At 43.4% G+C, this 70,412-nt stretch overlaps 5 protein-coding genes and 1 pseudogene across 6 annotated transcripts; 1 reads left to right on the top strand and 5 right to left on the bottom strand.

The window, feature by feature from the left end:
• Positions 1-12,668: 12,668 nt before the first annotated feature.
• Positions 12,669-16,432, bottom strand: LOC133921674 (remorin-like). The gene is made up of 6 exons (XM_062366650.1): positions 16,325-16,432; positions 15,123-15,404; positions 14,095-14,151; positions 13,927-14,014; positions 13,422-13,503; positions 12,669-13,074 (listed from the first exon to the last, which is right to left on the bottom strand). Exons 2-6 carry the CDS (start codon positions 15,232-15,234, stop codon positions 12,874-12,876), a joined length of 540 nt encoding a protein of 179 aa, XP_062222634.1. The 5' UTR covers positions 15,235-15,404; positions 16,325-16,432; the 3' UTR covers positions 12,669-12,873.
• Positions 16,433-19,365: 2,933 nt separating this feature from the next.
• On the bottom strand, positions 19,366-22,136 carry LOC133921673 (probable ascorbate-specific transmembrane electron transporter 1). Its single transcript, XM_062366649.1, has 4 exons — positions 21,913-22,136; positions 20,686-20,734; positions 20,406-20,608; positions 19,366-19,868 (listed from the first exon to the last, which is right to left on the bottom strand). Exons 1-4 carry the CDS (start codon positions 22,054-22,056, stop codon positions 19,560-19,562), a joined length of 705 nt encoding a protein of 234 aa, XP_062222633.1. The 5' UTR covers positions 22,057-22,136; the 3' UTR covers positions 19,366-19,559.
• Positions 22,137-33,156: 11,020 nt separating this feature from the next.
• On the bottom strand, positions 33,157-42,225 carry LOC133921672 (protein SHORTAGE IN CHIASMATA 1 homolog). The gene is made up of 10 exons (XM_062366648.1): positions 41,814-42,225; positions 41,560-41,643; positions 41,386-41,460; positions 41,246-41,302; positions 41,069-41,161; positions 38,482-40,442; positions 37,273-37,480; positions 36,077-36,808; positions 34,331-35,911; positions 33,157-34,247 (listed from the first exon to the last, which is right to left on the bottom strand). The coding sequence occupies exons 1-10, from the start codon at positions 42,105-42,107 to the stop codon at positions 34,131-34,133; spliced, it is 5,202 nt and encodes a 1,733-aa protein (XP_062222632.1). The 5' UTR covers positions 42,108-42,225; the 3' UTR covers positions 33,157-34,130.
• A 1,124-nt stretch (positions 42,226-43,349) lies between these two features.
• LOC133921671 (uncharacterized) lies at positions 43,350-46,175 on the top strand (annotated as a pseudogene).
• A 568-nt stretch (positions 46,176-46,743) lies between these two features.
• On the bottom strand, positions 46,744-49,956 carry LOC133921670 (vesicle-associated protein 1-1-like). Of its 2 annotated transcripts, XM_062366645.1 has the most exons (8): positions 49,688-49,955; positions 49,317-49,387; positions 49,128-49,209; positions 48,916-49,031; positions 48,707-48,826; positions 48,457-48,498; positions 47,565-47,642; positions 46,744-47,140 (listed from the first exon to the last, which is right to left on the bottom strand). In XM_062366645.1, the coding sequence occupies exons 1-8, from the start codon at positions 49,743-49,745 to the stop codon at positions 47,033-47,035; spliced, it is 675 nt and encodes a 224-aa protein (XP_062222629.1). In that variant the 5' UTR covers positions 49,746-49,955; the 3' UTR covers positions 46,744-47,032. The 2 variants fall into 2 exon arrangements, with proteins under 2 accessions (XP_062222629.1, XP_062222630.1); XM_062366646.1 differs by lacking the exon at positions 47,565-47,642 and having other exon boundaries at positions 49,688-49,956.
• Positions 49,957-59,967: 10,011 nt separating this feature from the next.
• LOC133921669 (protein YABBY 4-like) lies at positions 59,968-63,118 on the bottom strand. The gene is made up of 7 exons (XM_062366644.1): positions 62,458-63,118; positions 62,132-62,305; positions 61,816-61,996; positions 61,122-61,170; positions 60,926-61,001; positions 60,556-60,627; positions 59,968-60,401 (listed from the first exon to the last, which is right to left on the bottom strand). The coding sequence occupies exons 1-7, from the start codon at positions 62,569-62,571 to the stop codon at positions 60,303-60,305; spliced, it is 765 nt and encodes a 254-aa protein (XP_062222628.1). The 5' UTR covers positions 62,572-63,118; the 3' UTR covers positions 59,968-60,302.
• Positions 63,119-70,412: the final 7,294 nt, after the last annotated feature.

Here is a 70,412-nt window from a genome sequence, read left to right as displayed (position 1 = left end):
GCGCGCAGCAGTCCCCGAGCGCACGGTTCCCCAAGGGCCAGTGCGAGAATGCTCGGGAGAGAGTGCTCGGGGCTGCGCGTGGCAGCCCCTGGGCTCTCGGTTCCTCGAAAGGTCTGTGCAAAAGTGCTCGGGAGAGAGTGCTCGGGGTTGCTCGTGGCAGCCTCCGAGCACTCGGTTCCCCGAAGGTTCGTGCGCGAGTGCTCGGGAGAGAGTCCTCGGGGAGGTAACCAGTGCCCCCGAGCACCCGGTGCCCCGAGGGCAAGGATAAGCATTCTCGGGAGAGAGTGCTCGGGGAGGTGAACAGTACCCCCGAGCGCTCGGTGCCCCAACGACCCAGAGAGGCCCCCGAGGGGCCCATTGATGAGGTGTCCGCCCGTCAGAGGTCCAAGGCCGCATTAAATGAGCGCGCGTGGCCTGACATCCCCAACTGCTCCCGCCGCAGTGTCAGTCCCTGCCATGCTTTGACAGAGAGGCGTGGGGCCATTAATTGCACGGGTCTCGTCCCGTATCATCCGGTGTGTCTCAGGATAACATCGCCAGGATCAAAGCGTTCCGTCCGCCACCCTGCTGTGGCAGAGAAACAAGACAGGGCGGGCACGCCGGGTTGCTCTGTGGCTGCCCGGTGGGCCCTCTCTACGGCGTCCATTGCCAGGGCGTTTATAGTGATAGGTGACCGGGCGTGCGCCGCGTTTTCCACCCCCCGGTCACTTCACCCAGAAGAAATGATGACGTCTTTCCCAGTCATGGCGTCTTGAAACTTGTGCCCCCTCCTTCCCGTTCGGGGCATGCCTCAGCCGGCGAGTGCATAAAAGAGTCGGCACACCCAAGAAGGAAAGGGGGCCCCCGGGTCAACGGAGAAGAAACCGTAAGCATCGAACACAGAAGCACCAAGAGCCGGATCATAGTCCCAGCCCAAGAACAAGGAGCCTCAAGCTCTTAGTTAGACACAATATTCTTGTAACCCGCTACATCCCTGAGGGATCTCCCTCAGGACAGTTATTGTATCCATACAGGAGTAGGGTATTACGCCTCCGTGCGGCCCGAACCTGTCTGAACTCCAGTGCATTTACTTCCCTTTGCACTAGGTCGATCATCCCCCACCACCGGCCGTTGCATTTACTTCCACTTCCATTTATTTCTCCGACGAACTTATTCAGGATCATCCCCCGGCCGAATCTCTAAAAAGGGGTCTCTCGGGATCCCTGCGACAGGAGTTAATCCTCCGACAGTACCTCTGAGATAACCTGTATAAAGGTAGAAACTCGCCTTATCAAACACCATATCATTACGGCTCAATCATATGACCCAACAAAGAACGCTTACCCTAACCAATAGTATATACATAAGTTTACGGTTAAGCCCCATAAGCCAATTTCTAAACATATGAGAAAAACTTGAAGGATGATTAATACCACTAGAAACATGTATCACACGCCAAATAAATCTAGCAAAATGACAATCAAAGACTAAATTTTGCATTATTTCATCCATACTAAAAAAACAACATTTGGTACTACCCTTTCATTGTATTTTTGCTAGATTATCCTTAGTTAATGTTACTCCATTGTATAGAAACCATACGAAGATCTTAATTTTTAGCAGAATCTTAAGTTTTCATAAGTATTGATTAGTTGGGATGACCATACCATTACTCAAAGCTCTATACATTGAATGGACAGTAAAATTACTATGCTGATATAAAGATCATTGAAAGATATCTTGGCCAGCAGTCAATTGTACGGAAGCTAATCTTAGGACCAAGTCATTCCATACAACTAACTTATCACCAACTAAAGCTCTATGGAATGAAATGTGAAGAGGTACAGAACCTAAAACCTCACCAACAGTAGCATGCTTTCTATAAATGATATTATATAGGGATGGATATTGTAGAATCAACTTATTTTGTCCCAACCATTCCCAAAATCTGATTTGAGAACAATTATGCAATGTGAAAATGCCAAGTCTCAGAAATTCATGCTTAACCTTTATAAGGCCTGCATAAAACTGAGAGCCACCTGGTTTGTATTCCACTTATGCAATTATTTTGTTCCTCAAATATTTATTCGAAGCAGTTGTTGCCAAATACCATCCTCATTAATTAATCTATATAGTTACTTAAGTAAGCACTTATTCTGCAACTCTAAATTTAGAATACCCATACCACCCTGATCTTTAAGTGTGCATAGAATGCTCAACTTAGTAAGTCTATATTTTTTCTTATGTCCATCACTTTGCCAAAAAAATTGATAGTAATCCATTTTTTTAAGAATACCTTTGAACACTTTGAAAAAAGAGAGTATGAACATAGCTAAACTGCTAAGAACAGAATTAATAAGAATAAGTCTACACCAAAAGATAAAATTTTGCCCTTCCAACAACTTAGTTTCTTTTAAAACCTCTCTTCAATTGCATTCCAATCCTTATCTAATAACTTCTTGTGATGCATTAGAATACCTAAGTATCTAAAAGGATGATTACCCCTTCCACAACCCAAAATTTGTGAATATGAATCTACCGAATCTTTAGCTTTGCCATAACAAAACAATTCACTCTTATAAAAATTTATTTTTAGCCTAGATAGTTACTCAAATGCACATAACAAGAGCTTCATATTTTTGGCTTGTTCTAAATCATGATCCATAAAAAGAATTGTATCATCAGCATATTATAAGATTGACAAACCATCATCAACTAAATGAGGAACAACTCCTTTAAACTACTCATCATCTTTGGCTCATTGGATAAGGATGGCCAGCATGTCCACAATAATGTTAAAACAATATAGGGGACAGAGGGTCTCCTCTAAGACATTTCCTAATTTGAAAATAATGACCAATGAAATTATTTACTTTAATACCTACACTACCTCTTGATACTATCTGATTTATCCAAGCACACCACAATGGAGAAAAAACCTTTCATCCTTAGGGTCTGCTGTAAAAAGACCATTTCACTTTTTCATCTACCTTTTTCCTATACGTCTTATGGATCAATTCATGTAAAACAACAACCCCTCCATAATATAATTTGAACACATTTTGATCTACTACAAATATTCTATTAGTAAGAACGTAAGTGAAGATCTTAAAACTCACGTTTAACAAACAAATAGGCATATATTGTTGAAATTGAGTAGCATCGGGTTTTTTAGGCAATAAAGTAATGATACCAAAATTTAGACTATAAAGAGGCAACGTCTTATTATGGAAATCATTAAACAATCTCATTAGGTCCTTTTTAATGATTTTTCAGAAAGTTTGATAGAACTCAGCTGGAAAACCATTAGAGCCACATGACTTGTTTAATTCCATTTGGAAGATCACCTCTTTCACCTCCTTTTCTAAAAACATGCTGTTCACAACTCATTTTCCACATTGAAAACTTAAGGAATATCATCCCGATGAGATTCATCCACTGAAAATTGATTCTCCTCCTGTGGCCAGTGATATAACTTTTAAGGTTTCCATTACCTTCTATCACCCCCTCCTCTTGTTCCAATCTAAAAATGAGTGTCTTAAGATGTCTCCCATTAGCAACCAAATGAAAGAATTTAGTGTTATCATCATCCTGAAACAAATTAGTTGTTTTGGAACGTTGGACTCATTTAATCTCCTCTTCCCTTAGCAACTTAGTCGGTCTTTAATATGATTCCTTAATTCTAATTTATAAGGTTGTAAAGTATGGATCTCCGCTTTTTTTATATATCTAAGTCATCTAACAAAGATAACAATACTTTCTTCTCTTTCCTAAAAGCACCTAAATGATCTTTCGCCCAACCTCTCAGATATTGCCTAAGCCTCCTAATTTTAGCCTGCTATATTTCTAGAGGCGAATCTCCACTATTTTCTTTTGACCATACACTAGCCACCATGTGATGAAATCCCTCAATTGTAAGCCAACTTAATTCAAATCTGGATATATGTTGGTTTTTAATAGGAGAGCCCTTACCCGTACTAAGAAACAAAGATGTATGATTTGAAATATCTCTAGATAAAGCTTGCACTATAGACAAAGAAAAATTTTGTTCACACTCCGTACTAATTAAAATGTGATCGAGTTTTTCAATGGTTGAAATGACATTAGAATTTGCCCAAGTAATTGATGACATGTTAAATCTAACTCTCTCAAATTTAGACCATTAATAATAGCATTAAATAAGAAAGAGTATCGATTATCAAACTTGTCGTTATTTTTTTCTTTAAGACTCCTGATGATATTAAAAATCGTCCCTGACTGGAAGAGGTAGATGTTCCATGTTATGAGAATGCACCAATTCAGACAAAAAAAAGTGTCTTCGTATGCTGACTGCGCAACACCATAGACAGCAACCAAAACCCATCAAAAGCCATCATCTTTATTCCTTAGCGTAAACTTGATGTAAAAGTCCCCTTCTACCACGCTCCCTACATCATGTTAGTGGACGGGATAGACAAAATTAATTTTGATCCAGTGGCCTAAAAGTCGACCAAATCTTGTAATTTTTTCACTCGAGTGATATATAGATACGGGATTGCTAAAATTTGCACGAGTATTTTAGGGGCTACAAAACCTGAATTTTTCTTCCCCTATTTTATTCCCTGAGTGGAATGCGATTAGAGGAGAATAAACAAAATGTGGGGGTGAAGACCTCTAACAAATGAATTTTTGTTCACGTATACAGTTACAACCAAGTTATATTGGAGTTACAGTTAGTTTTCACTAGAGTTACAATCATCGTTTTGGTGTAATCTCCAAGTAGAGTTGGTGTAAATAAAATTTAGATGTTAGTCTTTAAGAACACCCGAATTTTTGTCCTCTACCAAGTGAGATCAAATCTCAGCCGCAGAAAAGCAAGATCTAATAGCTGAAAATTCGGTTGCTAGGAAGTCCTTATACACCCGGGTGACATATTTGTGGGTCTTGTAGCATTCTACCAATCTGATGAAATATTAAGCAATTTCCAAATTAAACTAATCCAGAAAAACATTAGATACGATATGAATATTTTTCTAGCAAGTTTGATCAAACAGATATTCCTACAAAGACTAGACAAGCTAGTATACTTAAATATCATAATATCTCTAAACAGACTGTGAATTATCATCAAAATATCCTCCACTAGTCTAGACGTGCTAGTTTTCAAGACAAAGTCAAAACAAAGCACGAATAGAAGGATTCCCAAGACATACGTGATGTTTGCAGGAAAGGTCGCAATGGTACTGTTGTTGACTTCAGCCATGACGTAGTTGTTCACTTGATGTAGAAGATGTAGACGTACACTGCGTGGTCGGTGTAGACGAAGTAGACGTACAAAGCCATGCGTGAACAAGCAGAGATGAACGTGAGCAGTCGCGCAAAGAAGCTCTCCCCAAAAATCTTATTCGCCTTCTCCCGGTGCAGTAACTCAAAGGCGGGGTTCCGGATGCCTGCTCTCCCTAACTCCGGTGCACGCCGAAGCAGGGATGGGGCAACGTGTGTAGCAGCAGCAAAACAGTGGGATGAGAGAGAGGATGGAGGCTATATTTCCACTGTGCACAACTCCTGTCTTTATATAGCCAGTGGGAGCTAATCTAACTCCTCGTAACAGAGATTCAAATGCATGTCATTTCTCCTTCAATTGCATGCAGAGGCAATTGCATGTCGTTTCTCCTTCAATTGCATGCAGAGGCAATTGCATGTTTTCTCCTTCAATTGCATGCAGAGGCAATTGCATGGCGTTTCTCCTTCAATTGCATGCAGAAGCAATTGCATGGCGTTGGAAACTCCCTCCAGCCAATTCATTTGCATGGCATTGGAAACTCCCTTCATTTGCAATTGCATATGCGTTGGGATTTTCCAGGGATTAATTGGCCTAGCCAATTAATTCTAACACAATCTGCCTCCATTGCTGTGTATATGTGTTTTGTAGTATTTGCTCGGATCTCAAATATAAGTCTATTTAGATTTGTCTTAAACTGTTTTTTTTATTATCAATAGTTAAAAACTCATATAGATCGATAACATAAGGTTGATGCTATTAGATTTATCATGAAAAATACATTCATATTATCTAACCCTCTATATTTGAAATTAACTATTTTTATAAATATTATTAATTAAAATATTATATTAGAAATCGTGTTGATATCCTAATAGATTTATTTTTAGGATCCGAGGAATAAGTAACTTTGTGGGAAGTAAAAACACAAGCTTGAGATTGGTCCAATCTAATATGCATGTGCCACTGGATGGTCGGCTGATGTAACCGCAAGAAAAAGGGTCGTCAACATATGATTCAGTTTTGTTGGGCACCCTTTCCTGTCACCACTGTTGCACCATACCTGCATGCTTTTCGGGAAATTTGATCATTGCATCGCCTCAGCTAGCGTGCAATGTTACGTTTCACCGGTATGCTGATACTACAGTATTGACGCGAATAGTGCCGGCTAGGTTCTGATGTCTAGACCAGTGTCTATACTCTCTACGCACGCAGCACAGGTCCAGTTGAAAACTTAATCCGAGGAAGTCGTGCATGCATGAAACGAGGAACTCAATTTTGTGAAACATATTCAGAACGGAATAGTACTTACCATGCCTGCATTTATACGAAACGTATCCAAATGGAGCATTCAGGTAAGTAATCCACCATTTGCTGCATCGAAACATATGTGGTGGGTGACGACGCGAGGTAACATTGGCTGTGCTGTTTACTGTCGTACTGGTCCAATGTAACATGCATGCATGTGTGCTGCTGGGGCTAGTGTAGGGGGCACCCAATGATCTAGGATCTGTGCAAGGTAAGGTCAAGGTCACTGAGCACGTACAAATAACAATGCCCTTGGTACTAGTAAATTGGTTTACTTCCTTTTTATGATTTTTTTTTGTTCTACTACCTATCGCCACATATACGTTCAGAGCAGCATGGAATGGCAAAAAAGGGTACATTTACCCTGAGAAACAAGCCATGTAACAATTCATATGCATGTGATTATGTGAATATATTGAGTGGCCACATATATTGACTGCACAATGATGAAATTACACGTACTGTACTTCACTGTGTTTTCTTTTCTCTGCATTGTGTTTTCCGTTCCTGTCTGTGTAGTAAAACCGTGTGGGCTCGGATTCGCAGGGGTCCCAGCGTGCAGTGGACGACCGTGTTTGACTTGTTTCTATTCACTAAATGAACCAGATAGCTGAGCGATTTATTGCCAAGTTCAGGCAAACGGCCAAAAGGGAGCAGTGAAAAGTTTCCCCAACATCTGCAGCTGCCCGTGGCTTCATGGCAGGAAAGAACAGAAAGATGCAGGCTCCCCAGCTCGCCACTGCGCCATTGCTAATGATTTCTTCTCGGAGATATTAAATGCCATGGCAGCTGATATCGTGGTCCTCTCTTGGTGTCATTGAGCTTTTACAAAGGATCGGCCTGGAGGAAAAATTTGCAAAAAAAACGTAGATTTATGTCTCGTCCTTATTTTTCTGCCGGTCTAGGACTATGACTTTATGGTCTTGACACTCTGTTTACCTATCTATATTCGTGTAAGTCCTTCATACTGTTGTGAGTTCCGTTAAATCTTTAATGGAAATAGGGTTTCCTTAAGTTCGAAAAAATCTAAACGTAATTTGCAAATAACCATTGTTTGATCGGTGGCGGCAACTCAACTGCTGATGTGCTCTTGCTGGAGGAGAGGAAAAGAGGATGGAGAGTGTATCATTTTTTATTCCCGGGAACTGGGTTTGGGTCAAGTCTTTAATTTTTTTTTTCCGGCTATTGTTGGAGATTGACTTGTAAAACGAGTTTCATTCGGTCAGTTAGGGATATACTTGTTGTATTCAAACTGTATAACTCTCTAGGGATATAATATATCTCTATTCCGAATCGATCTCAACCAGATGGAACTTGCCATGCAGGGAGTTGTTCCCTACCCATATAAACAGGTAGTCGCGGTCGCGGCCCTACAGGTGAACATGCTTCAATCTTTCATGGCATCAGGGCCTAGCTCCTCCGACTCATCTACATCGAGCAACTCATCCACGTCAAACTTCCGAACTATGTCATAGCTTGCTGCTCCGTCGATAGCAAGATCCATGACCGGCTCCTCCTTTGGTCTGCCGGTGGCGGAGAAGTTGACCAGAGACAACTCCAGATTGGTTGCCACCGCCAGGTTCGAAAATTAACACCATGTTCTGAGACAGGGGATTTTCGAGACCAATCCGGGCCGCTTTGGCTATATCAATGGACTTGATGACTCTTCAATACTCGAGATCTTCACTTCCCATATGCTACGGTCCAGAATATGGAAATACTTGATTCGCTCTCTTGTGGTCAGAATAGAGCAAAACACTAGTTGATCGAAGATTGGTAACAATTCCATCAAAGCGAGCAAACATGGCATTCAAAGACTCTCTGAGGCCTTGCATAAACATTTGATATTCTTTGTTATATGTGCTTTGGCGTCTGGTTTTAATCTGATTAGTGACTTTATGAAAGACACTCAAAGTAGTCCAAATCTCTCGGACAATACAAATGTGCTGAATCCTATCAAACTCATTCCGACTCAGGCTTGTGAACAAAATATTTCTAACCTTGTTGTTAGCCTCATACTGTTCGATTTGAATCTAAGTCATGCGAGCAGCAGGGATCTCGTAGTTGGAATCAACTACCTCCCAAATTGCACTTCCTTGGCTTAAGACATAAGCCTCCATATGCACATTCCAATACGAAAAATCACGGCTATCAAATAGCGAAATCTTCCCACTTCTCTCTATGTCGCCTATGGATCACAAAAATAGTTAAGGTCAACAAGTAATCAAACCGGCTTTGATACCAATTGTAGGAACGAGATTTGCGACTAGAGGGGGTGAATAGACGCCTCAACAATTTTTTTTGCGAAATCAATGGTCTTCTCCTATTTGGATCACCCAATGCACCTCAAAATTCAAGCAGAAGCAAAAATATAGTGAAGTTTTAACAAGAAAAAATCAAGGCAACACGACTCCACGTATGATATATGAACCATATGTTCTATTTAAGATCAATTCATGTATCTTAGCACTATAAAAATCACAACTTGCAAAGAAACAATAAAAGATTAACATCGAACAACAAAACTCTCTAAATTAATTATCTAGAGGCAAGGGAATTCAAGATCACATCATACAAGCGTGTGTATATGAATTTTATGCCTCTAGAAACAAGAAGAATGATCTCACAAAGTGCTGAAATTTTAGCCCAAAAACCAAAACGAAAATCAAAACCAGAAACTGAAAAACTTGCTAGGGAACCAATAGAGGAAAACTAGAAGGAGGAAAATTCAAGCATATACAAAAATATAAACTTCATTACTCAAATAATTCAACCTTATTTTATTCGAATTACAAAGATTTATCTCTCAAAACTCTCACCTATTATATAAGGTAAGCATTAATCTTTTCCTCCTCTAAAACTCTATCTCTAAGCTCTCAAATGGGTAGCACAAGGAGCTTAAGTGCCTGATGCAAACTGTCTCATAGCACTACCCTTTTATTTATAGGCCTAGAAAATTTAATCCCTAAGTTTCCTAACTTTTTTCCAAAATATCTCTATGTTGTAATACACTCCTACCTACAATTAAAGATATTTTGGTCAATTTTCTTCTCCATTAATCGGACGACCGCGGCGCCTTCATGACTTAACATCGCATAGACGCAAGCTTCGCAATGGTGCTACGTATTTCTCCAGTCCTCTCACGGTGTTGAGGCCAAACCGCAAAACCGCTTACACGCTTCTCAAAGCGTGACTCGCCGCCTTACTTACACCTTAAGAAAGCACTTCGATTTCGATGCGTGTACTTCGTCATGCGAACCTAACCGCCGGCAAGTCTCTCCCGCTCTCGATCCCTCGGACCGTAATATCACTTGCATCGGCATCCCCTTCACTTGACTTTGTCAACACACCGTCTCCATCCGCCTTTCATACTCTGCTTGACCTCTACGTGTTCAGCTAGAATCACTCTTAACTCCGCTTAGCCTCCTTGATCGTCCGACACCAAGCACTCCGCTTGACCCCGATCATCCCGTCGTCGACCGTTGTCGGTGACACAGGAACCGGGGGTCCCCGAGTCCCGAGGCCAGAACAGCAGAGTGCCACGTGGCGTCCTCCCGCGGGGGTTATCTCCCCGAGGTACGAGAAGACCAAGTCACAGGAGAGGGTGCTCGGGGCCATGAACAGTGGTCCCCGGGTACCCGAGTTCCCCGATGCCCCGAGAAAACTAAGTACAGGGAAAAGTGTGATCGAGGCTGCGAGCAGTAGTCTCCGAGCACTCAAGTCCCCCGACGACAAGAAGCTAAGTATCAGAAAGAGGGTGCTCGGGGCTGCGAATAGTGACCCCTAAGCACCCGAGTCCCCCGAGGACCCAAGGGAAGTCAGTTCCGAGAGAGAGTGCTCGGGGCCGCGAACAGTGGCCCCCAAGCACTCAGTTCCTTGAGGACCCGAATAGTCAGTTTCGGGAGAGAGTGCTCGGGGCCGTGAATAGTGGTCCCTGAGCATTCGGTTCCCCGAGGACCAAGAAAGGGCATATCCGGGAGAGAGTGCTCGGGGTGGCGAACAGTAGCCCCCGAGCACTCGGTTCCCGGAGGGCCTGAGAAGTCCTTCGCCGGTAGCCCCCGTAGAGGTCCAGCGGTGAGGTGTCAGCTGGTGAGAGGCTCAATGCTGCATTTAAGAGTGTGCGTGGCCTGTCACTTCCAACTGCTCCCCCCACGCTTGCTGTCAGTCCCTGCCACGGCCTGACAAGAAGGCGTGGGGACATTTAATGCATGGGTCCCATCGCGCGTCATTCGGCGCGCCTCGGAATAACGTTGCAGAGCTCGAGGCGCCCCGCCTGCCGCCCTGTTGTGTCAGACCTGCTTTGACCGGGCAGGCACGCCGGGCTGCTCGGAGGCTGCCTGGTGGGCTCTCCCCGCGACGCCCTCCCCGCGGTGCCCGTTGAAAAACGGCATGATGACGAATAAGACCGGACGGGGGCGCGTTTTTAACCCTCTCCGTCACCTCGCGCAGCAGCCCATGATGGTTGCTTTCTATTTATGGCGCCTTGGAACTCGCACCATCCTTTCTGGGCACGCCATCGCCCCGGCTGGTATTTAAGCTGGGCGGGCTCCCCGGAGAAAGATAGGAAAAACGAAGGTGAAGTTGTAGTGTACGAACTGAGTGAAGTACATACCAACGAAGGCTGAGCCGAGTTAAGATCAAGACAGAGACTAATTCGAGATCAGCCGAAGAACAAGAAGCATGTAGCTCTAGACTAAATAAATATTCTTATAACTCAGCAGAACCTCAGAGAGACATTCTCCGAGCATTTATAGTATACACACAGGAGTAGGGTGTTACGCTCAGTACGATCCGAACCTGTCTAAAAATCCCCTGAGCATTTACTACTTCCTGCATCCGATCGTTCCATTCCACCTGCATCTCATTTACTCCCATTTATTTCACCTACGAAGCGGATTCAGAATCATCCCCTCGGTTGAATCTCAAAGGGGGTCCATCCGGATCCCCGCTTGAGAAATTCACCCTCCGACAACTGCCAAGTTGCATCCATCACTTACATATTATAAGACAAGCAAACACATATCTCTAACTCTAATTCTAATTAGTTCATAATCAGTATACTCAAATAAAATCTCAAATCAATTTAAATCACATCAACGCTCATACAAAACCGAAAATCATCCAACTAAATAAATACCAATATCAATCACTTATCATAAATAAATAAAGACATATTTTATTCACGTTAGAAACTCAAGATGCGCATTCTAGCAAAATTTAAGACCCAAACTCTACATGAGGAGCTAGGCTCTCCAAAACCTTGACGAGTCTACCATGAATTTAGGCCTACCCTGGCTGAGCATCCTAGCACTAGCCTGTACCAACACGACTGCACGGGCTGGATTCAATAGAGCCTATAGGTTGGGTTCAATCCTATCAACTTCATCTAAAGTGGACGGATACAAGCTTGAGCCGACCTACCCGACTGAATATCGAAACAAAGCTCAGGCTTTGATTGGACCAGTGAGGCCAGCTACGAATTTTTTATTTTTTAAATCCGAAAATTACAAATGTATTTATCCGTTTTGAAATTTTGCAACTCTAGAAGTGGCCTGGCGAGCGAATCGATCTAGCGCGGACCGTCCTCGCTGCGACAACTACTCGCGATTACCTTTAAACACCCCCCCTCCCAAAAAAATTTTATAAGATCCGTCCGTGTAAGATCTCGATGAGATTTTCATCTGCACCGTACATGTGCGATCACACGATTCACGCACGTGTATACCTATAAATATAGGGACACATGTCACAACAGTCTTAAAAAAGGCCCGGCGTGCACCGTTGCCCGCGTTCGTTTACTGTCTGCCGAGCACCGACCCCGACTGTGCTCGTAAGTCGTGACTCCGCCAAACCACGGCCATCGCCCACCAGCCAAACACTCTATCTTCCTCGCTAAACCCCAAACCCTGCGCATCCCATCCATTGCCAAGGCCTAAGTTATTCGCTGCGGCATGCGGGACGGGAGGACCCAATGCGATGCATGCCCAGGTTCTGAACAAACACAAAGGGCAAAGGAGCAGCATCGCGATCGGCCATGAACTGGAGTGTAAGCCTTATTCTTAACAGCACCTGACTGTTCCTTCTGACACCAGTAAGAACAAAATACAGTACTACGTACCACCAAATTTCTGTCCCGGGCATAACATTTGTGCATGAACTGTAGACTTTACAAATAATAAGCATGACACAATTACATGAGCTGAATAAATAGCCACCATATACATTTTTTGGAGCAGATAGCAACATATACTTTCAGTGTACAAAGAAGCAAATAACTTAAACGTTTGGCAAAATCACTTCTCCAGAACATAAAGTGGATAAGTTCCTCATGCACCAAAGCACCCAAGAAATTTCTTGGGGGCTAGCCCGGTGGCACGGTACTTAGCTGCCAACTCCTCGGCCTTAAGAACTTCTTCGCCGCGCTGGGCCATAACCATCGCTCTGTTCTCTTCGGCTTCCTTATGGATTATCGCCTTCTTGTTTTCCATCGTCTCGGCATGTTTAGCCTTCTTCTTTTCTAGCTCTTCCTGATCATTAGCTCAAAGGGCTCAGATGCACTTTGTAGAAAAATATGCGATTTGTTCCATCAAATGAAACACAACTGGTGAATACCAAATATCTCCTGAAGACAAAATCAATTATTATATAGATCTTTGTTCAAATATTATGATCTGCCTATTACATTACTGCCAATAATTTTCTGCACTGCAACTATACATCAACACTAAAAAATAACCATCTGTTTAAATAAGCATTTTTCAAGACCTTACGGATAATATATGTGTGCATGGCATTCAAATATAGTACCGTACTGAACGAAATAGAATCATCCTTGAAAGCAAAATGTAACAAGAGAAATAAAACATGAACTTACTTCCTTCTTTTTCAGTTGAGCTTCTACGACTGCTTTCTTTGTGTTCTCCCATGAAAGAATAGCAGATAACTTCTTATAGGCCCTGTGACATAGACACAGTTATTCTAAGTTATTGTTTTGTGATTCATTTCCTCAAAAGATACACCGCTTTATAATTAAAAATCATGCAACTACAGTCTACAGTAAGGCATGGCTTGATTTAATATCATTTCCTTCATACATTTTGTGATCCTGCTTACTATATATTTCTTTCTCAGTATTGTTTGAATTAAGCATACCATACCCTTGAGGTCTCAAAGAGGGAGACTTTAGATGTCATCAATCAAAAGATTTATAATAGCATTTTCTTTTCAGGGGGAGACCAGTTATGTATTCAAATATTTGAAGAGGAATTTCGCTCAAAGAAATAGCTGAAGAATAAAACAAAGATGCCCATGATAACTTGTAATCTCACTAACGAATACAAAATGAACTAGCTATGAGCGAATAGAAATTGACAACATACTTGTTCTCTGCTTTCGCCTTCTCGTTCACTTCCCAGGCTTTGATCAAAGAGTTCCTCTTTTCAGTTTCCACCTTTGCGAGAGCAATGTCTAAAAGTCAGCTATTTTAGTTAGTCAATTTTCATGGTTGAACTCAACAGGAAGAAGAAGAATATTGATCAGTTAATTACCTCTGTCATTTGAGTTCCTTTGTATGTTCTTCTCAGCAGGAGGTTTATTAGCCACATCTGGGAAGAATAAAATGCATGGAAAATATTAAGAAATTAGAATAAATGACTTGACTGAACAATGCACTACGGTAACAGGCAGTAGCATGTTAGCATTCAAGAAATCATGTATATCTAAACTTCATGCACCTTTTCTGAGAGTGACAGACGAAATCATACATAGGTGAGAGACTGACATATTTAATAATCGCATTGGTTTCCTTCTATTTCACCTAGCTAGACTGTCAAATTCCAACTTCCAACTTGGCGCGAAGTAAGGCTCTCTGAAACAAAACTACTACCAACAAATCTTTGCCTGCACTTGATTTCCTCCAAAATTATCATAAAATACATAACTAGTAAACTTGTTAATTTGTCTTATAGAGTGCCTTGCAAGAGATGGGCTCAATATTTAGCTATTTTGAGGGTTGGAGTGCGATCGGATACTTAGAAGTTAGAAGTCGGGGAGGATGTGATTGTTCACCAGCAGGTATGCAACTTGCGGTGAAAATCAGTTTCTGTTCTGATACACACCCTGAAGCTATCTATTCTGGTCAGTTCCGTTATGCCGACATTTGGAGTAGCCGAGTAGGTAAGCGTGCTGCAGGGAAAAAAAATTGCACTGGACAAAAGGCCTTGTTGGAGGCGCAAACCTCAACATAAGAGTTTGAAGCGATTATGTAAGGGCAAAGTTTTTAAGGCCAATTTAAGGACTGTAATTTTTAGGCCCAAAATTAATTTCTTGACTAACGGAATTTCTTGTCTCAAAACTAAAAAGCAGAATTGATGTGTGTAACGAAACTGAATTTAACACGATTGCACAACAAGCTCGACAAAACTATCAGCGCTCTGAATTCCACAACGGAAAATTTCGTGTCATTTTTCGGACGAAACTGAAAATGGCATGTATTGCAACTAGCAAAAACCATACAGCTCTAGACAGGGTTGAACAAGAACTGCTAGCGAAGCACAAGTGAAGGACTAGTACTTACTCTCGACGACAAGGGCCTTGGAGTCACCGGCCTGTGGCTCGGGCACCCAAACGACGCCCTTCGCCGCAGCCGGCAACTCCACCTCCGCCTGCTTCGCCCCCTCCGCAGCCATCGCCCAGCTCGCACGTACACAGGCGAATCGGCGCGCGCTGCTGAATTTTCTGGAGTCGTTTTTGCCCACTGCTGCTGGGCGTGCACGTCGCCGCACGGTGGTGTCTGCTGACAATATATAGAGCGTCCGCGCCGGCCGGGTTTAGCTGGCGTCGAGCGAGAGATTCAGAGCTCGGGAAAAAAGTTTGCGAGCGGGAAGGCGAAAGTAAACAAAAGTTTGGTGTAATTCACTGGCAGATCCAGTATGATGGTGTGTATTCTCAGGAATACCTAATTCTTTTAGTAAAAAATCGAGTATACAGTAGGTATATTCATATGTATAGTTCTACTTGGATCATATCCTTCATTTCTTAAGTCCTTAGCGCAAATGCCCAATAACTCTACCTCCCTACTGCCCAGCAAACCAACTATTAGGTCAGCGGCCTAGTCCTCGTTCCTCCACCCGAGTCCAATTAGCCAATTCGGCACTCGTTGTCTCTGTCTGCCCGTCTTGTATTCCTCCACCTGAGTTCTCAATTTTATCCTAATGATTTCTCAAGATGAACATCTTCCTTATCAACTTCAATTCTTTATTATTGATATGCTTAGAGATAAAAGATTTAGAAAAGTGAAAAATCTTTCTGAACTTTACATTATACTAGTTGAAACAAGCAAGCATATCAAATATGATATTATATACAAGCTTCTCAAATTATTGCTAATATTTCCCGTAACAACTATGAGTATGGAGAGAGTATTTCCTCAATAAATTATATGAAAAATAAGTTACAAAATATGATAGGGGATCAATACTTAAATAACTACTTAGTTATATTTATTGAGCATGATTTTTTTTCAAATTAAGAATAGTGACATAATCAATCGGTACCAAGCTAGCAAGGAATACAAAGCTAAAGTTACATTGTAATTTTCTTTCAAAATTTTATAATTTCTCTTTATTACATAGAAGTATGAAATATCTTTAGTTTGAATAATTTGTACTTTTAATTTATATTACTGTGAATTTTTAATAATTTTGGATTGAACAATTTTTTGGCTTGAGAAGACCCAACTACCAATTCCTGGATCCGTTATTGGTGTAACCGTAGCACATCGGTACTACGCCCCACTGCCCAACGATCTGAACTGCTCGTTCCAAAGCAGACAGCTTTAAGGGCCTTCGCCGTTGCAGTGGAAACTGAGAAGTTCCCATCAGTATCAGCCGTGCTCGTGCAATGGTGCGCGTGCTCCCGTGCGACGACCGAACGCCCGGGGGGCGGGGCGCAGCGCAAAGGCACGCACCAAAGTCCGCACGGCTTGCGTTGAGATTAGTGTTACTGCAGCTAATAGGCCCCCGCTTGATTTCTATGCTGGATCCGCCAAGTAGTAGGATTAGAGATTCTGCCAACTTGAACGCACTCCAAATACGACTGATTTACACGGCTCTTACTGTCACCAACATATGGCTGTCTTCGATAGATCCGTTCCCGTGGATAGGAGTCGCCTCACGTTCCCAGCGTGAGCACCTCGTACTTTTCTGGTTGAAATACTGGTACAAGTATGTTGTAGCCTTGTAGGCAACGCTCGATTCGGTCACCATAAGATGGTACACAGTGTTCACAGCTTTTGTTTTCTGTTCCTTTTCATTCACGAGGTTGGTTAGCTTTATTTTGATGTTGGACGCATGGTCACATGAAAGTGACAAAGATCCTTACAGTTTTACATCGCTTCATTGCCAAACTGATATCAATACCCTCAAATTGCTCTACGTGGTTCTGTATAGTAGGGGGTGAGGAAAAAAGCATGTGCATGTGCAAGTGCAAATTTTGTATTCATATTACATCACTTCATGATCCAAAGAACCTGCTTATTGGGCTAATCCAAGCCCATAAGTAGGTCCTTGGGCCAATCCGAGCCCATAAGTAAGGTCCATAATCATCTAAAAATAGCAAGGTCCATGATAAGTTGTGTGTAGTCGCAGTAAGGTCAGACTTGAGGATGTTCAGAAAGTATTGTTGCTATGAGCTCGAATTTGTTCACGTGCGTGATCAGTAACCACGCTAATGTAGCACCGGCGGGTACTGTAGTGGAAGGTTAGAGATAAGATTTGTTGTTAGGAATTTAATTAAATTAGTTAGAAATAAAATCTATTAGTTAGTCTAAGAAATATAAGAAAAAAAAGGTCTAGGTAACCTTTACCTATCGACTGATATATACTTAAAACCTTAAACTACAAAACCAAATACTGTAAATTTTAAACTTCTAACCTGTTTTCTGAGACAGTTTTTGCCTCGCTATCATCCACACTGGCACTGATACTATTCACGGCGGCGCGACTAAACCCGGTGCACGTGGATTGCCACGCCGACTGCGGGCCATCGCCAAATTCATGCACACAGAAGCTCGAAGGATGGCCGGTGATGCTCACCACGGTCTAAGTTTGGGCGGAGGGGTTGTCCTGTTCATCTTCTTTCTCTAGCCAACCTCGGCCCCTCTGGTGTGCGCATGGTCCACAACGCCCAAGCTTCTGCTCGTAGGCTCGAATGCACTTGTGCACGAGATGAGCACCTCGACCCCTCCCCTTCTTTTCCTTCTTCCTGCCCGAGCTCGAATGCAGAACAACAGCCGTTGCTTCCTTCTTCTCTTCTCCATCTTCGGCAACCACTGCCGACGCTGCCACACTGCATCATTCACCAAACTAACCCTGGCATCGTGGTCCTCCCGTCACGGTGATTCCATTTTGGCCCATAACTGAACCCAGTTCGCATCGAGGCAGAAACACCTAATTTCGGCCGCCCACCACCGTCGAGCCCGATTCTCCTCGTCGGTGAGCTCCCGTCTAAACCCCCTTCTCCTCCGTCGTCCCTACCACTCTATCCAACTCCCTGAGACGCCAATTCGGCCTATGTCCCTCCCCTTCCTTCCCGCGTCATGTGCCCTGTTCCAGCCACCGTTGCTCACCGTCGGCGAATTGGCCTCGGCTGACCATTAGCATCCCGTTGTGTTGCCCCAAAGAAGCTTCGGCCTGAACCATTTGACCCCAATTGCTCTCTCCTGTCGGGGCCATGTCGCAGCCCAAAGTAACCACGCCGTCATCGTCGGCCTCCCTCGATCACCGACGAGTTCATTCGAGCTGCTCCGTAGCTTCCCCTTGTTCCCCTCCGTCTCCCAGTGGTCCTAGTTCGCTCAAAGTCACCGGGGAATAGCAGCCCCATTCCGAGTGTCACCGACCGTCGGATGGAGCTCTTCTTCAACCTCTAGCCCGACCGGCTCCGAGCCCCTTCATGGTTGTGTGCACCCGGTCCACCCGCCCTGGCCGTCGTGAACAATACCAGTGCCAGCCTCAGAAACCAAGTTAGAGGTTAAGTAAATGGTTTTACAAAATTTAAGGTAAAACATACCTGGTTTTACAGTTTATGATTTTAAGCATACACTGGTATATAGTTTAAGGAGTTATGTAGGCTTCTTTTCGAGATATAATTTGTTAGTTTAAATTATTAGAGTCAGCTTCTGTATAAAGGAGGACACAATATTTATTGTAATTAAGTAAAAGAGAATTAATCTAATCTCTCTTAATATTTTAAATCTCTTTAATCTATAGTCTAATTTCTCTCCTAATTACCGATACTATCCAACTATCCTCCGGCACGTGGCTACCCTAACAATTGTAAAGTAACAGTTTTAGCATCAGGTTTTTGGAATATATTGAAGTCCATATTGCTGTCTGGTACAGTTGCTTATAATTAAGAATCGACTAGGACGCTATCAAATTTCTCTAGACAGAAATGGACGTACCTTCATGGTGAATCCTCGTTTCCCCATCACATCACTATCTAGGGTCTTAAATAAGCGGTACATCACATACAGTCCCAATTGACAAATATGCTACCGTCCTATCTGATTGCAATTAGATAAAGCATAGTGGATAAAGCATACCTCCGCTATGCTTGTCCCATGGATTACAACAAACCATTAGCCAAATAATCGCAGCAAATATATGGTAATCGAGACAACAAGCAACTCGATATGATAACATCTCTCACTTTCTGTAAGGCAGTTTCAGTACCTGCTTCTGAACTACAATAAAAAATCAGTTCAGTTTGTAATGAAAACCAGCAAAACAATAGAAACAAAACATTTATAAAGTAGGATATTCGGTCTTGCATGGTAGCTTCATATATTGATATGTGAAGTATCACATAATGTATATACACACACAATGAAGATGCACTATCTTCTTATTGTGATGATTCCAGTATAATCTTTTCTTTGAAGGGAGCGGTACGAATATCTTATATCCCTATGGTAACAACAAATCCTGGCAATATGCTATACATTTCATATGTACTAGTTTTCTGGGATTGGAGCGTAACCCTGTGGTTCTTCCAGGCGAGCTGGAGCTACAGCAGCTACCACGACAGAAGCACCAAATAGCACGACTACCAATGCAGTGAAATTCACCAAAAATGCCTCTGCGCCATATTTGTCAAGGCCTGAGCTCTCGAGGAAAGTGAGCTTCTCCAGAAAGCCGAGTTGTGCAGTAGCCAGCGCTAAAATGTAGACGAAGATCCCAAACAATACGTGCCAAGGAAGAACGCCCTTCCTCACATTTGGTGCAGCACCAGGGAAGAAAAATGCAATGAATCCGAATATCCACTGTGATAGATAAGGCAAATGTAAGAACATACTCCAACGCTGATAAAACAATAAAATGTCTTTTCTGTATCATATATTCATGGGCAGACTTCAAAGTACAATGTAATTTCTCAGAGAATCAGTTCAGTACTTGCATTATGCCATCATTTAGCTCTGAAACGAATCCAGTTTTTCATGACGGTTGGTTGCTAACATTAAACTGTATACAAGGATCAAGTATGAAGCTTATAAATAGGTTTGTGACAACCACACAAGAATATTGATTCACTCAAAGATACATGAATGCCATGATACATCGTGATTAAAAAGTCACAAAATCTTCTGTATCAGTTCTATGGGAAGTAAATTGTGTCAAACATTTATTTTTTTAGAAAAAATATTTCAATTCGTAATAACTGCAGTACTCTATGAAGTACCAACTCAAAGTTATAAAAGGAAGTTCTTTTGAAAAAAATATCAATTCATGACAACTTCACTAGTCTATCAAATCATAGTAATAAAAGGAATCTAAGTTTGCAATCATATGTATGGTCTTACCTGGATACCATATAAACTAATTGTCCCGATCCCAAGCCAAGAGTGCAGACTGTACAGATTGGCAATTCCACTTTCATTGTGATTTTTGAAAGCACAGTATATTCCAAACGCACCAAGCACAAGCGCAATTGTGTGGAGAATCAGATGGATCAGCTTAGTTGTGTCATGGTTCAACGTAGGAAGCACTTTGTATATCATTATAGCTGCCAACATGATGAGATATTACAAAACTGGAAATTTTGATCATGTGCCAGAGAGCTGAAAACATTCTTGACATTACCTTCACTGCCGAGAATAATAAAACCGATGAGCATAAGAACAGGGTGAAGCTGCAATATCTCAACATCAGAAATATTCAAGATGTGACGGGTTTTGAAATGCTAATGTAACCAATTAATTATAGTGAACCAGTAAAGAGTACAGATCAAACAAATTATTAAGAAACTGTATATCTCATGGAGAGCCTTTGGAAGTCATATAACGGTTTAAGTGGAAAAAACAGAGAGGGTTTAAAATTTTAAAAGGGCCATGTGCGGCTACATATCCTATTTACTACCTTGATTCAAAAACTTAAGAGCCTACAAACTTTCAGCTAAACAAACACAGACCATGTCACACACTCACACTTAAGTTAGCCAATCTTCAGATGTGTTAGAGACTATCGCAAGGCGTGTATAGATCAACACTTAAACAGAGAGCCTGTTTTCAGATGCACATGCACACTTACAATACAAGTGCTTTTAACAGTGCTCCATTTCTTTTGATATATATTCAGCATCAAACCACCATTTCGGAGTCCTCTCTCCTTTCCCATCAGACGGCCAACAATGGTGTGCATTTGAGTGTTGACCAACAAAGGTGTAAGAGCATTCATCACTCAATCCCAAACCAAAACCAAATAGAGTAAACAATGCTAGTGCCTACTCGTAATCGTAACCAAGAACCCTCTTCTCACTATTGTAGCTCTTGTCGAGTTGTCACCCCTTCAGAACATTCTAACTTCCTAAGCAACTTCCATGGAAACTCTGATGCACAGCTCAAAGTCTGAAACAGCATGGGTCCTACTAAGTGCTTCATGGCCCTCATCCATCAAACAGAAATTAACGTTTGCGATGCTTTGGTCAAATAAGCATATGCTGATTAATCATGGCTCGAAATGATTATTGACCTAGGTATAACGCAAGGTCGCAAACACAGTCAGTCATAACTCTTAAGATGTCCTTCACACAAGTAACAGAGCCTTCATATGGCTTAACAGTTGTCCATCCGTTAATCTCAAACAAACCAAACCTGCCATATACACTCTATCATTTTCACCTTTCAATCTGCGGTCAAATTTCTGTACTTTCTTCTTCATGGAGCTACCTACCCCGACTCGACGCGACATCAAATTTTCTGTTTACATGACAAAGCAAAAATAAAAAACATCGCACCATCCAAATTGTCCGCGTCCAATCCAAGAGCTCGGGGAGAGAGCCCTAGAGAACAGGGAGCGAGTAGTACTCACGTTGAAGATGAGGTTCTTGTTGGTGGCCTCGAAGGCGAGCCCGCCGCGGAAGTGGATGCACCAGACCAGCACCATGGCCGCCGCCACCACGGCCAGCGCGTGAGCCACGTACGTGAACGACAGCGCCCGCACGCCCAGCCCCATCGCCTCCTACGGTCTTCTCGACCCCCTTTCCCTCTCTCTCTCTCTCTCCCCCGTGCGTGCGCTGCTGCTTCCGACGAAGACGGAATGAGTGGAGAGAATGCGGGAGCGTGGTGTCCCCGCACGGCCGCATTTATAATTGGATCCTATCCAATTAAATGGGATAGTATAAATAGATTGTTTTGTTAGGATTTTTTTAATTTGGTGTTTATTTTTTTATTCTGCTAAGGCTAGTTGTAAAATTTTAATTTTATTTTATAATTTTTAATATCGAAATTCGTAAATTTTAACTAAAATTTCGATCTTTTTATTCTTTATTTTATAAGCCTCACATGTTAATGAAAAAATATATAATTAGGCATCTCGCCCCTTCGAAATTCCTAAAATTTTAGTAATGTTTAGTAATGTGGTCACATCGTGATTAAAGTTACACTCCCAACAGAGTAAGCGAGGTATCACTCGTTGCATAAGTTACTTGTAAGATATAATGACGACGATAGAATGTAGCTTGTGGTCGTGTCGGATTAAGAAATACAACTAGGATTCCATCGTTTTGGAATATGAAATACAGTTACGACATGCTAAGTGGACCATAAAGAGTAAACGTGTCTGAATACGTAGGAGTACATCGTGAAGCGAATATGCATATGTAAGTTACATAAAATCTAAAATTCTACTGCTGCCTCCCTCGTTGCCGTCGCCCGTGCCCCCCCATCGTGGTCCCGATACCGCTGGTTAACCCTCACATGACCCCTGGAGTAGGTGGGGGGTCGAGTGGACCGACCTGTCTGGTAGGCCTAGCAGGGAGCACCGGTGTCGAGGTCTCGTCCTACATAGGCTGTGTCTGAAGGGGAGCACTAGGTATCTGGGATCGCTGGAGAACGTCATAGTCAGGTGTGCCCCCGAAGAAGTCATGGACGAGGTCATATGCGGCGTTCGGGCTAGCCTCATCCTCCTGACTAGGGTAGGAGGACTGTGAAGGCTCTCCTGGCGTCCATGTGTACTGGCTGGAGGGGTCTACGAACAAATAATTATGTTAGATACAAACAATGTGGTATTGGAAGTAGTAGTAAAAATTGTACAATTGTACCTGCGTGGTATGTCGGTGCAGCAGAAGAAGATCAGGTTGTCGTGCCGTAGTATGGCTCGAACGATACGGGTAGGGTCGAGCGTGGGGCCGCTGAAGACGAACCGGCCTCATCACTGAAGTAACATGTGCACAATATTACCTTAATTTGCTGAAAGTATTGAAAACTGGGATGAAGGGGGCGGCCAGTACCTGAGGGTGGACGCACAGGGCTCGGTCTACGAGGCTGTGTCGAGGCTTGTGTAGGTGCACCTAATGAAAGTTTAATAATCAATACAGTAGTAAGTAACGAATATTGTTGAATATAGTTCAAAATAAAAAATTCGTACCAATTTGCTCCGAGCCTGCATGACGTGGTAAAAGGGGTCGTGTGGGTGCGACACGGATGAATGGTGGTGCACATCTGACCGCCGAGACAACTTGGCGTGGACACCACTAGACCTGGGAGGCGCCCCTGCTACATCTGTGGTGGATCGGCAGGAGGTAAGCTTTAAGGCGTGCGCGGTCTTGTCGAAAACCCGCTTGATGAAGCTTACAACATCCGACGCACTGAGGTGCTGCCCTTGCCGGAGGCGGTCCATGACACCAACTGCATCCTTATGTACATCATAAATGATATCTGCCTGCGGATACGAACAGGAAAAAACAATTACAATATACGGTTTTGTTTGTTGAGTATGGACTACTGACTTCAAAGGAAAACTTACCGCTAATGCAGCGTCCTTGTCCCAATACACCGGGTATGCCTCCATTGTCGACATGATGTGGGGCTGGACACCCTCAAGGGTGTAGGTGACCCGTGTGCGTGTATGTGGAACGTACCACCGTAGGTACTCATTGAAGTTCCGCTCGTTGTGGGAACGGGCCTCCTCCACGACATCCTGTAGCGTTTAGGTCCATGCTTCCACGTAAGGGGCCAAGCGATCTGCCCAGAGGTTGCCAGCCGGCTGGCCTTTGCGTGTGTACTTGCAATTGAACCATGGTAAATGTACGTCACAGAAAAACGAAGGTTACGAAAACTTTAATTTTGCATATGTACCTGTGGACGTGCACGGGGATGGTACGAATGTGGACGAGAGGGAATGCCTGGTGACGGCCAAACTGCCGTATGACGCGGTGCAATGAGTATTCCTCGACGTAGATGTCGAAGACAAGCGGCGCCTTCGTGAGCCAGTAATCCTCATCGTGGGTACACAACGGTAACAAACGCAAACCTGTACGCCCTTGCACGGCCAAGATGTTGTAAGGCTCTCATACCATGTCGTCCGGACGTAGCTTGTTGAACTGGGTCCGAAAATGCTCGTAAGCGCTGCGAGGCTGCTCATGCGCCCAGTGTGGCTGCGTAACAAATATCGTTACAAATCATTAGAGGGAACAAGCGTGCGAACGAAAGTGTTAATATAAAATACGTACCCGACGACGGTACCACATCGAGGCCATAGTAGGCACGTCCTCGTCCGGCTCACCGTACCATTCCTCGGGGTACGGGGAGCGGTCCACCACCGACTTGCCTATGGCGAAACGCTCGTAGGACCACAACTGCAGAAGAAGTGGACACCCGGCAAAAGTGGCTAGTGGCTCTTTCTTCGTGCACGCGTTGCAGAGTGCCCGATACGTCGCAGCAAGGACAGCGGATGCCCAACTGAACTGCGGTACCTCCTCGCCATCAGCATCCACTATCAACCTGGCGTATGGCACAAGCGTCCTCGCAACCAGGTGGCCTTGACCGCTGGTGAACATAACCCACCCAAACAACCAAAGCAGAAAGGCCTCCAAATGCATGGAGACCGCGTATGCGTTGGCATGAGGGTGTATGTACGCCGGCTGCAAATATGACTGGTGTTAAAAACGATCATTACTACATACTAGAATAGTAAATGATAGGTTGTATTGTACCGAACCTGAAACTGTAGGATCCACTTCTTCGTTGGCCCTCGTGCATCAGACAAGAACTCAGGCACGTAGAGGGGTGCATCCGCCTTCCGCTCCACCGGGCCAAAGCGCTGATGCATGACGTTGATCCAGTCAGCATCCATATCGATGACCTCAACCACAGCTCCCGCGCAAGGTAGGCCTAAGAGGTAGGCTACGTCCTGTAAGATCGAGGTCATCTCGCCGCACGAGAGATGTAACGTATGTGTCTCTGGCCTCCATCGGTCGACCAGGGCTGCTATCAGTGACCGGTCAAAGTAGAAACGACGCGCCGCTGCCTCAGGGTTCTCCGTCGATCAGGCCTCAACCAACCGGCAAAACTGTAGGAGTCCCGCCGCTGCCAACCTAAAAGTATTGCAGTATATCAATAATATAGAATTACATCAGTGATATGGCAATTTCGTATGAAATTATCGAAGTACCTGTGCTTCCATCGCTCGTCTATCGTAAGCAGCTCTCCAGGGCCCCGTGATCGAAACACTCCTAGCTCCGTCTGGTGCTCGGCGGATAAGAAGCTGCGATGCTTCTTGTCCACTGCAGGGTCTAGAAGCTCAGGGGTCGCAGGGTCCACCATATCTGCATTTGAAAGACATGTACATTAATGCATTGTTAGATATAGACAATAACAATATACTTTGAATGTAAATTCACTATATCACTATATGCAACATTAACACATTGCGACAGTTACCTACAAATGAAGGTTCAAATGGTACAAATCGAGCACAACGCACCATAAAACTCACCTAGACAACAGGTGCATCACCAGGTGTATTTTTGGGACAATACTTGTACGTGTGACCTGTTTTATTGCACTGACTGCATCGCTTGACCCTAGGGCTAGCCTCAGATTCATCTATATCGTTGCGAATCCGACGAGTTTATCTTCGGCCAGGTGCATTCTTCATCTTTTCCAAATCAGGCACATATATTCTTACAGGCCCTGGATTACTTGTAAAAGTGTCAACAATGCCGTAACCATACAGTTCATAATTCTAGGTGTTCAGTATTTGATCTTTCATTTAATACTTTGAAACATATTGTGTGGAAAGCATATGATGCTCTGCACACGCATCTATGACGTGTGTACAAGGTTTGTGGAGTAATTTTGGCTTCTGGCAAACTACAGATACATGTCACACTCCTTAGCACACACTCTTGAACATGCCGCTCACGTCTTCCCCCCTCTGACCCTTATCCCGGCACAGGACACTGAACCTATGCTCCGCAGTCCCCTCTTGATTTGTGCGATGCATGTGGGCCTTCTTATTGGCCTTCTCCATGTACTCACATAGCATCTATCCATAAAAGCATACGATTGTCCTCAATTACATTCTTAGCAGCTGCATACCAATCAATAAAATACTTACAAGTCCCATGCAAAATGCCTTCTACAATTCCAACTAGTGGTAGGGACCTCATTCCTGGCATGATCCAGTTATAAACCTCTGCAAGATTTGTAGTCATTACTCCATACTTTGCACCACCACTGTCATACAACAAAGCCCATTTTTCATTTGGCTCATTACGTATCCACTGTGAGAAGCTCCTAATAGCTTAACCTGATCTCCTTACTCTCTGCGGAGTATCTGTTGGAAGAGGTCCGAGAGCTATCGGTTCATCACCGTTAGGTGCAGTCTCCGCTGTTTGTTTTAGAGTCAGTTCATCAAGTCAGGCCCATAGCGCATTGAACTTATGTTGCTGGTTTTGACTGCACAACTTTTTGAAAAGCTTCATTAACTATTTGTTTTTAAACTGTCTGTAGAAGTTTGCACCCGTATGGCGCATGCACCACCTGTTTTTAAGATTGGGCCACTGTGCTGCTACACCTCGTCGAACACTACCATGTTGTATATCCAGCAAAACCTGCAACAATCTTGCATGTCTATCATGAATGAGACACACATCATGTCGGTCAAGAACAATAGCATGTTTGACCCGCTCTAGGAACCAATACCAGTTGTCCCGTTCTCACTCTCCACGAAAGCAAACCCTAGTGGCAGGATTTGGTTGTTACCGTCGACCCCAATTGCAGATAATATCTGCTCTTTGTACTTCCCAGTCAGGAATGTTCCATCTAAGCATATGATGGGTCGACAATATCGAAATACTTTGATAGTTGCGGCGAATACAAAGAAAGCATGCTGCAACACTCTTTTTCCCGTTGTACTCCACATCAGTAGAGGGGTAATGCTTGATATCATAGTAGCTGCCTGGGTTCCTTCCACAAATTGTGGCTAATTGACGAGGTAGATTGTGATATACATCTTCATATGTTCCGAACCTCATATCAATAGCCTTTTGTTTCGCCATCCATTCATTCGCATAGTTTATTGTGTACTGGAACATTTGCTCAATAGCACGGATTATTGATTGTGGCTCATACCTTAGGTTGTCCACAATCTCCCCGTACATAACATTTGCAATGAAGGCAAATGACAAGTTTCGGTGGGCGAACTCTATTTCCTCAGAGTGGAGGACACTGCGGCACCACACACTTCTCATCGTACTCCCTTTTACTGGATTTAACAACCTTGAATTGCTTCCGAAGAGACAATGACCAAAATTTTACTGCATTAATAACTGTTTCCTTTGTAGGGTACATAGCACCCTGTGACACCTCGTTCTCATGGTACTGCCACGGTGTCTGGTCAGCCTCGCTAATCACCAGCTTCGAAAATTCATGATCCCTCCACTCTGCAGGAACTGGAGCATTACCCTCATCGTCAGATGAATCCTCATCGGCAAGGCCTTCCTCCAACTCTTCATCCTCCAACTCCATCTCTTCAATGATGCTAGGGATGTGCTCCCCTTCATCAGCTACACCCATCGGTTGCAGCTCTGGAATATCACCAACATCCTCTCTGGACCCGACATTAGCCTGCTCTGATTCATCTTCCACTGCCTCACTTGGTCATGCTACTGCTTCCGCAGAGTTCACCTCAGTTTGATCTTTAGGGTACGCCTCAGCTAATTAAACCAGCGGCAGGCCACGTTCACAATATATATCTATATACTGCCTTCAAGTTGATGTGGCTTCGATGGGAACAAGCTCACCAAAGTATCCATGACTAGCACGGCTGAGGACGGCTTTCAACTTCACCTCATGTTGCTGCGAATCCAGTTGGAAAAGCTGCATAAGCCATTTGCACACACCCATAATGGTCCTCTCATTAGCTTTAGTAAGACTCTTCATGACATGACGAAATCCAGACAGATCTACACCGTTAGGACCATACCTAATTTTACCATCACCATAATATGTTTGAAAAATTAATTTATCTGCCATCCCTAGAAACACCCGCAAACATAACCAATGTTAAGACCGACAAACTATATTTCTAATTATCGAATAAAATAATTTACCGACACTGATTCATACATAACAATAGGTTTTCAATAATAGTCCTAACCAAACTACCCTATAAATATCACTCTATACAATCTATATTTACTACCTATTGTACCGTGTGCAAATTAAACGCTACCATTTTCTAAATGCTACATCCTAGGTTCGCAAATTATCATATAGTGCTACCTCCTATGTCGCACATTACAACACTACAATTATTATTCAATAAAATCTACATTTCCAAACCTAATATAGTAAAAATAATATTCTATATTTCACTGCTATCATACAATTTTCTAAGTAAATTTGATAATTTTCTATTAAACATAGAATTTTCTAAACCCTAGATCATACATATCTAAAACATATGTCATATACTACTACTGCATTAATTAACAATAATAAAAAGAAAAAAGACTTACCCGAAAATAATCTTCAAATCCGTGGCTCAAATGCAGTAGGGATTCACCGGGCTCTCTTCCTCCCTTCTCCTCTCCTCTCTTCTCCTCCCTGTTCATAACTTTTTCTTTTTTCTGAATAAAATGGGATTTTGAGCTAATTTTAGTCCTTTTTATAGAAGAGGCTGGAGGAGGGTGAAGGCCGAGCGGCGCGGGCGGGAAGCCTCTTACTGCCCTCTGAGAGAGCGGTAAGGACCTCTACCCGCCCTCTCAGAGGGCTGCAACTCTCCAGGGAGCTGCATACGTCTAGTTTTGTAATTTTTGCTACGAAAAATCTATGTATTTAAATTTTTAATAAAACAGTATAAAAATAAAAAAATGAACTGATTCGTTCTGGACTGATCGGTAACCTTCTGGGCTGGCGGCCTCCGTATGTGTGGGGAGAAGGAAACGCGGGCCCGGCACGGGAAAGCGACGGCAAATCGCAATCGTGGAAAAACTGCCACCGATCAGGCGATGACTGGCAGGTTGTTGAAGCTCGTGAACAAACGTGCTGGAATGGAAGACCACGCGATACTGGCAGGTTGTTGAAACTGCGTGAAATTTGCTTGCGTCACAGTTACGTGTTCTTCTCCTTTGAATCGAGGGGCAATTCAGTGGGCCCCGTCACCATACCCTGTTCGAATGATCCACCCTCTACTGTTTGATGTTTTTAACTCGTTTGCAGTGCAAAAGCGGTATGTGAGTTGTGACGCAGACGCCTCCTGTTTTCATTCTACAGGAGACGGGATGGCAGCGGTAGTTCGGGATCTACTAGGAAGTATAATTACAGAAATCAGGCAAGGGCATTTGGTCTAGTGGTATGATTTTCGTTTTGGGTGTGAGAGGTTTCGTGTTGATTCTCGGATTGCATCTTTTATTAGGAGTATTTAGTTTTACACAGACTGCCTGGCACCACACGGTACAGGTCTGTTTAGGTATATCCTTCACAAGTGAGGCATACTCCATAGCTAAAATTTGCCTTAAAAAATTTTCTTTTGCTAAATTGATTGACATGCAATTAAATATCAATATGGATGTCAAAACATAACTCGTTCTCTACTAGTTTCACAAATAACTCGTTCTCTACTAGTTTCACAAAGAATCACAATTTAATTTGCTGCATTGCTGCTAAATTTTGGTTTCAGCGACACCATACGCACCAAAACTATCAAGTGCTGACCTACAGGGTACAGAGAAGAAGAGAGATACTAGAACGCCCTCTAGCTTCATTGATCCAATTTGCTAGCGTTGGCGCCAAGGGAACTGCTGCTCGGCTGGATAGTCTCCTACGGGTCGCTGGCTGCGCCACTGGTTTGCGAGTCGCTCGTCTCTCCCGCCGGGGCCATAGCTGGCAGTGCTGTGGCGCGGGCGGGCGTCCTTGGAAGTGGAACGTGCGGGGCGCCGGCTGGCGGTGCCGCGTCTCGGGCGGGGATTCTTGGAACAGGAGCGGAGCCGACGGGCGGTTCTCTAGCATGTCCGGCGGCGGGTCGCCTCTCGCCACTGGGTACTCCCATCACGTACCGGCTTCATCAATCACAAATCAACACCGAGTACGAGATACTAAATAGCAAATTCACACCGGATACACAGTAATTTAGGATACAAATTGGGGGAAAGGAAGCAAAGACTGGGAATAGCAATCTAGACTGGGTAGAATCAGGGGAGTGGGAACTATAGAATTGGATTTGAGGATGGGGTAGCAGTGGGGAAGAGGAGAGCCGACGCCGTAGCGTTCCTCATTCTGTTCTTCGATGCTTCCTTGGCTAGATGGTTGATTCCCTTTATGTGTTGCATCCTCCAGCAGCCTTTGGGGCCTAAGGTGCCAGCCCACTGCCTTGCCTTGCAGCCCCAGGAGTCCAAAGCCCGTGATATTCTTCCCTCCTCGAGATTCGACTTGTCCCCAAGCCGATGCAAATGCACTCATTCACTGAAGCTTCCACTGAGTTCTTGAACAACTTTTGAATTCTACACTGAATATGAATGAATCCCAGCACCTCTCACCTCTCTCACTAATTCACACTCAAACGCGATCACCACCATATGCAATTCCACCACCCTTCTGTTGCGCAATTCATCACGCCAGTTAGCCCATGGCTTCAACTCCACATGCACCACCTTTACCTTACTGCAGCTCAGTGACAACACAAGAAAGGAAGAACCATCCAATGACCGAGCTATAGCAAGAATAGAAGCAATGGCGTGCGTGCTGGTTTCACCTCCCTTTTGCTGAACACAGAAATGCCAGGAAACTGTGCCATGGGCAGCTTCAGCTTCAATGATTTTCCCATCCGAACACACCAATACTACTATCATCAAACCCAATGAGCTTCAGCTTCAATGATTTTCCCACCTTGAACTAAGAAATCACTCTGCACATCTCCATCATAATATTTGCAAGCCAACACATAGCCTCATTTGCTGTTAAGTGCATAAACACCCTTCTGTTTCAGGACCTCAGCGGCAATTGGCACTGTTGCATTAACAGAGTTGCCGAATATATGGATGAATGCCTCTGAGCTATTGTCCACGACAGCCTCAACAAGTGACTTGGCATCCAGGACGTCCTGATCAATAGCAAAGGAAATAGATGGAACTGCTGAGCCTTTCCCAACAACATGAACTTGATTAAGCATCTTCTGAACCAATGTTGTAGCCTCATCTTCACAGTAGGCTGCGTCGTAGTGTATGGAGAATGCCTCATTCAAGGTGACTGCCAACTCCTTCAGATGCATGCCAACAAGATCAACATCGTTAGAATCCAAGGCCTTGAGGATGTTCCTGACCTTGTTCTCATGCTCAGGGTCCACCATGACACAGTCTGATTCATTAGGAGAAATGGCAGCAGTAAGCTCTGTAATCATCTCTTCCTCATGCATGCCTTTAGCAATAACCCTCAACACTATCTTCTTAAGCTTGTTCATTGCTAAAAAATGCTTCAGCCTTGACCAAACAGCAGAACCAATAGGCTTATCAGGTGCCACAACATCACATATGAAGATTGGCATGGATGCAAGACCATTAGAAACTTCACAATCACCATTGATTTTCTCGGCTACCCCTTGTGAGATCATGTGAAGAAAAATTGGTTTGAATAATAAAATTGGCAGAGCAAAGTGATTTAGCATAATGATATTAGGATGTGCTATCAGAAGTTGGGTATGCTTATGTTAGCGTGATGGTTTTGTTTGGAGTTTGCGTGGTGTTGCGTGAACTGATCTTGAGTCAAGTCGAGAAGAACTTGTACTTGTACTCGTTTGATTTATGTGCAGGTGTTGCTCGAAAACGAACGTTGTTGATGACGGATCGACGAACGAAGTTCAGGAAGGAACTGAGGTTCGGTGACTAGGTTCAGGAGGAACTGAGGTCGTAGTGATCAAGGATGTCATACGGGACGTTCGGGCTAGAGAACAGTGTACGTGAAGACAATGTTGCATGTGTGCGACTAGGTGTGTTGCGGAGAAGAGCAGACGTACGCAAGGTCGTGGACAACCAGATTGTGTGTTCAAATGATAGTCATTCAAGTACATGGCAAGGTCAGACTATAGTCTGATTAGTCGAAGAGTCCAGTCCTATAAGGAATCAAGTGCTAGTCTGAGTTGGACTCGAGCACGAGTTGAATTCGGTTATAGGTGGACGGAAAAAGGGGGATATGAAATATCCATAGTCGATGCGTCGGATGGACGCCAAGTGATTGATAGTTTGATATGGTTTGTGTCCGGGTAGGATACGACCAGGTTGTTTCCAAATCAAGGATGATTTGGAGTGCTATATATTGAGAGGGTCTCGGTCAAGATATGTGCCAGAGCCAAGAACGAGATCAGATTTAGACTTTTGATCTAGGGAGTATATCTATCTAGGGTTTGAAATTTTGTGAACATCCTTATTGGATGCTTTGAAGAGGCATCTTGTAAACTCATCTATGCAATGGAAATCAAGTTTCATAAGTTATTGAGTTGCTGATTCGAGATTTTCTCTCTGTTCTATATTCTGCGTACTTGGTTTTAGTTTTCGATTGATTTTGTGTTTCTATCAATTTTTTCTTGGTTTAATCTATCCAAAAACTTACTAGAATATCTAGTTTTGATCTGAGAAAAATTCAAGTGGCTTTGATACCATCAACTATCACTTTCCCTGTTATCTTCGTATGCTAGGTACGAAATTGCCCTTCTTGTTCGTCCTCCGTCTCGCCTCACCTTCGTCTCCTCCAACCGCCACCGCCCCCAAAATCAGGCAGCCTAATGCCATCCAAGGTCGCCAGCCACCTTGCTGCTGCAATGGCCTTCGAGACTGTGACCCGTTCACCGAGATCGAGTATGTCTCCTATTGTCCTCCGCTTGCGTCCCTTTTCCTACACCGCACGTTCCCAGTTCCGCCCATGGCCTCCATCGTCTTCTGCTGCTTGTGCTGCTCCTAGGCTGATGAAAAACGGGTGCTTTTGGTCTAACGAATGCCATGTTCTAGAAGAGGAATCAATGCTAAAGAAGGAAAATTGATGCAATCGCTAAATGAGAAGGGGAAACCAGAATTGGAGTTGATTGATTGCAAGAGAGGGAAAATTGATGCAATCGCTAAATGAGAATGGGAATCGGGGAAACAGATGCAATCGAAATAGCTAATCTCCTCTAGACGTCGCTCTACCTTGTCTAGCTCTGCTTCCTCATCTGCGACAGTTTTTATTGCCCCTTTTTCTCCCGGCACTCATTTCTTCCTCTCCTCGTTGTCGCATGGGTCAGCTCATTGAAGATCGAGTCAGGTTGGGAGGGTATTAGGGGAAAAGAAGAATAAGGAACGGCACCGTGAAGGAGAAGCTGACATTTTGGTGGTATGGATGAAATAAATTTGAAAGGGTGGTGGTATGAATGGAAGGGGGAAATTTTTTATGGTATTATTGGGTACTACCCTTGGTTTAGTGGTATGAATAAAATTTCCTGATAAACGAAATAGCTAATGCAAAGCTCCAGAAATGGAAGATGCTAGTGGTAGATCAATTTCGAAGGTTGATACCCAGGATTGCTAAAAAAATATGTACAATGATGCAACAACATTCAATGATATCCAGGAGTGCTAAAAAATATGTACATTGTCAGGCAATAGAATGTCCAATGTATTCTATCTCCCACAAGGTTCATGGTGGTGTAAGTTCTGGTTAGAACATATTTGATGGATTATCTTTAGCAATTAAAATATTAAAACTTCATGTTATGGGTGCTTTTTCTCCCAAAAACAATATGCTCTTGATGCCTAGAGCTTTAGTGGACCTGATAATCTATGTACCTTCTTCGCGGTATCTTTTCCGGGAGCCACATCCAACACCAGGGCTGCTTTGGTGTCTCCAGACCAGCTTGCTTTGCTTTTCCTTCCCATAAGTTGCAAATGAAAGTTTCTGCAAAAAATTTATCCAGAGTAACTTGGTTGCATCTCAAACACTAGCATACAAAAGCATCAGCCTATGCAGTATGTATATACCTGTCTCGCTCTCTTGTCAACAGGAGTCCACGTTGGCTCGATGGACGGCACTATGCTCTTTTCATGATTTATACTTGGTTGTACCTTAAAATCCTTTCTTACCCTATGGCTCTGTGCTTTAGTCCCTTCTCTGCCTTTCCCATACTTGTGAGCCCCATTTGAAGGGCTCTGACCCCTCAAAGGAGTGTCTATATTTCTTTGATATCTTAAAGATTCAATAGGACCATACCTGTGAGCCCCATTTGAAGGGCTCTGGTTCCTCAAAGGAGTGTCTACATTTCTTTGATATCTGAAAGATTCGATAGGAGGAGCACTCAGAATTCTAGATGAGCCATCCCTCATTCTTGAATTTGACAATGTTGCTGAAGCATTGCATCTAGATCTCTCCCGGCATGCTCTGCTCTTTTCATTCATTTGTCTTAGATAATCAATTTCCCAGCCTGAGCCTTGTGACGTTCCGTGACAACCAAAATCCTGTTTCAGAAAAGCAAGTGAACTTGCTGGATTCTGCATTATTTGCTCTCTTGATTCATGATATCCGCCGCCCAGATCGTTTCTGCAAGACCTTGTGGCGAAATCCCCATGTATATGACCCTTCCATGTTTGATTTGCACCGCATGAAATATCCCAGTCACCAGGGTTGTTATTGATCTCCAATGCAGTTGGAAATATTGGATGACTGTAAGTTCTGCAGAGTGATGGTCTGCTTTTGGGAAAGGAGCTTTTGATTGGTTGTTCAGCTCCTAATTCAGATTGCCAAGAAAAATTGCATGTGTCCACCATACTACTAGTCCTTTCATTGCATGTTCTCAGATTTGGAGTCAGCCCATTGATGAAATCATCATCTATCATCTGATTCCCAGAGATTGCATTTATATCATGATTTCTTGGCTGATAAGAGACACCTTCACTCCCCATATTCAAACTTTGATTGACAATAAAGACTTCTGGGAGCTCGGGCATTGCATCCTCCATGTGTGAGAATTTCCTCAACTTAGGCGGTGAGAATACATTGTCACGTTCTACATAATCACACAACTGAATAAGAGGATTAGGGCAGACAGCATTAACTGCTACTGAAAAGTCTTGCATGGCACGCTTTTTCTTTTTCTTCGGGGACTGCAACAATGCACTACTGATATCTGAGTCTAAAGAAGAGCATTCAGTCATTACGGACCTTGATTCACCTAGCTCACCAAATTTGCACAAAGCACTGAAGAGAGAAATGCTCTGTGGAGGCAAAAGATACTTTTCAATAGCCTGAGTGCGTTGCTCATGTGACCAACTGAGGAAATCCACAATAGTGCTAGAAGAAAGTATCATGTGTGCAGACAGAGGATTAATTGAAGGGAATGCCATGAGAAAGGATTCAGCCAGGCTTTCTGATTCAGATATATCTGGAGAAGGAGCTTGATTAATCCTAGCTGCATTCCTGATACAATTGAGAATGATTTGATCTGTTGATTTGGGCATTTGTGAGAAGAATAGCTGCAAGTTCATGTCCAGACTAGCAGCTGAAGCATATAGAGAATAAGATGCCTCCATTACAGCAGAAAGGAAGTGGTTTTCTCCCTCAAAGACCTGCAAAAGTAGAATAGACAACAGTTCTGTTACAAAATATCCAAGATAACATAAACAAATAAGACAAACAAGTGTAACATATATGCATTCATAACCTATGAAAGGCATGGCATGGCAACTCTATTAGGGAAAATAAAGGACCTCAACAGGAGTGAAACCAATTACCATTATGCAGCCACTGAAAGGGAAGCTAAGTGACATCAGAATGTTGGTAGCAATATCCTCTATAAAATTTGTTATACCAGATGTTTCCTCTGATATTGTTAATTCACTGTACCCTAAGGTTCTGGTATCATACCATAGTAAACAAACTGCAGCGCTAAGTATTAGGTCCACAGGCAGATCAACATCTCGCTCTACAACCTGCATTCCTCCTTTCTCCAAACCTAGTATCTGCTGATAAGATGATCTTCGGGAGAATATCATATTCTTTCCATGATTTCTAGTATTTACAACAATCACTACCTCATCAGCAGACAATATTCCTGACTTGGTGCTGTCAATTTTCGCATTGAGGGGGAAGTCACTATCAGATTGGTTGTCTTGGGGGAATATCATAACATTGGCAGATACAGAAGAAGTAGAACTACTCTTCTCAACTGCAGGCACAAAGATTTGTGAATTGACTAAGGTTATTTGGTTCGAAGTATTGAGCTGTTCAGCTGCAGGCACAAAGTTATGTGAATCAACAATATTCTTTTCATCCAGATTTCCTTGATCGTGCAGTTGACCATCTACATGAATTTTTTTTGATGAATCAGCAGTGAGATGTTTGCTCAGCTTTTCCTCCAGATGTTGCAGTTGATTTGTTGCCGGTATAAAGTTTAATGAATCAACAATACGCATTTTGTTCATCTTCTCCTGCAAGTCTTTCTGAAGTGTATGCAAAACAGCATCCTGAAAAAGTGAAAATAATAAGCAGGAATGGTTAGGCTCTTCTGTGTTAACAGAAACATTTGCTGCCCTATTAGCCACTGGAGGCCTCCACAGTGTGGACCCTAAAAATGAGTTCCAAACAATTCAAAATGCAATGCATACCACTTACATCATCCAACATGTCAAATCCATGTTCATCAAAACTATGAATCATGGATAAAAAAAAATTAGTAAGGTGACCCACTGACCCTACAAAAATTAGTAGGCTGTATTTTACCTCCATCTCTGGTCTAGGAATTTATGGAACTTAAACTTCGTATGAAAATTGATAAGTTTTATCACCAAAAAAAAAACTTGAATGGGCAATAGAGATACTTAACCAACCACTAATAAACGCTTATACAGCAAACAGCTATAAGTTATGAACAACATGACCAAAATATTTATGAAGATTGAATAAGTGCAAAAAAGTGATTGATAATCACCAATGTGGATTTCAAATCCTGGTCTGTGTGGTTGTCCTCAAGAAGAGCGACTGGAAAGTCATCACCATCCACTTTGACATACAGGAAATGCAGTGGTGGCAAACCATCTAATTTGGGAGCCAGAGATAACAAGGTAGATGATTTATTTGGACATCCGTATTCCAGTATGATGTCAAACTCACTGAAAGGGAATGAAGCTGGAATGTTCCTGCAAGATGAAAACAAATTAATGATATAATATTTGACAACAGACACGCTAAAAACATAAAGCGCACAGGGAAAAAATGTTGTTCACAAAAAATGACAATGAGCTTTTACTCTTAAAGTTATGTTTTTTGTATTGTGTATACATGGGTGTATATGTGATCTCTAAGATGTTACACCATGCAATATCTGCATGTGCATCAAAATTTTCAAAGCCTCAAAGTGTTTTGTGATATCAGTTAATCATCAGTAAGAATAAAAAGGTCACAAGATGACCCAATGAGTTAGCAGGCAACTTACTCACATAAATATGCTTCTAGGTTAATCTGTCAAATAGTAAGTAACAAAAGAAGGCTGAGCATGAACAGTTGATGTAATTCATACACTTCTGCTCACCAAAATGAATTTCAAATTTGGCCTTGAGATTCACATACAGTTCAAAATGATGTGAAGTTCCGTAAACAAAAGATGTGAAGCATTCACCTAGTTTGAAATTAAAACCATAATGTTATAGTTTCTTGTGATATTGTGATTTAGTAGTCCCATAATAGACTAGCTTATTTTAACATCTCGAAAACAAACAAAAAACATGAGGACCTGGAGTAGGCAATAAAAACATGCTTACTGCGATATTGCAAAGAGAGCTGATTGCATCCTGCCAGAAAGTAGACATTATTGGACTAATCACTAGTACATATAACAATTGGTGAAATTATGTCACCAGTCATAACCATATCACTTGTGATCCTACCAACATTATGTCTTTGGGATCCTTCAATGGAAACATATATTTTTATACATCTTTTATTGTATATGAATAATGGCATACCATGCTTAAGGACACATCAATATGAAGTTCTCATGAAGATTAAGTGGCTAACCACAAGAACCAAAAAAATATGCTTCTAAAATTAATTTGATTTGTAGTAAGGAAACTGAACAGACAAGTAAATGGAGCAGATAATTGGCTTGAATGCAATCTAGTTTGAATTCCTGTGGACTTACTTGTTATCTAGCAGAATGCAATCTGATTTCCATAATTCTTCCAGAACCCAAGTTTTAGAGTTTCTCTTGCTCACAGGATCTGAATAAATTGCAGAAGGGTATTTTCCTAGCTCAACAAATGTTATCTTCATGGAAGTTAGCTTTTGACCCAATGGCAGCCAGAAAGCTCTATCAGCAACTATAAGGATCTTTTGGCCGATTTGGGCATTCGATCTCAGGATTGTCTCGATGTCAGACAATGACGGATGGGACTCAAACAGTTGCTTCTCAGCTTTCAACCGTGCGTCACCAATGCAACATTGAATATTTCTTAACCTCCCAGGAATATTTTCGAAGCTTCCAGTCAAATTGCCTATGTACAGATGGGCAGCATGCAGACCAAAGAAACATAGGTAATATGCAACCTGCTTCAATGCATACAGTACAATAAGCTCCATCTTATCTTCGTTTTTACAGTGATTAAGCAAGCCTTCTGAACCTTCTCCAGTTATCAGTTCAAGAAGTTTCTGTTTCGAAATGCTTAAATCTTGCCCATCTGAGAAAGAATGTCTGAAATATACGCTTTCTCGAAAAGCAGACGTATAGCTTAGATGGATGTCTTTGATAAGGCCTCGGATAAGATCTGAGAGGCCGACAGGATGAATTTCTATGAGTTTCTCAACTTTAGGTCTGGTTGAAAAAGGAACTGCTTGCTGTTTTGAAGAGGGGATGTCTAAAGTAGCAACATTCTTGTTAGTTTTTACTTTATTATTGCCGTTCCTAACATTCAAGTAGAAGTTTAGGTCATTCGACTGTGACACTGACTCAAACAAGGAAGATGCCTTCTCTGAACTCGGTTTCCCCCTGTGGCTATGACCTCTACTATCACTTTCCTGCCTGTGCTTCTGAGCTGCTTTCAAATTAGCTGGTGTATCATGAAATATAGGCACAGGAACATTAAGCTCATTCTGCTTGTCCTCATGTTGAAGCTTTGCACTTCTCTGAAAATCCTCCAGAAAATCAATGTCAAGCGCTGATATCTGCTGAGAACTAATTTGAAGCTCAGAACTTAAACTGCAAGGTTTAACCTCCTCAACCATGCTCGCATAAGTAGAGCAGATCTCCCGGTTGCATGGCCCTTCCGATATAAGATGCCAATCCAAATAAATTTCATCTGCTGCCGATAGAGGAAGTGGTTTCAGGGAGCATAGTACTTCTTCTATAGGGGGTAGCAAAGATCTCATTGCTTTATCATCAGTTAGAATAGGCGTAGGTAGTGATTTGAATGTATCATCAACTAAAGCCAACTCAGAGCTAACCACTGATTCATAGAAACGTCTTGCTGGATTAAAATCATCTTTGAATATTTCATCAGATGTATTCATCTCAGCTTTGTCTGACTGAACAAGCATCTTGAAGACATCATCAGAAGGATCATCAATGATCTCTACCTCCTCCAAAAGAATGGAGCAAGGCAAGCGTGAACAGGTCCCATCAGGCTTCAGAGGGTATAATGCTGACTTTTTCTCGACTAGAATATTATCATTGATCCTCACAAGATCCATTTCTGCTACAGCCTTCGCTGTTATTGGTTTATCTGCTCGATAGTCCACACGTGGGACATCCTCGCAAACAAAGGCCAACATGTCCATATCGCATGATTTCAAGAACTCAGTTGAGTCAAATGCTGGATGATGAACTTGTGCTCCATCATTTAAGTGTTCGATAATATTAAGAAAAATATTGGATATCGCTGCCTTAGTTGGACATTCATCAAGCTCCCAAGAATTCCTACTAACCTCCAGTTGAGGTATTATTATACCAGGATCTAATCCTGCAATTTCCAAGCAGTAGCCATCTCTTGCATAAGAACAGTCCTCATCATCGTCATGTTTTACAGGGATTTTTTCTACTTGATAAATTGACTCTGTAAGTTCAGCTGGATATGTTATTGTTGTCTCAGTGTCAATATCAATAAAATCCTGTGAGAAATTAAACAGAAGTTTAGAGTCTATGAGAACACTTTGCATAATAAAATGGTACGAGTGTGATGCTTTGAGTTAAAAAAATCAAAAGGGAGTCAAATCAACAAACGGGCATCATAATCAGCAGGTGTAAACATCTTCAACTGACTTGCATGTTTCCATTTGAAATTCTGATTTGATAGTTATAAGATATTGTTACATATACAGATTGGTGACGGGGAGGATGTACATTCTTTGCTTTTGAAACCACGGACATGAAAAGTAGGACTTAAGAGGCAACCCTGTTTACTTCTGAAGTCACGGACACGAGACTGAGGAGGAAACCTTACGTTATGTTATCATGCACGTATCATGAGTGATGTATTATGTGCACATTAATATTATAAGTGTGACAGTATAGAGTATAAAAATGGAAGTACCACAAGGTCCACAACCATAAAATTTGTTTGAAGACAGTATGTCTTAGTGATCCCAATTAACATGCAACATGCCAAGAGCTTGTGGATCTAAGCACAATATTTTCATCTATCTCTCAAAAGTCAAAACTAAACTGCAGCTCCAAACATAAATGTGGATTGCAGAGTAGTAAACTGCTAAAGGTAAGATGGGATGATGTAAAGTACCAGATGGATTTTCACATCTGGGACACCAAACGATAAGGTGACACCACCATCCGATTCTTCACCACCAAGTGATGCAATTTTGCTCTGCAAAACCTTTGGAACCACGAAACAACAGAGTATGAGCCAGAGTAGGAAACTACATAAAAGTATAGGCAATATCACTTAGATGCATCTTACCGGCAGGATATCGACCTCTATAACCTCAAACCTTAGCTCCTTCAACAGCTCCCATCGCTAACACCACATTATGCAGAAATCACACATAATTCTCCTACGAAACAATCACACAGCATAAAAAAAGCAGAAACTTCGATCACCTTCGTAATATCGGAGGCCTCCGAACCGGACCCCTCTTCCTTCTCACTTTTCTCGCAGCAGATCTCATTCAATCCCTTGAGTACACACACACACACACTCATGTTCAGAAATGCTGCACGAAAAAAAGTCAAGCCTAAAAGGTGCACGGAATCCAAACATGAAGCTTCACTTGCCTTAGGGATGTCGAGTGCAACATGCTCCGTCGAGCTAAAACCCTTGCCATTCCCGCCCCTGTCGTAGAGGTAATCATCCAGTCCCTGCGATAAACCCCCGAGTTGTTGCGACTCACAAATGCCACAAAATTCCGCACATAGAAGCACGGAATTGACCAAAGCTACACAAAGTGCCAGTTCACCACCAATCCGGGCTGCCGTCACTGAACCCACACGACTAGAGGACGATAACCCCGAAGGCGCGGCGGGCTCACCTCGTCGGCGGCGGGGATATGCGGCACAGGCAGGGGCCGCGGGATGATGGCAGCGAGGAACTCGGAGAGCGCGGTGGCGACGGGGAGCGAGTCGAGATCATCGCCGGCGACGCTCGCGGCGGGGAGGAAATCGGCGGGGAAGGGGAATGGGGCGGGGAGGTGGTGATCGGGAGGAAGGTTCGGGACGGGGAGGGAGGGGAAGGGCAAGGACGCTAGGGCTAGGGCCTGGTCGAAGGCGGCAGCAGCCGACGGCGACGGCGCGAAGTAGTCGGTGGCGAGGAAGCGGGCCCGCATGGTGAGGCGCCGGGGGAAGGAGGCGGCGGAGAACTGGCTGTTGATTTCGAAGATTCAAAATTCGAATACGTACCAGTTTGTAACGGGCCAAACTTCTAGAAGCCAGTATTAGGCTGAAATTCAGTTCACTTTCATGTCTGGCCCAAAGCCACCGGTCGATACTCCCTTCGTTTTTCAATATATTTGCATTTTAAAGTATTTTAATATGATATTAATTTTATAAAAATTGATAATATATTATAAAAAATAACAATTAAAATTTAATTTTGATGATTTTTTCAAAAAAATCTTACATTCTTAGACAGAGAAGTATTTACTATCATGGGAAACACTTAACAAAGAACACAAAATTCAAATGCTTCTGTCTGACCATGTCTTCTCCTAGGAGTTTGGCACATGCATGCATGCGATCTCCTACGCCACGTGGACGCACCCTCCTGAGCCAGCGGCATGAAAGCAGCGTTCTCTAGTGACTCCCGTGCTAGATGCCTATCGCGTAGCGCTCACCCCTGTTCTTCTCTTCCAGGAGGCAAATCCAACCAGCCAAAGACACCGACGCGTTGAGAGCCAGAGACGAGCAATAAGTTCTGCCTCTGATTACGTGGGCGCTGGACAGGCGCGCAACCACTAGGCAATGGCCATGGCGGCAGCCGCTGTGGTCCCGGGCGGCCGGCGTTGGAGCAAGGGCGCAGGGTCTGTGTCGCCGATGACCACGGTCATCTTCCTCTTTTTCTTCGGAGTGACTTCAAACGGATGTGAATCGTTGGATCTGAAATAAAATTAAAGATACTGTTTGTTCTCTTACGAAAGAAAGCTTCTACGTTAAGTTTATGAGACGGATGGTGATTTACTGTTTAGAGGATTTGGATCCCCATTTCATATAGTCCTAATAATAATTGGTATAGGAGCCGAATCATGTTTCTTTCTTCTCTGATTTTACTGAACTGATGATGCATGAGTAGCCATCCTTCCTCTGCATTATTTAACATGCGTGCATCTGTCAATCACCAATCTAGATCAGTGGTGCTCAAAGCCCGTAGGTAAGCTGAAAATTTCCCTAAAGTAACAGTTACATACTCTGTTCTTGTGTTCTTCTTTGCAACACAAACTTGTAGGAATAAAATGCGATGCGCCATTGATCAGTTCATGCTTTTTCTTAATAAAAATGCATTTTTTAATAATTCTAACAGAAATAAGGTAACTAAAATTTCAAAAGAAAGAAACCAACCCCGCAGGACACTCGGCTCGTCACAACCGTTGATCATCGTCTTGATCTCCCTGCGGGCAATCCTGACCGCAAAGCAGGGCACCGCCATCCCGGCGATCCCCGCCGACCCGCCACCGCCGCGGCCGACTTACTCCCTCTCCTGCTCGGGGCCGCCCCTCCCGCGCGACCCGGCCATCCCTAAGAACATCTCCCAGACCCTCGACTTCGCGCTCTTCCCCAACTCCACCTCCACCTGCGCCGCCGTCCCCGACCCGCCGCCAACGCCTCCTCCTCCTGCCCTGCCTACTTCCGCTTCATCCACGAGGACCTCCACCCATGGCGCGCCACGGGGTGATCACCCGCGCAATGGTGGACCCTGCGCGCGCTACCGCGAACTTCCGCCTCGTCGTGATCCGGGGGGGCGCCTACGTCGAGCGCATCGCGCCGGCATTCTAGACGCGCGACCTCTTCACCATCTGGGGCATCCTCCAGCTGCTCTGCCGCTACCCCGGACGCGTGCCAGACCTCAATCTCATGTTGGACTGGGTCGACTAATCCGTCGTACGCGCTGACCAGTACGAGGGGGAGAACGCCACCGTCATGCCGCCACTCTTCCGCTACTGCGGCGATGAGGAGACACTCGATATCGTCTTCCCGGACTGGTCCTTCTGGGGCTGGTAAGCAACTGCTCCTGGCTTCCTTTTCTTTTTGGTCTAAAATTATTTATGATTTTTGGTGCATCTGCATGTTTATATCAGTATTCACTGCATTCCTTGTTGGTAACACGGCGGATGCAGTGAGAAACAAATGCAAAAGATCATTGAAATTTCTTTTGGTTGTGCTTTGATATTCAGATGAAACAGTTAAATAATTGTCTGTGATGATAGGCCTGAGATTAACATCAAGCCATGGGATGCTCTGCCGAAGGAATTGGATAGCGGCAACAAGAGGGTGAAGTGGTTGGATAGAGAACCTTATGCTTACTGGAAAGAGAATCCAGATGCTACAGCTACAAGGCAAGAGCTAGTTAAGTGTAATGTCTCCAGTAAGCAATAATGGAATGCACGGATTTACAAACAGGTACTTTGTTTTTGTTTATGTTACCTTGCAGTTTGATATGTTTTCTCTTCCCACAATTAGACTTTCAATATATAGTCAGATTCCATTGCCCATAAAATGTTGAAATCCTTCTGAATTAGTGCTGGTAATGCTGAATAATGATTGATTAGCTCGTTCATTTTTATTTTCATTTAGGATTGGTTAAAAGAGATCAAGGCAGGATACAAACAGTCGGATTTGGCTAGTCAATGCACCAACAGGTTTGCTTTCTTTTGTTGAAGACAAGTTAAGATTATTTCGTTCTGTCGGTAGCTCTGAGCTTCTTTCCTTGGGTGACAGGTACAAGATCTATATTGAAGGATCAGCATGGTCAGTCAGCGAGAAGTATATTCTAGCTTGTGTTTCAATGACACTAGTGGTTACACCAAAATACTATGATTTCTCTTCAAGGGTTCTGATGCCCATGCAGCATTATTGGCCAGTTAGGATGACAATTAGTGCAGCTCCATAAAATGTGCTGTTGATTGGGGCAATTCTCACAAGCAAAAGTTTTTTTTTCTATACCTTTTACATATCAGTAATGATTTTTTGCTACACAAGTTGGCAGATATGAATGATCATAACATACTCTTGCTGATTTGTATGAATTGAAACACATTGGTTATAAGCTGCAATTTGTCGTCTGAACTGAGGTGATACTCCTAGTGTCAACTATATAAATCAAACTACCACGGTTCATGGTAAACATGATACTAGGCAGCTTTTTGTCAGATAAATTTATAGCGTCTAATATTATGCAGAGATGTTGATGTCCTTTCCATATTTTAAGTAGAAGCAGATTGAGCAGTATATAACACCAGCATTTTCCCTGCTGTATTATATGTTATAACTGAAAGTTCTGTACTGTAACCAAAGCATACATCAAAGCAAGCATGGAAAAAACTAACTATTCAAAAACCTGTCAAAAGGAAGTCATCAATTTTGGTACTTGTCTAGTCCTTAGTGAACTAGATTTTACTTTCATTTTCACAAGTAATGATCATATTGGAGTTAAGAACACGACTTTTCTTTAATAGAGGACATTTTGTTATGTACTTCTGTGACAGTTTTGCATCTCCCCACATCTTTACTTCAAATGTAGGCACAAAGAATCGGAAATCAAGCAAGCAACTTCATTCAACAAGAGCTTCGCATGTACGATTACATGTTTCACCTCTTAACTGAGTACGCCAAGCTCCTAAGATTCAAACCAACTAAACCACCTAAAGCTGTTGAGATCTGTTCCGAGTCTTTGGCTTGCCAAGCTGTAGGCCGCGAGAAGAAGTTCATGGAGGACTCCATGGTGAGGTCTGCCAATGATGCTGGCCCATGTGATCTGCCTCCTCCTTTCAGCCCTGAGGAATTGAAAGCGCTGCAGCGTAGGAAAGAGAAGTCAACGAAGCAGATCGAAACATGGGAACAAAAAGCTTCCAAGCCTGTGGAATACCCATACTTTTCCCTCCCCAGAGACATGCATACAAAATGCATGGTACATACCATTCTTTGTAATGGTAATAATCACAGGCATTTCTTATCTGATCGAATTAAATGTGTAACATCTAGAGAAGTTACGGGTGGTTCTGGTTCTCTCCTAATCTCTTCTCCTTCTTACTTGTTGAACAAATGATTTCTTGTGCTCTTTATGTTTCTACATTCTGGTTTAGCTGTAGTAATATTACTTGGCAATCCTATAACGAAATCTTTGAATCCTGTTGAAAAGTATCATGAGAAAGTTCTGGAAATAAATTCCTTATTCTTTATTTAACCTTTTGACAAAGTGAATTCGGCAGTATTTTATAGACTGGTGCTACCAACATTTTGTCAAAGACCAACGTGGGTACACTGTTATCAGATCTCACTTACACTGTGCACCTTTTTTCTTCCAGACGCTGCAACAAGCAATAAAAGGGTTGCACCATTGTTGCAACAAAAATAAAATTGTGCAACATTTCCAAACGCTACTTGCAATAATTTTTCAAGTTTTTAACACTGACCATTTTTACCACGGTGGCACAAGGTCAAAACTGAATACCCTCGTGTATGTGTGAATAGCGGCTCGTGCACTAGAACATAAAGCACGGTAGAGTATCCACACCTCTTCACCAAGAGGCGGTTTCCACATTGGATGAATCACTTAGCATGCAAAGTATCAGTCTATTTTTTCTTTTTAGCACAATGAATAATGCTGGAGCCGTGCTTTAACATTGTTATGATATCCAACTCGCAAGCCACAATATTCACAAGCCGTGCTTTGAATCTGACAACGAAAAAAAAACATATCCACGAAATTCACAAAGCACCCAACATATCCACAATTCACAAGCCACAATATCAAAGGAACCATTCTGTTTATATGCGCAAAAGGATGCAAATAATTAGTCAAAAAAATTCACAATACAATAGGCTAGACCTCAGGTCACTAGCAAGCTGATAAAAGCAAATATTTAGGGACACGGATGATTTATTGACTGGCTAAAGTATCTAATACGAATTAGAGAATTACAATAGGCATCAGATCCTACGATAAACAGACCATGAGTTATACAATAGCTAGCACGACAGAGAACACGTACATTTTTTAATTCTCGACAGAAAAGCCAAACAAGATAAATGACTACATTCATCTCTTCATGAGGAAGCCTAGTAGTATTCCCAGAATAGCAACCGCCAGTAGAGAAACTAATGAGAAACCACCGTGCTGCCTGCTGATGTCACGCCTTAGAAGATCCTGTTAAGTTACAATTGAAGATACAATAAGACTTTGTCTGTATTGCCACCGAAGTTGATCCAATTATTCAAATTTCATTCATGCAAAAAGCAATACAACAATATATGAATATGTACATATTAGTTTATTGATATGCAGTTCTGCACTCGTTCATGAAATCCAAAACGAAAAAAAATTAATAAAATGAAGGAAGATACAAAAAGTCAAGATATGTGTAGCCCATGTAAAAAGGATGCACGAAAAAGGAACCTATGGGAAATCTTGTACTGATTATTTAGAGAGAAATGCGCAAATTATCAACAAAGCTATACCACAAGTTTGTCTAGCCTACGTAAATAAAATCTGAATATAGTGCTAAAAGCTAAAGCAAAATATTGCGTTTGAGTCCAAAACTGTTTGCATAATAAGCTTAAAACCGACTGACCAGTTCTTCTCGGAGCTTGTTGTTCTGTTCAATAGCAGAACTTTTCTCCTCCATCAGCTTTGATATCAAAGCAAATGGCTACAAAGAGATAGATACAGCATATCAGGACTCAAGATATTACACTTTGGCATCCGTGGCGCCTACTACTTAAGGCCTAAATTACTTTCTTAACAATCCTTAGCTGGAATGCTGAAGAATTCAATGCAGATAGAATGCTAACTCACGCAAGCTTTATGAAATGTTTGGTTAATACAAGAGGATAGGATATCTGTGAATTACATCTAAACATTCATACATTTAAAGGACCAATAATTGATGCACATCAATAGTAATAAGGCAGAACACAATAAATCAAAAGATTACATAGGTGCTGTGAGAAGAAGATTGATCAAATATAGTTCAATCAACTAGGCATTCAGTTATCACAGAATGTGAGTTTGAGCAAAAAAAAAAAAGGTTATAATAGAAGACTGCAAACTGATGGCATAACTGTTGATTCAACAGTTGGAAGAAAGCTGATTGAATGTTTTATGAGAAATTAGTTAGTATATATGTCATTTGCAAAATGGGAAATAATAAGAAAACTGTATATTCCATGTCAACCTCTCCCAGTAGAATGCTCTTAGATGAACTTAGACAGAGCATCTCTAATTTATGAATCTTTTCTACCAGTTTTCATCCAGTGCCTAATCAAAACTGGAATTGGCTCAAGCGATATTTCTAGAGTAACTGTTAACTCTATCTAGTTCAGTGCAATATTTATGTGAATGGCTTGATTATGAGAAACAACAAATTTATAACCTTTGAAGTCTGGGACTCTGGGTCTGTAAAGTACTACCTCTAGAATAAGAAGTAGATACAGCTTGACAAGTTTTATAAAAAAGAGGTTCACCTCAGATGTTATTTTCTCTGGTTCTTTAGAATCTTTTGTTGCCTGAAAAGAAAGAACAGCTCTCAGTTTCAGAAGGTGTACATTAGGTAGGATGGATGCAAGTGCACAAAGTAATCTGTAAGGCAGTAACAAAAAACAACTACAACTTCTCTATAAAACACTTGGGGGTTAAGAGTTGGCTCAAATCACAAACAATCATGGATTGGCTGTAATTAAAGAACTAACAACCACTCCAAGATTAAAGTTTCACCTCTTGATAACTCAAACTGCCCAGAGAACCATCTTCTGACCCCTCATTTATGGAGGATGGTGTGACGTAAACAACCTTCAGCCTCACTTCATCAACCACATTACCTGATTCTTTGGTAAACTACACAAACCCCGATAAGAATAAGACAAAGAAAATTGCCGACATAAGCTAAAATGCTGAAATGATAAGGGCAGTAAAACGTGACTTACCATGTCTCCGGTGATATCCTTCAGTGCGATGTCCTTGCCCACAATGGCGCTCTGAACAAGGAATTTGTCCTTGCATTGCATGTCCGGTGGCGCTTCGCGCTGTGCTTGCATTGTAACTGTATCCGATAATTCACGGTGTGTATAAGATGTTAGCATAAAACCAGTTATTTCAGGATAAATTAGTGATCGACTAGAGTAATTCACAAAATTACCAACAACATCAGCTGTGGACCGCGGTGCCACAATTCCATTGTTTGGCCGAACACAATACTTCTTTGGACTCGTCGTCTTAACCTACAGTCCCAATATTGCACGAATTCAGCCCCTACCATGCCATTTTGCCAGAATTATAGGGTTTGCTTAACTTTTGCAGGAAAATTTCACGAGAGAGATTTGTTTACCTTGAACGCTACTTGCTCATCTGTCTTGTTCGTCAGCTGCAGCGAGCACGAGATCTGCTTCTTCAACTCGACTGCATGATTCATAGAGAAAACAAGAAGAGGAAAATTACCAAACAAGGGAACAGTATCTGTACGATAACAGATTATAATAAAATAGTATTTCAAAATTCAGAAAAGAAACCTCAAAATGACGGGAAACCAGGAAATGGGAAAATTTGGGAACCCGAGAAACGTCTCATATAAATTTCTTGAATGGAAGAACCTCAGCACAGCGCATCAAAATTCCCCGGAATCCCATCGAAACCACCGCGATTAACGACAGAAACTTCAAGACAATCGTGAGGAAGTGATAAGAAAAGAGAGAGACGTACATGGGAACCGGAGCTCGATGGGGTCGATCCAGAGCAGGTCCCCGGACTCGGAGCTCATCTTGGACAGAGCACTCCTAGACAATCAAACGGGATGCAATCCGTACTTGTGGGAGCCGGTTTTCGAAATTTTGGAATTTTATTTCCCCTCCTCTCCCCTTTGCTCCGTCTCCAACTATATTCCTGAGCAGAGGAGGAAGCGGAGGAAAATGGGGACCCTTGGAATCGGGAAAATTCGGATTTCGGAAGGGGCGAGAAGCGAACGATGCTGCTGACGCTATGAAAACGGACGGGTACTTAAAAAAACTAACCGATTTTATTTTCACAGTTACCCTCAAAATAAAAATGAGAAAAAAAACAGATAGGACTAAGAAATATCGGAATATAGAAAATAAAATAATCCGAATAGAAACACACAGATATCGATCAGAAACTGATAATTCAAATTAAAAACACGATTAAAAAAACAAACTTCAAGTATCGACACGATATATAATTAATTCCTACTAATAAAAGTAATTTATATCATATACAGATAGATCACATAATGACAACAATTTTAACTAAAAATAATTACCATATCATAACTCGAGTACTCGACACAGTATACAGTCACACAAAGATTAGGATTAGATATGGTGCATACATAGGAGATTGGACGATATCGACGGGTCGGCAGTAGACTGAGATTGGCCTACTATGATCTAGGTAAAGTTTGTGATATGGATGATATTTGGACTGACTGACTAGACTTAGACCTGTACCTGTAGGTTATAATGTGATTTGTAAAATTTAATCTTAGTTAAAAAAATTGAGAATCGTGACAGAAAATTTTAGATTAAAAAGAGTTACCAATAATATCATCGGTAAAATAACAAACTGTTTTTATTCTTTTATATAATTAAAAATAGTTGAGAAAAATGTAGAAGACGATTAGAACAAAATGGAACTTATCCCGTCCACACGATGACGAGGTGGAGGATGGAGAATATTCCGTGTGAACACACACGTCCACACGATGACGAGGTGGAGGATGGGCGTCGGTCGCTTTCTTTGCCCCCAGCTTCCCGTTTCTCTGCCATAATCACGATTATTGCAAAGAGTTACTGTTTAAACAGTGTAATGTGTCCACTGCTACAGTATCCTGTATTAATTAATTATGGTTACTGTAGTAAAGTACTGGAGCAACAGTACTTCCATTCACTGCATCGATGATTTCTAGTTCTCATTAGTACCGTATCATTTTCATCTGGCGACCTGGATCCTCTGCCATAATCACGATTATTGCAGAGAGTTACTGTGGGGGAGGTCCGGAGGTTGGTTGCGGCGTCTCGCGTCGTGTCGCGTGTGGCACGCCTGGTTCTTCATTGAATTCCATCGCTCGCCACGTTCGTTCCGGCTCGATCCGTGCTGAGCCCCAGGACCAGGACGTCAACGGTGGGTACTGCAGCAGTGGCGGACCACGACGCGACCGTGGGTTCGTTCCAGCTTGCTCGGGCAGCATGCGCTTTTGAAACCACGGAATTGCGTCTCGCTCCAAGTGTCGCGTTTCAAGCTGCGATCAGGTCCCGTGCTGTCGGATTCCAACGCCCATTTTGTGACGAGCCAGGCGGTGCTACGTCAGTATCGACGAGAACATGCGACGTACTGCTACTGGCAGCATTAATCTGTAGCGGACTCACCGGTTGGCTGCTTTTTCTAAAACTAGTTTGATGCATCTGTCTCCAGTCTCCAGAGAGTTCCTTCCAAGCCACCTTTGCAACTGCAAGCAGACCTGCTATAGTACTATTCATGAACCGACAATCAGAATTAGTGTCACTTCTGCCTTTTGTGTGACCAACTGGGAATACGGAGTTGAGGATGTAGACAAACAAGAATATCCCATTGCACGTGGTAAAGAGTAGACAAACAAGGCCTGACACTTTCTGGGTTCGACAAACTGATCCTCGAAATAGAAAAAGAAATGGATTATCCTCAGATAGTTCTTCCTTTTGTTCTGATTATTATTATATTAAGAGTTCCATCGCCAAGGAATGTTTTCCTCACATGTTGATGCTTCAGGCTGCGAAGTGCTTAGGGTTCTTATGCTCTATATTTTGACCCTGAATTCCGTTTGGAACATCAGAAATTTATTTATTTTTAGATTAAGGAATAAATTATTATAACATTTGTATCACTTGATGCACATAGCCGGCCAAAACTTTTTCTGAACTTTATTTTGCAGGAATTTCATAGAAGTTCATTTCATAGAATACAAGTAAAAAATCTCAACCATCGAGACACCGGAAGCCCTGATTGCAAATATCGATTGGTCGGAGTAGCAAGCTGAGTGAGGACCGAGGGCAGTGGCGGCCACAACGTTGAACTGTTCCAGTCATAGAAAAAGACTGGTACCTGTACAGCAACCCACACTATTCGGACTAGCTGTGTAAGAAATCGTCACCACGGATATACTCTGGTATAGAAGACCAGGCTGTTTGGATCACGATCACAGTGGGGCATTCGTTTTTTACTACTATGAGGAAATAGTAATTACTCATTTGTCACTCTGACTCATATTTATAGATTTAGAACGGTCTGTATGTCATTCTCAACAGTAATTATCACTTCTTTAGAATGGTAACTGAGCAATTATCCCTGATCACAGCATGCCAAGCCAAATTTTGACTATGCTACAACCCACACAATGCTAAAATATGGATAAAATAGATTTTGTTTGGGGCGGTTTGGTTCTTGCCTCTAAGAAATTAAGCTAAAAATTGATCACATCTAGAAAACTTAGCTTTTGTTTGGTTTAGATCAAAATTTGGTTGCATCCTGAAAAATTTAGCTAGCTAAATTTTCTTTATAACAAAACTAGATAAGATTTTAATATCTAAAATAGGCGTCCTGGTTTTTAACTGGCTAAGTTTTTTAATTGACTTCAAACCAACCACTACTTAACGTTACAAAATTTTGTCACGACCTTAATTTTAGCATATCCAATATTTAACTTGGTTTCCTTAGGACGAGAACCAAACAACCTCGGATTGTGACCATGCTAAGACAAAATCGGGGCTAGCATTTTGCTGGCCAGTGGATGGCCTCAGAGCTGCTGTTTACTGTAGCTGGCTTGCCAAATTTTGCTAAGGCATATCAAATTTTGTAGACATGGACAAATATTAGCTTGGCCAACCGGAGGCACAAACCAAACACCCCACCTCTCTACCACAGCACACGATGCCACAAATCGAACTTGTTAGAATTTTATTATAGTTAATAATTAATTAGCAAATATGTGTCTTTATCAAAGAGATATGTCCTTTGGTGAAGAGAGACATGTCTTTTCAATAATACCCCTTGATTATTTATATATATGTAAATATTTCATTAAATCAATATAAAAGTTCATTCTCTATTTTCTATCTCATTGTCTATAATTCTACTACAACATATTATCACGCACTTTGTTCTACCACTAATAGACCAGACAAGAAGCGAGGCACAAAGGTCTCAATCAACAGAGGCACACGATGCCTTTCTAGTGCCGGTGCCAACCACTTCATCCAAAAGGAACACACGTCAAGCCAGAATAGAGAAGACAACAGACAAGTACTACATGGCAACATCAAGGGATATTCATCCTCGCAAGCGATGTTGCTTCTACACTGTGCTAAGAAGCCACCGACCAGACGAACAGATGCATCTCGCTCTACACGACGGCGTTTATCGGCCACATCCAAACAACAAGAAGAACTTGACGATCAGATGCTAAAAATGGTTGATGAAAGAACAAGAGAATCCCTAGACGATCGGCATTGTAGTTCTTTTGGTACTCTTTTTTTTCATGGTCAATACCTTCTTTTCATTGTCTTTGATGTCCACTACGTCGCGTTCCTCGTCGTCGCCATGATCGACGCTTCCGTGAATGCTCGGGCACCACCGGTCATCGCGAGCCCTCTCTTCAGCGCAGATCGATGATGATGTCTGCCTCGTCATCCATGCCCTCAAGTGACGGCGGCCCCATGCGGGCCCAGCGGTGGCAGCATGTCCATGCTCGAGCCGACCACGACCCGCATCCGACAGAGAACTGCCCTTCGGCAGCACACAACGAGCCTCTCTCCAGTCGGTACTCCTCCAAGGCGGGGCTTTGCTCGACCGACGGCGACCACCAGCCCGATCAGCCATGGCACCCGATCAGCAAGGCATCAGTGGTGCTCATACTCCAGTGACCACTGTCCGCCGTCCATGACGACCAACGAAAGACCCCGCGCGGTGCACCCCATCAGCACACGGTGCAGATCCGGTGATCGGTGGCGGCCAACCCGAGGGAGGGAAGTCAGCCCGCTAGCCGATGACCCATCCCAGACCGGCGCATTCATTCGGATGGCGACACTTGAGCCCTAGCAACCGATGGCGCCCAAGCCCCATCTTCCACAACGGCGGTGGTGCCTAATCCACGAAGGCCGATGGCGTTCCAGCCCTGCGACGGTGGCGCCTGAGCCCACCGCCCCGTGTCGGTGGTGGCGCACGTCGGACATGCCTCACGGGCGGCAATCCACGGCATGCCAGGCCCGCGCCAACCCTCCGGTGGCGGAAATCCCGCACCAAGCAACCGTCGGCTATGTCCTCTTGCTCTTCGATTGGGGATAAGGCCCATGGAAATTTTACAGAAAAGCCCTCTAATTTTCTGTTAATTGTAAAGCAAGTGATTAAACAAGAATAACAGTTCACTATTATTTATGTTTTAGCCCCTATATTTCTTGGAAATTACATAATCAATTAAATACAGTGATACATGTTCTGTTATTTACAAAGTAGTCCTCTGACTATGCAAATCTTTCATGGAAGAGTTACTCTAACGATTGCATATGTGTGTTTATAATGAAATCCTAATTGGATTTTGTATCATCTCCAAACTACACACGATAAAAATATGTAATCATCTTAAGATAGAATTTAAGATGAAAGATTTGGTTAAAATCAAATTTCGCTTAAGTCTACAACTTAAGAATATACATTCAGAAATATTTATCCATTAGTCCACTAATATACAAATGATATTGAATAATCATATTTAACGAAACACTCATGATCATTCAATCCCTAAACATGAATCAAGATTTATTCATACATTGGGTTGACAATGAAAAGATATTGAACCTTCTATATCTTAGTACCATCAAAGCGCTCGTATATCTTACAAATCGCAATAGACTTGATATTTCATTTGCAGATAACTTGCTAGCTTAAATAGCGCAGCTCTAACAATGTCATTAGGCAATAGTAAAAAAAGATATCCAAAGATATCTTTATGGCACTAAAGATCTAGGTTTTTCTATCAGAAAAATTAAAATATGACCATAGTTGGATATTAAGATTTTTAGCTATATAACTGATCCCTATAACACCAAATCATAAACTAATTTTATAGTGATATAGCCTTTTCGTAGAAGTCATCAAAACATATTCCAGTAGCTACTTCCATCTATCATTCTGAAACATCACATATATGTGTATGGCTTTACAGAATGAATAACCACATAAAATCTTGTGGTATTAGTTCCATTGAATCATCAACCATTATCTATGATGATAATTCGGTATATATTACACAAATGCAAACAGGTTACATAAAGAGCAATATAAGTAAACATATTGCTCCTAAATTATTCTTTCCTCGTAATGGAGAGATAGATATCTTGCAAACTAAATCATATAATAATTTCACTGATTTATTCACTAAGTTTTTATCAACTTTCACAATCCAAAATGTATTCACGGAATTGATATACGATGACTACGAGATTTACAAGTTTTAGGGGGAGTTGATCCCTAAATAATAACTTGTTCATAATTATATTGCACTCTTTTTGTTTATGAGTTTTTCCTATATGATTTCTCATATAAAGTTTTTAATGAGGCAATATCTACATAAGATTATATGTCTTATATCTTATTTTTCCTTTCGAGATTTTTAAAAGAGGTATCAAAAATATATCTATTGTTCTCTAAACTTACTTATGTGATTTTCTTTTTAAATGTTTTCTCATATAAGTTTACAAAGAGACAATAATCAATACATGTTGTATCATTTTCTCATAGGTTTTAAATGAGTTTTAACAGCATATCACTATTATTTCTTCTATTTTTTTAAGAGGTTTTAATATGATCCATAAATCATATTGATTATTCTCTAAGTTTACTAAAATAAGTTTTCTTATATGAACTTACAACGAGGCAATAATCAATATATGCCACATCATTTTTCCTTATATTTTTACATTAAATTTTAAAGAAATTTTAATGGTATATCAACATACTATTTTCTTCTCATATTTTTTCCACAGGGGTTTAGAGTAGTTTTCAATAAGAAATTTATATTATGTATCATTGATCAAGAGAGAGGGTTAGAATTTAATTATAGTTAGTGATCAATTAGCAAATATATATCTTCACCAAAGAGACATGTCCTTTTTATCAACCATTCTACTACAACAGAACTTTCCCCAAGAGTCTCAGCGAGTAGTTTACCGAGAGAAAAGTATAGCCTATAGCAGGGCGTTGCTTACGGTTCAACAGTGCGAAGCACAAGTGCTCAAGTCCCGGTCCAGTCCACCGTGACGATGAAGTGCGGACGGAATACAGATCCACGTAGCATCTCTTCCATTTCTCCGTTCTGGACTGCCTACTTCGTGCGGTTGGTGGAGTGAGACGTGCGGGAGCGGAAGTCTGGGTCGGGGTACCGTGCCGCGCCGGAGCCGTTTGTCGGATCACAGCTGCTTCTCGGCATCCCGGCGCTAGATGAAAAAATATATATACTCCCTTTTATTCTAAAATCTATTAGAATATCAACAGTCTTTAATATATTACTCTGACTAGTAATATCTTATAAAAATAAATTATTTTAAATTAAAAGAGTTATTTATTACAGTAGTTTTTCATAATAAATCTAGTAACACTAATATTATATTATCAATCTATATGATTGTTTCACTATTAATAGTTAAAACTAAAAAAGTTTAACATATACGGACTGTGATCTAGGCGGCCAGCAGGCGACGAGCCAGCAGAGAGCGCGGCAGGCAGGGGTCTCGTGTGGAGGTGGAGACTGGAGAGCCAGCGGGCGGGCGAGGACGCGCAGTTCATGCGGCCCTGGCCGGCCGAGTCCGAGGCTGCAGGCCCAGCTTGTTCTGCCATGCACCGTCTCATGAGGCTGGGCCTTACATCGTGCGCTCAACGAAATATGTACACGGGCTTCATCTCTTTGGGCCTACTTGGGCCATGTATGAGTCCCCCATTTTTACTCGGTTTTGTTTTCAGCCCCCCTGAAATCTCCACCCGTTTGATGTTCGGAAATGAGGTTAAACTAATTTCGGTGACCATAGAGGGTCATCAAATCCGTCACACCAGGCCCTGGGTGGAGCGGAGAATGCAACTGTGTGCATTGTGCAAGCAGCAAAGAGCAGGCTCGCGCTCACGGTCACGGCAGCACGCAGACGTACAAGAAAAGCGAAGGGCCCACAGATCAGGCGTGACCCGCGCACGCAGTTCGGTATCAGACCTGAAATCAGTGATCAGGCAGGCCCGGAGATCAGTAGTCACCTCGTGGGGGCCAGCCGGGCAGGAGCGTCATGATTCATGGGCAGCAGCAGGACCGATCCGACATGCTGCTCCGCAATAATAATGCGTCGCCTGATGATCACGGCGCGGGCGTACGTCGTACACAGAAATCACGGCGCCACACACGTCGCGTCGAAGGAAAGCACGCGCGCGTGTGGGCAGGGGCGGCTGGCCTCGGTTCTGGCTTGGCTTGTTGGATTGCTCCCTCCTTACTTTCTCGGTCCGTGCCTAGCTTCCTCTCGCTCTTGTTTTTTTTTTTTAACTGCTTGGCCTACGTGAGATGGTGTGTTTATTTATTACGAGATTTTATAGAGTTATATTGTATAGTTAGGCTAAGTGAAAGTATATTTATTTAAAAAAAGAGTATTTGATTGATTGTAGTTATCTGAATATAATGAGTTAGTTTTTTGTTTGATTAACTGAATATAAAGTCGTATGAGTGGATAAAGAGTTAAGATTGTGATTGGTTACTCATATAAAAATGATTTGGTAACGCTAACCACTAAACCTGTCTGTATGAGCGGATGCAGAGCATACATCTAATTTCACTTCCAAGTCAAAATGATGTCATATATTTGTATCCGTCATATCAAATTGAAAAAGTAGTTACGGATAATCAAACATACTTCTTCGTAATATTATACGTATTCATCAGGATATGAAACATGTTAGAAGAGATTTAGACAACCAAGCACACCAAAATGTCACGACAAAAGCAGGTTCTCTGGACGCATGGGCCTATCCACCAGCCGGTCCTTGGATAGAAAAACGAGGTGAGTTCAAGCAATCAAGCTTCCATTACCTGGAGCTGTACCGTTGGCGTGCTACCTTAGAAAATAGGATTGGTTGGATCGGAATGTCTGATCGTTGATGAACTTGACTTTGGCACACGTTTAATTTCGGACTAGACTGCATTAATTAATTGCCGGTTGGACATGCGCACGCCATGCAATAACCTGAAGCGCAAATGTGCTAGCCTAACGATATCAAGCCAAGAGCAATCACTAACCTTAATCCTTGAAACCCTGATCATAAGATTATAAAAAGGCTAGCTAGTGAAGTTACTAGTATTATGCAAAAAAATCATCAATTTTTCTCAACCTAAGAACAACGACATACATAGATAGCCAAGAGGTTACTTCTATTATTTTTGTACGCGCAATGAAATTCCAACAAAGTAAAAAGGAATCCCCAAAATCACGTGTTTTGCTAGCAACCAGGACATTGTTCGCAAGCGGGGTTCAAGAATATTTTAGTTGAAATGCACCACACATGCATTTAATTAGTGGAAACAAGCATGCATTAAGGTGTTTTTTTTTCTTTTGACACTCAAATTAGACTATCTCATTAGTTTTTAACATTAAATAATACTTCCTCTAGTCATAAATAAGTGTTATTTTAGACATCAATATGGTCCACAAGACATAACTTTAACTAGTAATTTTTGTTTTAATATAATTATAAAGGATAGCAAAAGTATACAATTATAGAATTATTTTTTGAGACAAATCTACTCATATAATTATAAAAGATAGCAAAAGTATACAATTATGGAACAATCCAATTTTCAAAAGATATCCACATTTAACACATAAGAAGTAATTTGTAATCAAAGTTTGGAATGATAGTCTGCACACAACCCAAAACGATACTTATTTATGACTGGTTGGAGTATCTATGAATTTTGCGGGTTGAATGAATACATGCATAACCTAGAATAATACCATTTCAATTTGACTATTAGGTTTTCTTATTTTCAATGAATATTGGATTGTTCCCTACTTTCCTACTCCCTCTAGTTGCAAATATATGCCGTTTTAGAGGTGGGCACAGAGATTAAGGAGATAGGCAAAAGGTCCATGCTATCCTCAATTAGTCTCATGTAAAATGTGCATTTAATATTGTGTAACACCTCTATCTTTTCAATGAAAAAAATAAAGAAGGGCAAAACAGAAAAAAAGAGAGTCAAAGTTACCTCAAAATTCTAGAACAACTTATATTTGGAGAATAATATAAGAGGCTAAAAAGACGTATATTTGCAATCTGAGGAAGTAAGTTGGACTAGCCATTTGAAATTCTATACATATATAAATGCACGCCTCCAATATTGGCTGAATCTAAATTCTAGTTTCTGAAATACATATTCTAGTATTATACGGGTTTGTATGGCATCTTCCATTTCTGATTGATGACTCAAACCGTAAATTATTTGAATCGTGTAGTTTTAGAGAACTCCTGTCCTACTCTAATACTAGTAAACAATATAGTCCATTTGTGGATCTAATTTGGTTTTCCTTCATTTTCCAAGGGGGTGGAACATCAATTAAACAGATCCAAATCACCTAGTGTTGTTTTTTTTTATAAAAAAATTGCAGGCCCTTTCTTCAGTTAATTACACAAATATGCCCGTGATCGCATAGACTGTTTCTAATTTATAGGAAAACAATATGATATGCAGGTAGAAAACATAAATTTTTGCCTCAAATGCATGCAAATTTAAAATTCAGGTGAGTTCTCCCCGGCCCCAGACTGTTGATTCCACGGTTCCTCAGGGGAAAAGAAGACAAAAACTAATGCATGCAATGATGCAAAAGAGAACTCGCGCCAGCATTGCTAGCTAGACTTACTGGATGCTGTACTGTCCATGGTAAAACATGTTCTTGAGCAGACACAAGCAGGCATTCAGGCAGGAAACACAACGACTTCTCTACAGGTGAAAGGGAGTAAGAGGTCCAGGAACAAAAACAAGAACGGAAAAAACAGCAAAAAGAACAAAAGGAGATGGAAACAGAGAGAAGACAAGTCTGTACCTAGACTCCTAGAGGATCATAAGAAACCTAGGTACTGTAACTCGATTCTCCATTATTTCTACCCCCAAACTGAAAAGTACTCTAGCTAAACGACACGCGATATTGAGATCAAGATCTGAGGCGAAACCCTAGAGCGCGGCACACAAAAGGGCGACGGGCATTGCGTGCCAAGAACTTGGAGGCTGACGGAGAGCATGCATGACTAGCTAGAACGGAGTGACGCCCATGTTGGCTGCTGCAGCTGCTGCGGCGGCGGCTGCCGCGGCATAGAGACCATCCTTGAGAAGCATGTCTTCAGCGCCATCCTGCAAATCACAGCCACATATTGCTTATACGAAGAACTTAACAACGAATGAGAGCAGCATAGTGTTTCCAGATGCGCTGAACTTTGTGAAGTGAGGATTTTCTGGGATGCAAACACAAGGACACAGTTAGGGTTTAAGTGCCTGTTCTGATTACCTGAGGCTTGAAGGTCTTCTTGAGGCCCTGATCCGGCATGAGGCCGAAATGGATGTGCGGGAAATGGGCCCACTGGTTGCAAAAACAAAGGAGAGGAAGGCAAAGCAAAGGCAGGTTTGCATTAGTAAAGCAGCTCGAAGCAATTCCAAACGAACGCTACCTACATGCTGTGCCGGTCGGGTGGGGCCAAAAGCTCCCAGTCCAAGGCTAGGCACGGCCGCGAGCGGCCGGAGCCGGACACATGCTATCGCTGTGTCCGTGCTGACATTGTAAAGCTACCGGTCATATCAAGAGGCACGCAGACTGCAGACACAGACAGCTAGCCACGAGTTACGATCGACTTCTATGCGTCTGAGGAGAAAAACGTTACATTCTTTGCGGCTGCGCTGAACGCCTCCCGGTGGGTGATGTCCGGGTTGCCGGCCTTGATGCGCTGGATCTCGTCCCTGCGCCGACAACCAACAGACATTTACTAGCTAGCTACAAGACGGGAAGAGCACGCTGCACGAGCTAGAACTGCTAGAGGGGAAATGCATTTTTAGGAAGGAATACAGTCTAGATCTTACTTGATAAACCGGTTGTACGCCGACGGGACCCTCTGCCGCTTCTCCGGAGCTGCAAGGTTAGATTTGTAGTGTAGATTTCAGACAGCATTCATCCGTAGAAACATGGCCGAATGGGTGAGCTTATTATCTAAGCTAGCAACTACTCCACGTCTCCACCATAGATGCTGAGTTGCTGACTGTTTACTACTGAAGAGCGAAGGATGGGCAGCCCCTGCGCGCCACAACAAGACATGATTGTATGTCTTGTTAGCCTTCGATCCCGATAAGGCCTCATTTTTAATTTTTTTATTTCCCCTATGTTTCACACGATAAAATCTGTTCACTTAATTTAGCCTTGTTCTAACACAGCAGGGGGATTGTTTATCAAGTATAAAGCATTAAAGAATTTCTTCCAGTACACTGGACGAACACTATTGGGGTGAGGTGATGTACTCCAATCATCCCTCTTTGTTCGAAATTCCTGTCCAATAACCTCCCAAAGAACTGTAAAACCACAAGGGGATGTACAGAAAACTTTAGCGAGGAGAGGGGGCAATTGGGCGATGTGCTCCAGGAACAGCGCGCGCGGTGCACGGCTTCCCGAGTTCACCCCCTGCACACGCTCGGCTGTTTGCTTTGACTAATGACTAGTAATGCAGAAGTACCAACAAATTAAAGGAGAACACTAATCTAAACAAAAAGAACGAGTCCTTACGCCTGTTCACCGAAGGGGCGCTCTTCGGTAGCTCGGGCTCCTGCTGCACGGTGTTCGCTGCTGGCATCAGCGCAGCCGGCAGGTTGCTGGCGCAGCTACTGTTGCTGCGGCCCGTGGCACCGCTCAGGTTGGCGCTCGCCTGCTCCAGCAGTAGGCTCGGCGTCTGGAGCGCGAACTCGTCCTGCGCGAACAGCAAGTAGACGCTCACTGATCTCAGCTGAACACTTACTAGACAAAGCCAGGGAGGCAACTGCATGCAAGTCTGCAACACTAGCTAAAATTGAACGAGTTGGGTGGGTTGTGCACTTGTGCATACCAAGAGGCCATGGGGGGATGTGGGGGAGAGCAAGGAGTTGCCGAAGTTGAGCTGGTTGACCGGAGGCGCCGCGGGCGGGAGCAGGAGGCCCCGGAGGTTGACGGAGAGCAGGTTGGCGCAGTGGCCGCAGCGCACGGTCACCGTCTTGAACAGACTGCTGCACGGCACGCCGACCTGCGCTCAGAGAGATCAACACAGAATAACAGAAGTCAGTGAAGCGGAACAAAGAAGAAGAAGAAGTAAAGAACAGAATTAAAGCAGCTGGAACTAGAAGAGAGCGCTATCGGTAGGTAGGTGGGGCGCGCGCGGGGCGCCACCGCACGTACAGCGAGGATGGTGTCGCAGCAGTTGCAGTGCACGTAGCAGAGCTGCTCGGTGGGGGACGGCGCGAGGTGGTCCAGCGGGAAGGCGGCCGACGACGAGGACGAAGACGACATCATGATTTCCACCAACCGAATGTAGCAGCTCGATCCCACCTGACGCGCCGAAGCTGTCGATCCACAAGGAGTGCTCCTTAAAAGTGCGTGTGGCGTCTCGCGCCTTACACGATCTAGCTAGGGTAAGGAATGGATCGAAACGAAGCTTGCTGGAGCGAGAGATCGAGGAAGCTAGGAAGGTAGAGAGCGGTGTGGAAAGAGAAATTTTATACGACTAGCAGGAGAGGAGCCAGGAGCCAGGGATGTCCTTTTGGTCCCCTTTGATTTGATGGGTAGCTGCCTGGGCTGCCAAACTTGCGATTTGATAGACCTGCCCGATTCGAGAAAGCCTCGGATCTGTCGTTGTTCCTGATTTGAAAGCCGAAACAACACAGCAAAGCCAGCTCCTACAAGGCTACTACTGCATGTGGATCTTGCCGCGAGCAGAGGGAAAGGCGGGCAGGGTCAGGGACGAGGAGGCCGGTGTGGTGTGGGTAACTAACGGGCGCGCGCGGAGGACGTATGTCTGTGGACAAAGCGTGGATTGGTGAGATGGGAAAGCTATACTAGCAAGCAGGAAAGCGAGAGCTGCTCCCTGCAGCTATATGGTGGGGTGGGGTGGGGTGGGGCGGGGAAAGGAACGCAAAGCAACAGGCCAAGCGCTAGTCACCTCCCCTCTACAGAAAAATGTAACTTCATATATCCTTAACATTTTATACAGGTATGATTTATCTTGATCATTTATCTTTTTTATCTAATACTTATTTATTATTGGTTCTCTGATCTAATTTATTACCAGTGTAATAGATAAGAGTGCCTCATGTGATGGGTCTCGTGTCGTCAAGTGTCAGCGTACAACAGGTATTATCACGATCATAGTCACACCACGTGATTAGGGTAGAGCTCGCGCGACCAACCCCTTGATCTTGCAGCGAGGTTCCACGATCAGCCCTCGCTGATCGCAGAGTAGATAACCATCTACTTGATCAAGCCCTATTTAATGTTACCTACTCGAGTGTTTTTTCTTTTCTAGTTACCTGCTTTTGATGTGGTATAATCACTCACTTTATAAGATAATACATATGACGTATAACTATTATCCCACGAGATGACTGAACCTAGATAAATCTTGGTGTTTTTAAGTCTAGATTGATATACTTGTATAGTAACACGGATCAATAAGTACGTCATCCGATATACTTAGATTATTGTCAGAAATCACCTCCCGAGACCTATAATTTTTTGAATCAATATTTTTAGCTGGAATTTCAACGTAAATGGATTATTTTGATAAGTCATGATTTAGAAGACTTTTCGTCTTGATCTCCGCGCACTGCAGCGGGCGGGCGGGCGGCGTCTCGAGACTATTTATGACCGCTAAAGCGGGATGAGTGGTGGGGATCGTCCGGGCCCCCCGCCGAACTGTGCCACGATGCGCGCGGTCTCCCTGGCCGGCCGCCCCGGCTCGACGATCTCACTCTCCACTGTGTGCGCCGGCCGATCCGTCCCTCGCCTCTTCTCCCGTGAAAAAAGCGGTCGATCGCGCGGTCGCCGCATAGGATCGACCGGTCGTGACTCGCGCGAGGGATATACAGAGCAAAGCGCACCGTGTGGCGGTACGTACGTCTCATTAATATCCTTGGGCGCGTTACGTTGTGTCGCCGCGCAGGCAGGCACACGTATGTGTTGGATCGAGCGATCGATTTGACCGGTCCGGCGAGTGATCATGGCGAGAGGTGTTTTTCTTTTCGAAAGACCGGGACCGTTTTCGCGAGACAAATTAAAAGCCTGACCTGGTCTGGCTCGATTTTCCTGGGCACGGTGGAACCGAGGTTTAAATGGTGGGGCCAAGAGACCAGGTACTCCTACTAAACGTAGCCCATATATAGGCTTCGTTTAGTAGAGCTCTCGGAGCTGTTTCGGAATCAGCTCCTAGCACTGTCAAATGAGTTGGTTGGAGAGTGATTCTACACGGGAATCACTTTCCGTTTTGTATAGCGAGGTGGGACCTGAAAAACTAGTTTTTACTTGATTCCCGACTAATTCTCCTCGATTTTAACATAATATTTTCTCAGGAATCACTTCCATCACTAACATACCAAACGATTTTACAAACAGAATCACTTCCATCACAGAATCACTCTCACCCTACTTGCACCATAGAATCACTCTCACCACAGAATCAGAGCTCTACCAAACGGCCCTATAGTCTTTGATAAGAACAATTAGTAGTCTAGATTTATCACTGGAAAAAAGAAGTACAGATTAAAGAGATAACGTATGTAGTACGTGCGTGTGGTACGAGCGGTACATGCATCGTCGGATTTGCGCGGTTTCAGGCTAGCTAGCGACCGTATGTACATGTGTTCCACACACGGCCAAACGGACCGATCGATGGACCGATCCCAACAGCGCCAAGCCGCCAACCACGACATGCTGACATCTCGGTTCCACATGCACGGCGCGAGCGATAAGAGCACAGGGGACTGCACTGTATGGAGACCCAGGGCGTCGTCACATGCGCGCAGGGATGCGCTTCGTGGGCGCGGGTCGAGTAAATACGCGCGCGCGACTGAAGTGCATGCACACGGCAGTCGTCATGTTCACGACCTGGCTCGGGCACTATGCGCGCCATCATGCGTGGCCATCCGTTCGTAATCCTGCTGTGACACACGTTCAGTTCGTGTACGGCCGCGCGTCCAAAGTTATTCGGCAGGACCGGCCGGCTGGCAGCGGCAGGCGTGGGTGGCGCGAGGAACAGGACATCATGGGCTCGGATCGATCGATCGATCGATCTAGCTATTGGGCACGATCAACCGTGCATGCAACGGATGTTGCTGTGGTAACTTGTAGAGTTGTAGGGCCTGGCGCGCGTCGTTTTAGCCGTGCGCATTTCCACGGGCAGCCGCATATCTCGGTCACGCGCGCGCACGAGCAGCTATAGCACCTCCGACCCGGACCCCCAGCTACAGAACGCGATCGAGAGCTAGGTGCATGCTACTATATATGCTTCAACCTTTGAAAATCGAGCAAATTAAGTCGACTGGGAAAGAAAACTGATGATCGTGTTTTGTTGTTAAGCATTCCTGATCAGTTTTTTTCCTTCTTGTTTCGTGAAGGTTAAATAAAGCACTCTCTAGGACTGATACACGTCACTGCCAATATGAAGCTTTTAGCAACCGTTAATTCTTTTCAGTTAAGATTTGAGAATGCACAACCGCGGTCAGTGTCAGTACTTAGTACCCAAAAAATCATAGCTGGACGCGGATTATCTAAGAGTAACAGCGCCCGCTGGTACTAGACGCCCATTTGCATCAAGATTTGTTTCCTCCCATGCCTCTCTATTTCACTCTGTATACGTGGCAAGCAGGGTATCCTCTCCCTCCTAAGATTATGTCGTCGCTTCCCGACCCTCCCGCTTCCAAAATTTCTCTCTCTACTACCCCTTTCTCCCGTCCAAAAGCAGTGACGGCGGCTGGCGGCATATCCTTGGGTTCCGTGACAACATTGGCGGTGGCACCCCTAGGGTTAGGGTTTATGCACCCTTGTCTGGAAGCAACGACAACGGCTGGGGAAGAGCATCAGGCTTCTGGATCCGGCGGAGTTTGACTGAAGAGTGGCCTATGGGGCGGTGGCTGGATGGGATCGGGAGGAAATGGGAATAGGGTGCTAGGGTGTACCCCACATGCCATATGAACTTCAGGGCCCCATGGTACGAGCATTGTTACTTAATTTACCCATCACACTTTCAATTGCAATAGAAGAAACAATTTCACTACAAACAATTGCAAAGTAAAGAATAATCTCGCCTTAGCATTTGAATTGTTTATATGAACTATGACAGTGACTCATGGACTGTTGGGTCGAAGTTTGCTTGCAGATGATTCACTTTGTCCCTATGTTAATAAAGGACGTTGAGGGGTAGTACACACTTGAAGTGCCTGGCGCTGTAGTGAAGTAATCAGTGTACAGCACAGCATCTAAACTGCATAATGGAGCACCAAACTTTTACAACTGGGAGCCTGACAAACGACAAAATGATGGAGACCATACATATATAAATCAAGTTATTAAATACTCTTTCACAAATTTACGTAGCAGTAATCAACTGGCTAGAGGTATATATTCCTAGCTAGCAACATACACACAAGCATAGATATTCACTACTACAAAACTGGTCAAAAGTAACGACGCATCCCTGCCGGTTATACAGGAATCATCATTGAAGATGTATTAGTACCCGTTCTTAACCTCCCGTGCCCGAACAAAAGTGACGGAGCCATAAAAATCGGCACTGATAGTCCATATCGATGCCAGTTCGTGTTACAAACCAGTGTCGATTCTAGTCACAACCGGCACTGATAGTTCAACTGGACCTGAAATTTTGATCCATTCTAATTTTGGCTCGACCAAACGTTCAGCTCCAACTATCAGTGTTGGTTCTGCTCACAACCGGCACTGATAGTCTATATGGACCAAAATTTTGTTCCAATCTAATTTTGGCTCAAACAAGTCCGGCTCCAGATATTTTTCTCGACTCTTCTCTCTCTCTCTCTCTCTCTCTCTCTCTCGTTCCCCACCGCCCCTCTCTCTCGTACTTGGTAGCACAATCGGCTACTTGGGCTTGGCGGCGCAGATGTGGAGGTCGTTGGGATGGAGCTCTGTGTGGAGTAGCACGGCGAGGAGGGTGACAACATGGAGGAGCTCAACGTGGAGGAGCATGATGTGAAGGAGGGCGACGGCATAGAGGAGGGTGCTGCATCGGGGGATCTAGTTGCTTGAGCTTGGCGCCTTGGCAGTGTGAATGTGAAGGTTGCTAGGATGGAGCTTGGCATGAAGGATCACGATGAGGAGGGCGACGACATGGAGGAGCACGAAGAGGAAGAGCTCGACGTGGAGGAGCTTAGCGTGGAGGAGGGTGATGCCATCGAGGAGGGCGACGGCATGGAGGAGCTCGGTGTGGAGGAGCACGGTGAGCATGCCGACCGAATACGCGGCCGTGGAGGACCACAACTTCTCTAATGTGTGAGTGGCGGCGGAGGATGCGAGGTGGGCATGGCGGAGAGCACGAGGCGGAGGCGGAGGAGGGGTCATGCACGCTCGGAGTAACGGGACCTTGGTGGCGGGAGTGGTGGCGGTAGTAGTAGCGTGGGAGTGGCGGCGGGAGCGGCATCCGAGCCGGCTCGATTTCGAGCTAGCTCGGATGCCACCCCCCACCAATTTTTTTTTAATCTCAGGAAAATGCAATTATATCGGGTGAAAAACCAGCACTGATACTGGCCGAGTATCAGTGCCAAATAAAAAGTCTCGATTGAAAAACCTATAATGAAGCTGTTTTTTAACCGGTATTGATACGTAGTTATGCAGTCATAATTGTAGAGTAATAGTTAAAACTGGTGCTACATATGTTGCTTACGATTACACAGGTGCAACTTCTCCGACCGATCGAGGCAAGTTACGGCAGCAATGCAAGTGTACGTTCTGTTACGCTGCTATCGAACATGAGTTCTTACCCGTGGTGAAAGGCACACTCGCGGTAACATAAAAGAAGATGCAACTGTCCTTAGTTGGCCGCCGCTGCAACGGGGATGATGTAGCCAAGCAGTATACAATCGTTATTCCCGAGAGGCGCGGCCGGCAGCGGCAGCGCGCGGCAGGAGAAGGAGCTGGAGCACTGCACTGCACACTGCACGGGGTGCAGGCGCGCGGCAGAGGGGGTGGGGGGGGGGCGGAGATGAGGAAGACGACACGGCGACCAGGAGCCACGCGCGGCGCCGGGAAGGGACCATGGTAAAAACCCTAAAGAAAACCAGAGGAAAGGGATGTGTGCATGAGCCACGTAGCTTTCACGCGCTGATCAAATTCAATCAACCCAGTTGAATTTGTCCTCTCTCGTTAGAAAAGGCGGTTCATGGGTACGGTATAAGGCATGTAGCCTGCTGATCGATGGGAAGGCAAGAGAATTTTATAATCGCATGCGTATTTGTGTGGGTACATGCCATGCGTACGTATTCACACCTGTTTGCTTTGCATTTGCATGCGACGCCGCCTTTGCAGGATGTTGCTGGCTGTCTCTCGGGTCTCGGCTAGCTCCTCCCTTCCAATTCGCCATTGAGGTGCTCAGAGGCCGGCCGGTGCATGGCTATTGGCTACAGTGGTTCGGGTAGTGGCTGAAACAGTTGCCCTAGCTATGGCCGGCCGGTAGCTAGCTAGCTACAACGTATTACTCGCATCTCCAACTCATGCCAGTCCTGTAGCCTTGACGGACGCGATAGATACTTTGCCGCGATGAAAAGCTCATGCGACGGGTGCATTGAAGATGGTGAATTCACCGGGGGGGGGGGGGGTGCATGGAGGGCATGCAATTATAAAGAAGGGACGGCTTTTCCAGTACTTTTGATGATTTGACCTCACACTATCCCATCAGCCCGCCTCACCTCGCTCGGCAACAAAACAGCCAGCAGCAGCAGCACGGAACAGATATCACACTACACACTGCATGGCACCTTTTCTTTTTCTCTCGCTCGCCGTGCTACACTTTTAATTCCTAAAATTCCTCGCGCCCTACTTTCCCTGCCGACTGCCAGGATGGTCTCCCGGGACATGTACGGGGACATAGAGCATTTTTTTTTTATACCGCGCTTATCAAAGCCGTGTATGCATGGGATGCTAGCAAGCTATATCATCCTGTTTCCCTTGTCGTTGCACAAGGAACTAAGGATGCATCAATGGGCGGCAGTGATGTGATCAATCGCAATTCGCAAGTAATTTTAGCTGCCGATCATGATGGGATCTTTCTTTTGCGATGGCATGAAGTTTATAGGTGATAAGCATGCAACGCCAAAAATTCTCCTAGGCCTCCTTTGGAACGGAGGAAAACCAAGGAAAAACGTAGGATTTCAGTTCCTATGGATTTGGTAACTGTAGCAGCCTTTGGATTGTAGGAATGCCTCGCAGGAAAACTGAAGGAAAGTTTCTTTTCCCTTCGATTCCAATCGAGCTGCCACATTGCTCGTAACAATCGAGCTGTCGTGCCGCTTGTAGCCCAATCGAGCCAAACGCCGCCAGATTTATTTGTAGCTAGGATGGAGAGCCGACCACGGACCGCCATTGCTGCAATGCTTGCTCCGAAAATCCGAATCGTGACTGGATGAGAGAGGCAACTTGGTCCTGCCGCCGCATCTTGCATCGCCCGTTGCAACTTGGCCCGGCAGCCGCAGCTTGCCTCGCATCCTCGCCGGCGTCGCCGCGCAAAAGAGAACGAATGGATAAGAACAAGAGAACGGTACAGGAGAACGAATGGATAAGAGCAGAGATGAGTTGAGGAGTGAGAAATACTCCTTCACTGATGGGTGGGCCTACAGTTTGTTGGTTCACTCCGTAAATACCTCAATGAATTGTACATTATGATAAACCAAAAGCATTATCTCATACTTTGCAGTTCTTAGTTGGTTTCCTGTATTTTTTCATTCCTGCATTCCAAACAATATATCCATCTCTTATAATTTATATGTTTTCCAATTCTCTATTTTCCATCAGTCATCCTATATTTTTTCTATGTTTTTCCTATTTCTATATTTTTTTATACCTATGTTCCAAAGGAGCTCTTAAAGAATACCCTTCGATTGGATGTGCCTGGTAGCTAGAATAAACCAAAACAATTTGCTTTGCCATATATGAGACATAAAATTTCAAGTGTAAGAATTTGTGCTAGACTGGTCTAAAAAACGAAATTATATAAAAAAACACGTGAAACATTGTAGTTGCATGAAATACCACCAGATGTCTTACTAGCTAATATATGAAAGTGAAATCCTAGAATCCATTGGCCGGCCCATCTTGCCTCCAATGCTTCCATCACCTAG

Source organism: Phragmites australis, chromosome 6 (assembly GCF_958298935.1).
Source record: "Phragmites australis chromosome 6, lpPhrAust1.1, whole genome shotgun sequence".
In the NCBI taxonomy this organism is placed as follows: domain Eukaryota; kingdom Viridiplantae; phylum Streptophyta; class Magnoliopsida; order Poales; family Poaceae; genus Phragmites; species Phragmites australis.
The sequence above is the reverse complement of the archived record's forward strand: the minus strand, read 5'-3'. Positions and strand labels throughout refer to the sequence as shown.

Excerpts from the sequence above, each read along its gene's own strand:
- LOC133921674 (XM_062366650.1), bottom strand. The coding sequence starts at position 15,234 with ATGGCTGCGGAGGGGGCGAAGCAGGCGGAGGTGGAGTTGCCGGCTGCG. Across the intron at positions 14,015-14,094 it reads AAGGAACTCAAATGACAGAG|ACATTGCTCTCGCAAAGGTG; the intron begins GTAATTAACTGA and ends GCTGACTTTTAG. Across the intron at positions 13,504-13,926 it reads AAGGCGAAAGCAGAGAACAA|GGCCTATAAGAAGTTATCTG; the intron begins GTATGTTGTCAA and ends TCTATGTCACAG.
- LOC133921673 (XM_062366649.1), bottom strand. The coding sequence starts at position 22,056 with ATGGGGCTGGGCGTGCGGGCGCTGTCGTTCACGTACGTGGCTCACGCG. Across the intron at positions 20,609-20,685 it reads TATTATTCTCGGCAGTGAAG|CTATAATGATATACAAAGTG; the intron begins GTAATGTCAAGA and ends TCATGTTGGCAG. Across the intron at positions 19,869-20,405 it reads TTAGTTTATATGGTATCCAG|TGGATATTCGGATTCATTGC; the intron begins GTAAGACCATAC and ends TATCTATCACAG.
- LOC133921672 (XM_062366648.1), bottom strand. The coding sequence starts at position 42,107 with ATGCGGGCCCGCTTCCTCGCCACCGACTACTTCGCGCCGTCGCCGTCG. Across the intron at positions 41,303-41,385 it reads AGGCCTCCGATATTACGAAG|CGATGGGAGCTGTTGAAGGA; the intron begins GTGATCGAAGTT and ends ATGTGGTGTTAG. Across the intron at positions 35,912-36,076 it reads CTTTCAGTGGCTGCATAATG|GTCTTTGAGGGAGAAAACCA; the intron begins GTAATTGGTTTC and ends CTACTTTTGCAG.
- LOC133921670 (XM_062366645.1), bottom strand. The coding sequence starts at position 49,745 with ATGAGCTCCGAGTCCGGGGACCTGCTCTGGATCGACCCCATCGAGCTC. Across the intron at positions 49,388-49,687 it reads CATCGAGCTCCGGTTCCCAT|TCGAGTTGAAGAAGCAGATC; the intron begins GTACGTCTCTCT and ends TGAATCATGCAG. Across the intron at positions 49,032-49,127 it reads GTCCACAGCTGATGTTGTTG|TTACAATGCAAGCACAGCGC; the intron begins GTAATTTTGTGA and ends TATCGGATACAG.
- LOC133921669 (XM_062366644.1), bottom strand. The coding sequence starts at position 62,571 with ATGATGTCGTCTTCGTCCTCGTCGTCGGCCGCCTTCCCGCTGGACCAC. Across the intron at positions 61,997-62,131 it reads CATCCCCCCATGGCCTCTTG|GACGAGTTCGCGCTCCAGAC; the intron begins GTATGCACAAGT and ends CTGTTCGCGCAG. Across the intron at positions 61,002-61,121 it reads GCGTACAACCGGTTTATCAA|GGACGAGATCCAGCGCATCA; the intron begins GTAAGATCTAGA and ends TTGTCGGCGCAG.